The 64370-nt window shown below is 28.1% G+C and overlaps 8 protein-coding genes and 1 pseudogene across 13 annotated transcripts; 4 read left to right on the top strand and 5 right to left on the bottom strand.

The window, feature by feature from the left end:
- Positions 1 to 3991: 3991 nt before the first annotated feature.
- On the bottom strand, positions 3992 to 7539 carry LOC112690763. The gene is made up of 2 exons (XM_025564852.1): positions 5549 to 7539; positions 3992 to 5467 (listed from the first exon to the last, which is right to left on the bottom strand). Exon 2 carries the CDS (start codon positions 4824 to 4826, stop codon positions 4425 to 4427), a length of 402 nt encoding a protein of 133 aa, XP_025420637.1. The 5' UTR covers positions 4827 to 5467; positions 5549 to 7539; the 3' UTR covers positions 3992 to 4424.
- A 413-nt stretch (positions 7540 to 7952) lies between these two features.
- Positions 7953 to 12884, top strand: LOC112690737 (bromodomain-containing protein DDB_G0280777). Its single transcript, XM_025564810.1, is given in 14 exon segments — positions 7953 to 9202; positions 9287 to 9353; positions 9431 to 9566; positions 9694 to 9785; positions 9868 to 10056; positions 10485 to 10598; positions 10761 to 10866; positions 10926 to 11069; positions 11170 to 11259; positions 11261 to 11532; positions 11606 to 11821; positions 11890 to 11954; positions 12024 to 12118; positions 12634 to 12884. Coding segments are annotated over 14 exon segments (1719 nt in total). The 5' UTR covers positions 7953 to 9141; the 3' UTR covers positions 12706 to 12884.
- A 639-nt stretch (positions 12885 to 13523) lies between these two features.
- LOC112690723 lies at positions 13524 to 17449 on the top strand. Its single transcript, XM_025564793.1, has 4 exons — positions 13524 to 14323; positions 15285 to 15490; positions 16571 to 16954; positions 17410 to 17449. Exons 1-4 carry the CDS (start codon positions 14180 to 14182, stop codon positions 17447 to 17449), a joined length of 774 nt encoding a protein of 257 aa, XP_025420578.1. The 5' UTR covers positions 13524 to 14179.
- A 1231-nt stretch (positions 17450 to 18680) lies between these two features.
- Positions 18681 to 20136, bottom strand: LOC112690707 (transmembrane protein 170A). Its single transcript, XM_025564776.1, has 3 exons — positions 19947 to 20136; positions 19774 to 19879; positions 18681 to 18964 (listed from the first exon to the last, which is right to left on the bottom strand). The coding sequence occupies exons 1-3, from the start codon at positions 20032 to 20034 to the stop codon at positions 18769 to 18771; spliced, it is 390 nt and encodes a 129-aa protein (XP_025420561.1). The 5' UTR covers positions 20035 to 20136; the 3' UTR covers positions 18681 to 18768.
- Positions 20137 to 20237: 101 nt separating this feature from the next.
- Positions 20238 to 22794, top strand: LOC112690708 (craniofacial development protein 1). Its single transcript, XM_025564777.1, has 6 exons — positions 20238 to 20528; positions 20983 to 21128; positions 21188 to 21290; positions 21400 to 21559; positions 22354 to 22578; positions 22646 to 22794. Exons 1-6 carry the CDS (start codon positions 20468 to 20470, stop codon positions 22740 to 22742), a joined length of 792 nt encoding a protein of 263 aa, XP_025420562.1. The 5' UTR covers positions 20238 to 20467; the 3' UTR covers positions 22743 to 22794.
- Positions 22795 to 23212: 418 nt separating this feature from the next.
- Positions 23213 to 25333, bottom strand: LOC112690706 (gamma-tubulin complex component 4). 2 transcript variants are annotated; one of them, XM_025564775.1, is made up of 3 exons: positions 25316 to 25333; positions 24630 to 25180; positions 23213 to 24478 (listed from the first exon to the last, which is right to left on the bottom strand). In XM_025564775.1, exons 2-3 carry the CDS (start codon positions 25173 to 25175, stop codon positions 23213 to 23215), a joined length of 1812 nt encoding a protein of 603 aa, XP_025420560.1. In that variant the 5' UTR covers positions 25176 to 25180; positions 25316 to 25333. The 2 variants fall into 2 exon arrangements, with proteins under 2 accessions (XP_025420560.1, XP_025420559.1); XM_025564774.1 differs by lacking the exon at positions 25316 to 25333 and having other exon boundaries at positions 24630 to 25255.
- A 7265-nt stretch (positions 25334 to 32598) lies between these two features.
- LOC112690722 lies at positions 32599 to 33610 on the bottom strand (annotated as a pseudogene).
- Positions 33611 to 37348: 3738 nt separating this feature from the next.
- Positions 37349 to 52314, top strand: LOC112690732 (kinesin-like protein KIF2A). Of its 2 annotated transcripts, none has more exons than XM_025564806.1 (14): positions 37349 to 38142; positions 47825 to 47919; positions 48002 to 48115; positions 48238 to 48280; positions 48377 to 48791; positions 48849 to 48952; positions 49142 to 49304; positions 49376 to 49622; positions 49688 to 49830; positions 49899 to 50065; positions 50149 to 50303; positions 50392 to 50610; positions 50681 to 50855; positions 52111 to 52314. In XM_025564806.1, the coding sequence occupies exons 1-14, from the start codon at positions 38067 to 38069 to the stop codon at positions 52251 to 52253; spliced, it is 2259 nt and encodes a 752-aa protein (XP_025420591.1). In that variant the 5' UTR covers positions 37349 to 38066; the 3' UTR covers positions 52254 to 52314. The 2 variants fall into 2 exon arrangements, with proteins under 2 accessions (XP_025420591.1, XP_025420590.1); XM_025564805.1 differs by lacking the exon at positions 37349 to 38142 and adding an exon at positions 44931 to 45135.
- A 5107-nt stretch (positions 52315 to 57421) lies between these two features.
- On the bottom strand, positions 57422 to 61970 carry LOC112690757 (ATP-binding cassette sub-family G member 1-like). Of its 4 annotated transcripts, XR_003149246.1 has the most exons (14): positions 61535 to 61968; positions 61237 to 61399; positions 61059 to 61176; positions 60635 to 60824; positions 60405 to 60550; positions 60089 to 60330; positions 59932 to 60024; positions 59737 to 59849; positions 59505 to 59673; positions 58985 to 59085; positions 58763 to 58921; positions 58510 to 58695; positions 58015 to 58422; positions 57540 to 57628 (listed from the first exon to the last, which is right to left on the bottom strand). XR_003149246.1 is itself a non-coding variant. In XM_025564838.1 (13 exons), exons 2-13 carry the CDS (start codon positions 61319 to 61321, stop codon positions 57473 to 57475), a joined length of 1758 nt encoding a protein of 585 aa, XP_025420623.1. In that variant the 5' UTR covers positions 61322 to 61399; positions 61539 to 61970; the 3' UTR covers positions 57422 to 57472. The 4 variants fall into 4 exon arrangements, 3 of the variants coding, with proteins under 3 accessions (XP_025420623.1, XP_025420622.1, XP_025420624.1); XM_025564838.1 differs by lacking the exon at positions 58015 to 58422 and having other exon boundaries at positions 57422 to 57628; positions 61539 to 61970; XM_025564837.1 differs by lacking the exon at positions 58015 to 58422 and having other exon boundaries at positions 57423 to 57628; positions 61535 to 61969.
- Between the last annotated feature and the right edge of the window lie 2400 nt (positions 61971 to 64370).

The following is a 64370-nucleotide window of genomic DNA, read 5'->3' as shown; positions in this document are numbered from 1 at the left end:
GGGGGGGGGGGGGGTTATAACCCCCTAACCCCCCCTGGATACGCCACTGATCACTAATTATGACAATATTAGTAAAAAACAATATCAATCCCTTAATGCAACAGAGTGTACAATATTTTTTGTTATCCAATCTTTCGCCAACACAAACAAACTGGATGGTTCGAGAGAACGCCACGTATAATTTTCCGTGTGAAAAACATGATGTGCTCGAATCTAAGCCACAGACAGACATCGTTTGGCCTTGAGACTTATAGATAGTCATTGCAAATGCCAATTTAATTGGAAATTGAAGGCGTTTAAATTGTATTGGCACATCTATGGGTGTAATAGGGATTCACTGTAATAATATATTTTCACCTCGGAATTTGCCTTTAAAATTATGGTTTCGATAACATTTTTCATTAATTTTTTAATGACTAATCGCGTGCCGTTGCACAATCGTGGTTTGTTCAAATTACGAAGCAAAATAATCGGAGATCTAACTTTCAGTTGTAAATTATGCGGTGGCATGTCTGGTAAATCTAATGAGTTTAAAAACTGTGTTCGATAATTTACAACTTCAGTATCATCGCAAACTGTATCAATAGATTTGTATGACACCAAGTCTCCTGGTAACATATGTTGTATCTTGAGGTTCAATTCGTTGACGTCCACATTTTTTGCTGCTGAAATTGCTCTTTCTGTCAGCCACTCATGATTTGTGTATTGTCTGTATAGATTGGGAAATATCTGGTCAATGAAAGCTTCTTGCAAATCAATGATTGTGCAGAAATTGGTCAGTAATTATATGCATCCCGTTTCATCTGTAGTAATTTTTCCATCACCGATATCTAACAATTGTTTTGAGAATCTTCCGCACACAGCTTTTTTTGAGTGAATCGCAAGTATTGTAATCGTTCGCTCTCTATCTTTACATACATGTCGACCATAAATTGTTCACCAAGTTCACGAATAACGCTGTCTTGATCGCATCTAATCATCAACTGATATGCATATTAATCCTTCAAACTAACTTTTTTGTATGTTTTGGCACTTGTTGCGAAATCTTGTTTAATATTTATGCAATACCCATCATTAAATACCAAAAATAAAATTAATAGTTTTTAAATAGTTTTTAATAGTTTTTTAATAGTATCATTTAATCATTCATTTTCAATTACGCCGTTATCGACCGGATCAAAAATTATTAAATTAAACTATGATTTATTGAACAATAGCACTTTTTTAGCAATTTTTTTCGTAAAAAACCTTCTCCTGGCAGTTACGAACAATTTAAAAAAAAATTAAGCCAAATCGGTCCAGCCATTCTCAATTAGTGAAATGTTATACATTTTTTGGCTCCATTTTTTTATATATAGAGATTATAGATGCAATTCTATTTTTTATATTATAAGTTATTTTTAATCCCGTTTCTTCTAGTTCTATGTTTATAACTTATTCTTAAACACTTTGATTAACGTTGTCCTCACTACTATATACCTTATAAAAACATCCTCACACTCAACGTTATACTTGACAGGTATAACCTATTCAAGTTATTTTTTAAAAGATATATTTAAACATACATACATTGAAATGTGAAAATGCATAAAAGAATTATATTTACAATACACATATCAAACATTTAATCTATGCAAAATATATATCGATTTTTAAATAGGAGCACATGAGGCTGTGAGGGAAGTTTTTCATAATGTACAACTTATTGGATGTCGTATCCATTTAAATCAATTTTGGGAGCTTTATGTAAGTACTTTGTAAATTAATTTTCATCTATACTCAATAAAATACTTACATATAACAATTTTTACGAATAAGCGCAAATAAAAAATTCAAGACAGCATACTCGAATGACACGAGTGTATTAGGTAAACAATTAAAAATGATTTTTGGTCTACCATATCTTCCTAATCAAATAGTTTAAGATGGTTTTGTTGAGCTAGTGGTTGATTGTCCAGATCAAGATGGATTAGAATTTATAGACTTTGTACTTATTAAATAATTATATACAACCAAATTGTATGTTTCCAACTAGTTTATTATCTAATGAACCTTCAATAAATAAAAGGTAATGTACGAGTAATGTACTACATTATAAGCAAAATTTGAAAGATTTTTTTTTCACAATGACTTTAAAATAAATAAAATAATTAAACTATTATTAATTATTTAATTTGCACTAATTTTAATGTCAGAATAATAAATGGTCCAGACAGTTTTCATATCTAAATTGTATCATTTAATTATTAGTTATATTTTTATCTTTTATTATCAATATTTCTGTTTTATTTCTGTAATTGTTTAAAACAAAAGTTCAAAATAAAAATAAAAAAATAAAATCTTCTATTTCCATTAAATTTTAAGAAATATATCTTGTAATACATAGCATATAACCTATGATTCTATTTATATTATTATATCTATAACCAGGTTAGGTTAACTATCCTTGTTATATGTACGTGTATGCAATTTTGATTTATTTAGGTAAGACGAAATTATTCAGTAAATAAGTACAGCAGATTGCATGTTGCTTTTAATAGTGAATAAAAAATTTCTTATTTAGAAAATTAAAAGTAGCAAATATATACATTATTTTTTAAATATTAGTACTTATTAAAAAAATATTACCAAATTTAGTCCAGGGTTATTCGTAAATATGAACTATTTACTATTGAAGAATTAAATTTTCTATTTTCAAACTAATAAACTGACTGATATACTAGATCAAGATTTTTTTCTTTTGAAAATTGCTCACTTTTGGCATATAGTAATTATACTTATACACGTATACGTATCGGAAGTCCATTACCACTATTGTTCAGTAAATATAATGAAAAATAGATCACGTTTTTACTATTCATTTTATTCTTAGTCATTACTACGTATTTTCTTTTATTTTAGATAAAATCATCTTCTTCTGAATTTAAATTAATTTAGATTTAAATTTCTTAAAGATCACTCATTGAAAATAAATCGCATGTGTCAATCCTAATTCATATGATACAATTATTAAGTCTTTTTTTATCGCTAAGACAATTATAAATCACTCATTACGATGAAAATATAATTTTTCATTTGTTTTCTTTTTTAAAAAAATGCATTTTACATTCGATGTGAAATCATAATTATGTATGCTGTTACATTTATGTTCTAAAGTACATCTTTCAAACATGTCACGGAAAATGTATTAGATTCTACTGAATTAGTAATACATCGTGGTAAAAAATAGGATGTTACTGATTTTACAAATAAAAAAAAATCAATGATTCCACATGATAATATATATTTTTATTGGAACTTATCTGTCCAAGTGTAAATATTTAATTCATACAAAACACTAAAATCACAGGTTTATTGAGATTTACGTGGTTGTCACGCGAAAGCTATTTGGTGTAGATCATAATAATGTTTCACATTTCAGTTCTACGAATCTCTCTTGTATCTTAATATAAATCAATTCAATTAATTCTAAATAAATTATAAAATTGTTACAAATGTATATAAAATGAAACATAGTAAAAATTGACGTTCATTATACAGTAAAAATTTAATTTGTCTGCCGATGACATTTAATGTCAAATTCATTTTAAATGAATGATAAACGTTAAGGAATTAAACTAAAATTGTCATTATGTTATAAAATTCGAAATTTACATGTAAAACATCACGTTTCGGGAAAGTTCACTTATGCAATAATATCGACGGGAGTTATTTCATATACAATAGTATTTCAAACGCAATTATAACAGATTAAACAAAGTAAAATAGCAGCGTAAAAGCACGATTGATGTTTTAAATGTAATTATATCTTATTCATTGAAATCATTTGAAATCAAGAACTAATATGTGTATTTAATTATTAATTCTTTTTAACTTTTATGTCAATAACAAAGGAAATAATATACTAACAACAGATATATATATATATATATATATATATATATATATAATACATATACAAAATTATTATATCATTAATATACGAGTAGAATATTACTAGTCGTTTACATGTTTTGTATTTAATACAGACTTCGTTGATATAAAAATAGATCTTTGTCGAATTACATTTATTTAACTCCAAAATCATAGTCGATTTGGTAAATGGTTGGATATAAAAAAAAAATAATTGAATAAAAAAATATTTATATTAACCTTAAAGTGGCTCAATATAAACAGAAATATAACGCGGTATACGTAGAAGATGATTTGTACATTTGTGTGTGTGTGTGTGTGTGTGTGTACATTATACATCAACGAAGGTGGATGTGGTGCGAGATCAAAATGATAGAGATCGATGACGACAGGAGATATGCACGGGACGCCTTTGGTGGCCGGTCGAGTGTTGTTTGCGGCTGCTGCATATGTGGTCGTGCGGGCCACACCTAGGGGTAGGTTTTGGTGTGAAGGAGGAGGCGGTGGACGATTTACGTCCGCTTCGGGTAGACGGCCACCTTGGACGGGAGCCCGGACATGCCGATCACGTAGACGTACTCGGTGGGCGGTCGGAGAATGGTCTTGACCGGGTGTTGCGGTGTCGAATGCTTGGCGCCGCGCGTCTTGTGCTCGGCCGGCATATCCGCTCGGTCGATCATCGTCCACAGCATCTTCAACCACTTGCCCTGGACCGCGCGAACCTTCTCGTCCTTGGCCGACGGCGAAACGTTGCCGACGTCCTTCGGCCAACCGTCGCTTGACGACGACGACGACGAGCACGGGGAGCTGCAGTTGGAGTCGTCGTTGCAGCAGCCGTACGTGGCCGGGTCGCGGCATCCGCCGGTCGCGTACGCGTTGCTGTAGTCCGGTTGCCGGTGACTCGTGCAGGACATGTTTGGCGCGTGACCCGATCGCGTGTCGGTCGGGCGACGCGGGAAGAGATCGATTGACGATCGGCGGCGTTGTTGAAGGGCGGAGGGGAACAAAAAAAAACCCACGTCCGGAACGGATGGCGGTACCGTACGGGTCGACTGTGGGTCCGGCTGCGCTTGCGAGGACTGAACGTTTGGGGACAGTGAACACCGCCGGGCACTTATCGTCAGCGAAACGGCGTGTGACGCACGCGACGCCGGCGCTCGTCCCGGCACGAGGCTCGCCGACGCGCCCGTACCCGTAACGGCGATCGACGAACACCTGTGACACGCGGTGCGCTGCCGCCGCCTGGGAACGGCGTGCGTTGCCGATGAAATTTCATCCCACCACGTCGGTACGGGCGCGGCGAGAACGTACAATACCGCGTCCGTGTACCATACAGGCCCGGTGCGACGGTGGTTAACGGTTGGATTTCGTACCAGAATATTTCCACAACATATCGCCCCCCTTCCCCCCCCCCCCCCATCTCCGACTTACGGTAAAATTATTCGTCCGGGAACACCGAAATATTGCTCGTTCCATACAATCCGAGAACGAAGCGCGTTCGGTTTTTGGTGGGAAACTTTTACAGTACATATATAATCGATTTTCAGCGCACCGTCTGGAAATCAAAGTTTTCAGTGTTCGGACTGGATGGATGTATCAACTTAGTTTCGATTGGCTTAAAATACCGATTGCTTACCGATGAATTTTATTGGATAGTTTTACGACTTGAAAACCGAACACAACGTCAACATATACACAATGTACATATATTGCAGAGACACTAGAAACATCCCTGTTTTTCGTATTCCTTTTTCTTCATCGAACTATTTATTAAACTCACTTATTTACCGTGATGCGTCATGCACATTAAGACCCCATACTTTTAACTATCCCTAAAGTATCTCTAACCAGGTCTTCTACCTATTTTCTTATTACTTCATTTATCATTTATCTATACTATGTCTATTACTATTATTATTATTATTCTGTTGTCACTCCGTTTCTTGTCTTCGGCCTCGACCTGAACAGTTATATAATAAAATAATCTAAAATGTGTCATCGAGTAGGTACTAAAACAAAATTTGCTTAGATAATATTTGTTCCTTGAATTGTTATTATTATAAATACCATTTATTTTATCAAAAACCTTTTGGTTTTCTCTTATTGATAGATCAGAAATAAAATAATGTTTATAACATATATACTAAATACATATTCAGATGATTAAGGTACTGATAATTTTATAAGTGAATCAATGCAGTTTTAAGATTTAAAAAATCATTTCCCGACATTAAGTCTTAAAAATATCCCCAAGATTTTTGTTTTGGGAGCTCACCAATTTTTAATATTTTCCTTATATACAAGTATATCATTACCATTCATTTTCAAATAATCATTTTTTTTTTTATTATTATTACCACATAGTAATCACTAGTGTGTAGAGTACACTAGTATCCATAAATCTAAAAATGATTTTCAATTAAATATTTAATCGACGATTGCCACAAACACAAACACGTTATCATGTACTATTATATTGAACTATAAATGTGTATCTAACATATTAATCAAATTTGGAAAAAAATAATCATTCATCATGGTAATATTAATTATTAGTGACAAAACGGGAAGCTACAATATTATCTAATGTACAAAATATTTTTTTGGGAGGTTTCAGTCTCAAATCCGCCCTCTGTACGTCAATGACGTAGACAATATATTACAAATATATTTGTCAATGCCATGCACGATTTGTAGAAATGAAAGTTCATTTTCTACCTTTAAAAGTATTACAACTCACATGCGCTCGTCTTTAATCCAAGAAAGACAAGATTCATTGTCATTACTTGCAATCAACTAAGATATTACCAAACAATTCACATTTGATGATATAATTGCAAAATTTGCAAAAAAAACCTAAAAAAAATGTGTATAGTTATTTTAATTTTTTATCATCATTTACAGCAGAAGCGACGAAATTTTTGAAAAATACTAAGACATAGTACATCAAGGGACCACTCACTACCCTATTTATTCATCTTTATAGTTCAAATTCTTTATACATAACATTCTATATCCACAACCAGAATCCAATACCCAAAGATGGGCCCTCAACCTACAAAATCTAATATTATATCTGATGTATAGTGTATGCGACCATTTTACTTTACATAATGATTTAATTTTCATATTAATATTTATGTAGAAACAAAAAATTTCAAATTTTTTTAACTTGATATATTATTTTTAAATCAACTGTGAAAAGCTCAGTTATTTCAACTATCAATTAAACTAGTCAAGTTAAAAATTTTATTATAAAATAAACTACATAATTAATGCCCATCTTTGTATATAGTTGTATATAATTTAAATTTAACATATGTTTACCGATAGTACACCGCACATGCCATGGACACGATATCGAATTTTGTTTACTTCACGAAAAAATATTGATACTATAGGTATTATCATATTATACTCATATTATGTACTTAGCAATGTCTCTATATATACTCGTATCATGTCCTAATCGACACAATTTGAGATTATATGGGAAAAGAAACATGAATTCGTCTGTCAGTAGTTCTGATAGTTTCTGTTAGTAGTTTTTTTCTTTAAAAAACAATTTTATAAGTAGTAGAATCCCTTACACTAGAATAATTATTTACTTTTTAAATTTAAACATAGAAAAAGTAAAAAAATCAATATTTTTACCTACATTGATTACCCTGTAAGGAAAAATTTACTGAACTTAATAAATTGTTTACATTTTTAATCAACAACAATTTAAAAATATTTCTCAACTTTTAAACCAATATTTTAAGTATCATAGTAATGGGTAATGTATTTGATCAGTTTTTATGAGTAAATCTTTGGGGAAATCTGTTAAAAATAGTAACAAATTAATTTAATTTTCCAATGATTCTTAGACAAGTCTTAGTATAAAAATAATCGATCTAAAATTATTTTAAGAGATAGATAATAAATAAATAAAAAAATTATTGGAAATGATTAATTAAATAACCATTAATAACTACATAAATTGTTCTTAATCTTTTTGTTTTATTTATTACCTATCTCTTAAAATAATTTTAGATCGATTATTTTTATACTAAGACTTGTCTAAGATTCAATAATTATTATTCTAAGAGTATGTGAACAAAATAGCATAAACATTATTTGATATTTTCATTGTGATATGACGAATAAATAAAATTAATACTAATTAGCGTTCCATACGAATACATTATATCAATACCACACTACTACATAACAAAGCTCCTGTGTAATAATGTATTGGACCTTTATTCAAAAAAGTCCATTAAACGTTTAAACGAATCATTAAAAATGTGAAAATAATAATGTTCACCCACTCTACTTGAACCTACCCCGGTTATTATTATGTATACAAAAAATAATCTTATTTTATAATCTTGTTTTTTTCCATTCTGTATGAAACTTATACTGTAAATTATATAATATTATTTTATTCGACAGCTATTTCAGAAAATACTGCATATCGTTGCAGAGCGACCAATTAATAATTATTCAACTTTGTTTAATTGACAATTATACAAAGTTAAATATTATAATATTGTATAAATATAAGACAATATACAATCAGTTGCATGTGTCATTCTTCGTGTTCTTTGTCACAAGATAAACCCATCATTTAAAATGAATTGATCAACTATTTATAAAATATCCGTTTTCCTAAATACGTGTCCTTGTCTTTCTTCCCAGTTTTTCGTTCCGCCACATGAGTATAATAATACACCATATAGGTACTCTAGGAACTGATCGCAACCATTCTTTTTATGTCAACTCATTTCGGCACCAAAATGTCACTCATCACTGACCTATATTCTGTATAAGGTGACAACATATTTTGCTATTCGCTTGTTCGGTAACGTTAGCCAAAGTACAGACTACTACATGGTGTACTTAGTTTATAGGAAATTTGACAGTATAATACTTATATTTAATGCTAAATATTCATAAGCGTATAAATTATATTTTAATGTTCATATTATACAAATACTATAATTGTTTTGTGCAAAATATTCATAGCGAGTTTGTACAGTTTATAATGTCAACAAATGGTTACTATGACTACTTATAATATGGTCAATATGTGTAAGATTATTGACCCCATATTTTCGTGCAGTCTTAAGACGGAACAGTATCGTGTTTCTTTGTATGACTTAAGGTATCGTAGTTGTTTTCTTTTTGTAGCCAGATAAACAAATATATTTTCATGATCGAAAATATTTTTCTACCGACATTAATATGGTAGTGAAATCGGTATCATTAGTCGAACTGAAAAAACAGCAATGGGCAAAAGAAAAAGGTAAGCTATTTTTAATTAGGTTCGGTCAGTTTCATTTGTTTTCAAAAGTTAGTCTCCTTGTAACTACCGTTCTCTGCGTTTCAGAAGAACTCGTAAGACTTAATGGATACTGGAAAAATCCAAAAACACCGATTGTTTTCAACGATCAAAGGTACAACGATCAATTCCTCTGTTGATGAGTGCACATGAATCCAGTTAAATGTAAATTAAATAATTGTTCCATTTCAGGGACCATATTATTAATAAGGAAGTACAGCGTTTTAATGAAAATGATCGTTATGTCTTAAGCAAAGATATTCAATCCCAAAATAATTTAAGTTTTCCCCCGATTTCACATGAAAATCAAAAACAAAATGTACAGAACGTAAGATAGTACAATATTATTAATTTTAGTGTATAGTTATTATTTTTTTATAAATTGTTGTGTGAAACATTAACCTATATAAATATATTTTTTATATAATCTGATTAGTACTATTTTGCTTGTATAGAATATTTATATCAATAAAATGGAAAAAAATTTAAATAACAATAACCAAAACGGAGTAACGGATGAATTCAAACCGAAAAGTACTCACACTATGTAGGTTTATAAATTTCTTAGTAGAAAAAAATGATACATTCGCTATAAATTTATTAAATTATAATTTATGTGATTTGAAAAGCTTAAATCGAACGTATACAATATCAAAAGAAAACAGTGTTAGTGTACAAGGCACATTAGAAAGACAAAAATGGGATAAACAGTGTAACGCTTTAAATTCTCCAAACTTCAATTCAAATGAGAGAAAGTATTTTACAAATGAAAACAATAATGAAACACCGGCTTGGATTGAGTATTCACCAGAAAAACCGTAAGTAATGTATAAAAACTATTAAAATAGAAATGATAAATTTGAATTATTTTATTTACAATATTATAATCTATTATTTATATGAATAAATCATTAAATTACAACTTATTTCACAAATATTTCATATTGAAATTTATAAATTAAAATACTTAATTCAGTAATTAATTAATTATTAAAACCATTTAACATGTAGTTGAGTAGATACACATAAATAAATAATATTCGTTGGGGTGTATTAAATATAATTGTTTTATTAGCATCTTATGTGATGTAATTAATGAAAGGTAACATAAAAGAATATATAATTTAGTATAAAAATATGGATGGATTGATTTGGTAATATACTCGTACCTGTACGTAATATTTTGCATTATAAATATCTAAAAAACCACAAAAAATGTGTATGATAAACATTATACTTCAAATAGTTCTACTCTCAATGAAAATGGAAAAGCACAGCCTGAAGGAATTCGCAAAGTTCCGGATTTCAGAGGCAGCTCTGATACATTGTGTCCATTAGATTCGAACAATGTTAATAACAGGTAAAAATGTTTTCATTTCTCCATAAACTTTCATTATTTCAAAAATAAAAATAATTACTTAAAAATGCTGATTCCTCCTTAGACAAAATTAAAGAAATATTTATTAAATTAAATGTAACTGTGAATTGTTTACATGTACCAATGAGCTAATTTTAATCATAGGACTTACTTGTTGGGCCAAAATATTCCATTAACCACAGAAGAGTTGGCCGCTAGAGAAATAAAGAGACAAAAAGCAATAGAACTTCAAGAAGCGATTAAACAACAGGTGAACAGCCAAATTATTTATTTGATTCATCAGTTATACATCATATTACATTTTTATAGTTAAGAGAAAGACAGTTAAAAAAAAGAGAAGAAATCGAAAAGAAAAAACAGGATGATTTGGCCGAAGAACGACGAATACAGAAACAGCAAGAAATCGAAAGAAAACGATTAGAAGATGAATTTAGGCGACAGAGAGAAAAAGAAGTATAATAGTTGATTCATAGATATTAAAACAACTAAAACTAATACATAGTTAAATTCTTTTAAACATTTTATTTGTTATTCTATCATTCTGTCCTAATAGTTGTGTGACGAGCGCAAAGCCAAAGCAATGCAAGAAGTTTTGGAAAATGCTCAAAAACAAGCAAAGGAAGACAAATCAAAAAACATGCAAAAAAAAACGTCAAAATCAAGATGAAATAAAAGAAGAAATTCCAGAAAAGGTTGTTGGCAGTAACGACGAACATATAACTTGCTCAGAACTTCCTACACGAGAACAAAACGTATCGGAACTACCAGTAGAGCAACTAAAAGAAATTTCTAAATCACCGGAAGTCGACTCAATACTTCAGACTTCACTTTCTCCGACCAATCGTCAAAAATTAATAACACCTAGCAAATTTCGGAGTCAAACTACTAGTGTTGCAATACAAACGGAGTTATTAAAGTAAACTTAAAAATGAACAATACCGTTAGAAATTTAATTAAGTTTACTTTGTAATATTATTTTTATTATTTAGAAAACCAAAAACGATTGGAAATGTTTTCCAAAAATCGATAGATTTGGACAAAAGACCGAAGTGGGGAGTGAACAGACCAGAAGTCCAGTACATCAAACAAAGTGCCAAAGATCCCAATTATCAATTAAAATTGAAACAAAAATCTTCGTGGAGCAGACGTACGAATAATACCGATTCGGCAAAAAGTCAATCAGATATTATTAACGGACGAGCTGGGTAAAATACAAAAATAAAAATAAGCTATTATTAATATTTCTTAATAATTTTGTTTTGCATGTTCATAGAAACTATTCGTTACCAGATAATTATTCCAAAAAAATGTCTGCATATGGCCGACCAAATTTTGCTGGTGTGTGAACATTTAAATTTAAATTATAATTGTACATAAGTATAGAACAGCATAATTATATTGTTATAGAAATGAATATGAGCAAAGGAGTTTCAAATAAAACACCTTTGATGGATAGTATATCGGTTAGCGATGTGCTATATCAGTTATCTTCATTGCGAAAAGTAAGTAATAAACCATGTTTATAAAAACCATGTTTTCAAATAAAAATGTATTGGACTTTTATTTTTATTAACATATTAAAATTCAACTATACCACTTAATAAGATCAATAGTGTTTTGGATTTCTGTCCTATACTACCTGTATTATGAAATATTTAATTTCTAAAAAATAAACTAGAATATAAGCTCATTATATTTATGATGTCGAAAATATTAAGATCGGCCACAAAATAAATATATACCTAAGAGTAAATTTAAGGAATAAAAGTTAGAACAACTAACATTAAATTTCTGAAGGCTAGCTGAAAATCACAATTGAATATAGCCCACTTGTACTGAGGTCTCAGTACTAATTTCTGTCCAAGTACCAGTTAAATTAAGAACACGTATATTATATTATCTGCGCCAACTACCGTTATAGTATTTGAAATCAATAATTATAAAATTAAATATAAACATATATAACTAATTGGAAAACTTTTATGTTTACGAAATTTATATTTATATATGATTGCAGGTATTAGAAACCAAACGAAAACATTGGAAGAGTGTTATTGCTGACGAATCCCCGTCTTCGGATTCTTCATGATTTATTACAATAATAAATCATACAAATTATTATTTAAAGAGTCGATGACACAGTCGAAAAAATGTATTATCAATTCTTTTTCCCATTAATATTTATTAAAAGATTTTTTCAAAATATTTACAGTGAAATAATTGCTTGAAATATTAACGTAAATAAATTACTAAAAAACTAAAAAACTTACATCTATAAAAGCTCTTCTTTTTTATTATTTTAGTTTTGCTATTAATATACATATGGTGGGTAACCAATATTCTGTTAAAATTAAACATATGGAATACGTATTTAAATGTTTACGGAATCGTTATTTTCTCGAATTTTTTTTATTTATGTATATGACTACTATTTAAAATAAAAGAACCTACTGCTATTCAATCAAAAATTACAATATAATACATTAATAGATTTTTATTGAATAGGTAAAATATGAAATGTATTTCTTTAATTACACTTGGAAAACTCGCTTTTAGGTTTCTTAATTATCATATTAATACAAGCCTCTGTAGTTTTATGTTTACATTTTCAAATTACAATATATTAATATTATTAATTATACTTAATAATTAATAATCGTATATTAAAAAATAAATTATAACTGTTTAGTGGTTAATATTAAACAATTATTTGAGAACATTTAATACATAATCAATAAAAATCATAAGGCCAAAATATTTATTTTTTATTTTTAGTAAATTACATAGTTTATACATATATATAATTTATATTATATAAAGTAGATAATAATTATATTCAATGCATAAACAATGTTTATTAAACGTATATTTATATTTGATCTAATATTAAATATATTAATATCCACAGAATATATTATTTTTCTACCTTTTAAGATTAAGTTTTAAAAATAATTTTTGTTATACAATTTTATTCGAGTATTATGTAAGTTAACGTACGATATTAGTGGTATTTTTTACAGGACTCTTCGTGCAAAAAAGTTTTAAGTTTTTTGGCAACCGTTTGTGCAAACGTACCCAAAGGATTACTTACTTACTCTGTCTATATTATATTTATTGATGTTATTCCCAACTTGAAGAAATGTGTTTAAGAGTAATACTTATTCTGTTATTTTATTATACTAGGTACTCGACTATAAAATCATTAATTTAATACATTTTATTAAAAACTTTAAGGGAAACTATGTAGAATTTTCCAAGCGTATTAAAACAATTATTACTATGATTGTTTAAATTCAAAGTTGTTGTTAGGAAATATTAATTTGTTTGTACAAAATTCTGTACATTATTTAATAATAATTATAATTATATTATTCTTATAAATGTGATGTATAGTTTAGCCTGTTTTGTTACTTAATTAAAAATTACTATTCCGTATGCTGATAATGTAACAGCCTAGTAATTTAGTCATATCTTATGTTAACAGGTCTGCATAATGTGTGAACATTATTAGAGTATAAAAAAAAATATTTGGATGCATTGTTTTCACTTCACTTTAAGAAAACATGGCTTCTCAGATTGAGGAGTTTCTTGCTAAAAAGAAAGAACAGACCACATTACTAGACTTACACAACTGTACAGCCAATTCAAAAGAAGAATTAAGAAAGCTAGTCGAAAAAGTGCCTGAATTCAAGATAAAACCAGAAAAAGTATTATCTTAATAAAAATTTAATTATTAACAATAATCGTAATTTTCATATAAACAAAGTGTTAAGGATATAATATTACATCATGAATATTTCTAAAATACTCTTTTAATCTTTCGAGCATCAAATACTTTAACTAATATTTTTATTTATTATTTTTTAGAAAACAATTTTCTGAGATTTAGTGGTCTTAATTTTAAATGGTTTGAAGTAGATAAAACTTATGTAATTAATATAAAAGGTTAATAATGAAATACAAATTAATTTTATGATTTTGCCAAGGCTGGGCAAGTTAACTAATTATTTTAACTCGTTAAGTTAAGTTAATACAGAAAGATGTAAGTTAAGTTTAAAGTTAAAATTTAGTTTTCTTATTTATTTAACTCGTTAAAAGTTAAAAGTTAATTTGAAAAAAAAAGTAACTTAACTTAGTTAAAAATAAGTTAATTTTCTTTTTTTATGTACAATATATTATCATACATTTTTATCAAAGCTTAACAAATAACACAATATAATGGAAGTCTAACTATTTTCAATAAACATATGTAATTGTATTAATTACAGTAGGTACTTAGTAAGTACTAAATATAATTTTAAATATATGAAATTTATATTAGGACAAATTAATAAATTAACTCGTTAAGTTAGAAGTTGTATAGAAAAAAAAAGAAACTCGTTAAGTTGGAAGTTACTTTTGAAAATAAAAGTAACTCGTTAAATAACTTAGTTAAAAGTAACTTAACTTTTTAACTTAACTTTAACTTTTTAACTCGTTAATGCCCAGCCTTGGATTTTGCTATCTGAAGTTTATTTTTATACAAGTATTAATTTATAAAAGTATTATGTTTTACTTATTAGGATCCTTTTGTGTTAAAAAATGTATATATATTAACGTTATTGAAATATATTTATCAGCAAGCTTTAAATCAAATTTCTTAAGAACATTATTATTTTTTTTTTTCAGAAACCTGATGATATGAAAATAAAGGAAAAAAAATTCAAATTTAAACTATCAAAAAAAGAGATAAAAAAACCATTCCCGTTTGCTGAGCCAACGCCCTCAGAAATGAAAGGAGTTTCTTTAGATGAATTGTACTCAGTGAATATCCAATGGAAAATGCTTACTTCTCTTCGCCCAAAATCAAAAATCGACGAAGAATATTTTTCAAGGTAAAATACAACAAAAAAATAGAATACCTTCTTTATGCAACGAATAAGGCATTAATTTCAGAAGACTAAAAGTACAAATTAATTAAACGGTAAACTTACAGTAGAATATTATGCTAGTAGGTATATTGAAAAATCAAATAATTTTTCTAAGGAGATTAAGGTACTGAAAATACGAACTAAATAATATAAAAATATTATCTCCCTACTATAAATATACACCAAAACAAACATATGGAAATAATATAATACAAAAATATTTCCAACAGAAATACACGCTAAACCAGGGGTGGCCAACAAGTCGATCGCGACATGAGTTTCAGACGATCGTGACACCCTTTCATTTATTTTTTTTAATTTTTTCAGAAACAAATTTAAATTTTTATTTTTATTTAAATTTTTATATTTTTGTTCAACCCACGAATATTAAAATTAAATTAATAACAATTAATTAAAGCAATATATACTAATAAATAACTATGAAAAACGAAATTATACAGTGAAATCGAGTAGCTATAGTATGATATGTAGATATATGTAGGTACGTAATCTAATGGATATTCCGTATTAAATAACTGTATTTATCACGTTTATATATATTTATAAAAAATATACTAAAATACGTGTTGATTTAAAATTGTAAAATTAAAGTTATTATTACTTATTAATATTTTAAATAAAAGAAATAAAGGAAGTATAACATGCAACATAAATGTATAAAAAATAAATTTTTACTCAGTGTCAACCATTTTTTTTTTTTTGGTCGATTATGTCAACCTATAAAAATTTATGTCGATCACAATTCTTTAAAAGTTGACTACCTCTACGCTAAATCACCCTAAAATCTGAAAAAAAAAATAATAAAAATACACATATTAAAACAGAGAACAAAACATCGCAGAATGAGCTACTTATATACTTATATATATATACTTTTCAATTGCTATTTGAATCTAAAATCAGTAAGTATAGCTCTTTCGTTATACCTATAGGTACCGTATTCGGAGTGCTAAATAACAATAACACTTTTAAGTTTAATTTTGGTTCTCAGTTGTAAAGTTTAAACTAAACTGTTTTTTTTAGGCAAGTTGAATTGGGCACGGCTACTCTTAAAACGAGAAATATGGAGAAAAGAACACCGTTCGAGAGTTTTTTACGGAAGAAGAAAAATGCTTCAGGAGGAGTAGAAGCAAAATTTTTATCGTGTAAAGAGTGTGGGATTGAATTTTGCACGGGAGATAGCTGCAAAATATTTGATTACGATTCTTTTAAACGAATTGCAATCTCAACTGTTCAAACAACTAACGAACAAACGCAAGAGCAAACATCGCAAGAAAACAAATCTACGAAAAAAAAAAAGTTGAACAAAGGATCCAAAATAAAATTACGTGTTAATGACACACGTTCTACCATTATTAAAAATGTTCCAACAAAAAATGTCGAAAAAATTATAAGTGTAAAAACTAATAAAAAAAAATTCCGATTTAATAATTGATAAATCGAAGAACGATAATAAAACAATAAAAGATCCATCAAACAGAAATATTGTATTTAAAAATAGTACAGGAATAAAAACTAAAGAAAATAATATGAAAACACATGAAATGTCGAAAAAAAAATGCATAACATTTTTTACATGAAACAATAACGTTATTATTGTTTTATATATTTTAACACATCATTTCTTACCAATATATCAATTAAAATATTTGAATAAAAATTTTTATTTTTTATTTTTATTTGAAATAAATTTCATAAATACTTTTTTCTGCGAAGATGATTTTATTAAAAAATAGAAATTAAGTTATTATCAACGCATTTTGTGAATTAACTAGAACTTAATATTTTTGTAAAGTAAATAACATTAAAATAAGTTTCTTCACTCAATATTTTAGTTCTTTTATATTTGAGATATTTTTCAGCCAGTTACTTCTAAGAAGAGATCTACGTAATTATGATTAATATAATAAAACTAAACTACATAAATGATGCATCTATTTGTAAAAAACAAAATATTTTCCGAATAATCATCCATGGTTTATCAACATTTCTTAAAAGGACCAGTAATAAAAAAAAAAAAAAAATTTACAATCAAATTCACATTTCTATCATTATTAATACTTCTGTTTTAATTTAAAAATAAATGTTAACAGTCACAAAGCCTTAGCATCAACATTTTTTTTTTTAATTAAATACAATGAATGAATACATTTATATTATGTCCTGCATAGAGATCTACATATCTGCTTAGATGGAAAAGTTATTTATTCTTAGTATAAATTATATTGTACATTGTACATATTAAGTTATATTACATATGAATTAGCGTTTACATCTAATAGTTTAATTTTTATTATTAGAAGAAGAACCATTACCTCTTAGTCATCATTGACTCCCCTAAATATAAATATATGAGTTCTACAAACATAGTTTTTTTTACAAAAGTTTATGTTTTTCTCCAAAAATACCATATTATTGTTATCTTATATCACCTCGACTAGCTTTTACTCATTTTGGCACTAAATAAACTAGGCCCCCTTACTAATATTATTTTTATATGGAAATTCAAAATATACACATTATATTGTTCTTTCAAATGTGAATACTTAATATGAAATGATAAATTAAAATAATTTACAAATAATTAATATAATAAATACAAAAGTCAAAAATAAATCTAACTTAATACTATAAAAAACATATTGCATATTACGTGAATTATTATTCTCCTTTAATATTGATTATAGTTAGAATTATTAGGTATAATTAAGGAATTAAATTTATTAACATTTTCAATTATTTCAAAGAAGTATTGTCTTAGAATTGTTCAAGAATTTCATAACCCTTTATACTCTAAGACCCTAAGACACTTCCCCACTTTTTCCTATGATCATATAATAGTAACAACACTACTTAAAAAATATATTTAGATAATAAATAAATTATAATATTGAAATTGTTCATACTCATTTAAGACTAGAAGTCCAATTAGTCATTAGAACAATAGAGGCTTTGGTGACTTCAATTTAATTACTCTTTAAATTATAACTATCATCCTTAAGTATATTTTTTGAATAAATTAAAATATACAAATGGTTTTCATCTTAGTATAAAAGATAATAAAATAAAAATGTAATTTACATTTTACCTATTTAAATATTCAATTTATTCAATATTTAACAGGAATACTATATTACAATTAATATTTATTAATATATAGGTACACATAAATATACAACCATTTGTATTTACAGACTATATACAAATATGTTTAAATTATTTTATAAAGTAGCTAATATTCTTGTAAAACCAACAGCAGCTGACAGTAATGTTTGCCCAACTCCCCAAAACATTGCATATAGGGGTTGCATTTGAATACTAGATGCTCGGTAGACAAATGCTATAGTAGCACTACTCACTATACCGGAACTAAGTGGAGCAAATATTCCAACCATTAAAATGAATAGAGGAAAAAACCTATAACATAAAGAATAAAATACTCAGTTTAAACTGCATTTTAAATGATACATATTACATCTATAAAATTACGAAAATTGTATAACTTTCTAGTTATGACTATATTATTATTTTTATATAAGATAATGATTAAATTTAAAAACCAATGTTTATTATATTATTTTATGAACTTTTTTAAAGTCTGACACTTTTTTTTTTTTTGAAATAATGCAATCTGGACAGTTTATATACAATAAAAATAAGAAATTCTAACACACAAATTAACAACTTTAAAAATGTCTATTATAGATTTTTAGAAAAAAAATAAAATTTTCCATATATTTTAATCAAGAAAATCTTATAAACACATGGATCAAATTTAAATTTACCTATGTCTTCATGACTTAATAAACCATATGAAGATATTTAGATTAATACTAATAATTGGAATTTAAAGTAACTTATATCTTTCCAGTTACTGTCAATATATTATATATTTAAATTTTTTACATTCAGCATGTATAGCAATTATAACTAACGCAAAGATAATGGTTAAGACCATAAACAAATACTAGATCAGATTAATTTTATATGTTATATTATACTTCCATTAAATTTTCATCTAGCATCAATATTAAATTATACAATTACACATTAATAAATAAATATTTTAAAAACAATACTGAAAATAAGTTATGGAAATTATTGAAAAAGTTAATAATATAAATTATGTAAATAAAAAATCACGATACAATCAAATTAAGAATTAAATGTTATTAGTTAAAAAGTAATATTATTTACCACACATAAAATAAATATAGTCTTCTTACTTTCCAAAATTATGCTTATGGAGTGTAGCAAATGCAATTATTGCAGCCACAGCATGAACAACTGTAGATGAAAACAATGCCCATAAGAACGTTTGGTACCACATCTCTAGAAACATTTAAACATTTACTTAACAGTTGAATAATACACCTATTTGAAAAAAATTTTGGTATACCAAGAAATGTACTAAGAGGTCGTTGAGATGCTAAACCGATGACATTTGAAATGGGAACCAGTTCTGGATTTTTGTCGCTGAGTGTCATAATTTTTCGAGAGACGATCTTACCACACAATAATACTGAGTAACGGCAATTTTAAGTTAATTGTTCAACGAAATAGTAGATTTAAAATTTGGTCTATGTTTATCATTTCGATTATTGATAACGATGATATCAATCCCAAGCAAAACCACTAACTAATCTTGGTCTTAACATATGTTAAGAATTTTTAATATTGGCTTATCAAACCGCAAGCTAACAATGCTCTGAATACAACGCTTCAATGCTTCTTTACCTTGTTTACTTGTTTAGTTTTCGAGCCTTTTAATAATAGTTTTCTGTATTTTCAAATTCATTTTTCCGTGTTTATTATTAAAACATTGCTTTTAATCGTATTAAACTTAAAATCCATCACTAAACAGTAAACTCTATTTAAATTCTTATTATACAACAACACTTCTGAGCTTCACTATTAACAATGGACCCTGAAGATTTTTCTGACGGCAGTGATGAGAGTGATTTAGACTACATACCACCAGGTATTATTATTTCAAAATTATGGTATATCAATTATTCACCAAAATCTATTTCTTTTAAATTACCTGTTGCCCTTCATATTATAAGTAATTACACTCGAAAAATAATAAATATAAAACACGACAAAAAATATTTGTGCCGTAAACAGTGTAAACTTTATTGGTTTTTTTTTTATTATGATAATGTAATTAATGCATAAAAACAAAAAGTATCTAACCAATAAAAAGGAATCTTTTTTATTTTGACTTTGTCTCAACAAAAAAGGTATTTTATTATATTTATTTAACAGATATATATGATTTTTCTAAAAAAAATTTTATATTAATGTAAAATATTGCTTGATTGTATAAAGCTTAGTACTTCTAATAGTTTTAGTTCCAAGTTTTCAAAAATGTACTATTTTTTTTCATTTACATTATAAAATGGACTATAATTTTTATTTTTAAATTGAATTAGGTGAAGTGGAAAACTTATCAGAAATTGATTCTGATGATCCAATTGAAGAAGATAATGATGGTACAAAATCATCTGCAAACCAATCAAAAAAAACTTCTAAAAAACGTACTAAGGGAAAAAAAGCATCACGAAAGAAAATTAAAAAAATGTAAAATAATAATTAGTAAATAATTGTATGTATTAAATATTTTTTGTTAATTTTAATATAGAAATTGATGATGAAACTGTTGAAAAAAGCAAAGAAGAAGTAAATACTCTTCTCAATTCTTCTGAAGAAGATAAAAAACGTCTAGATGCTTTATGGGAAGGTAAATATTATTTTGTATAAATAATGGATTTTGAAAATCTTACAATGGCATCAAAATTATAACATGTTAGAATGTTTAGATACACTACTAATTTTTAGATCATTTAAAGAATTTCAGAGGCCAGTAGTAAAAAAATCTACATCCACTACACCAAATACCAATGAAAATAAATCTAAATTAAAAGAATCGTCAAAAACTTCTGACAAACCAGAAGCAACCAAAAAAAGAAACTTTGAAGAGTTGTTTAGCACTTCAAGCTCATCTAAAAAGTAGGTCAATAATAATATTAATTTATATTTTTCCTAATAATTATTTTAATTGTTACACAATTATATTTTGATATTTTTAATCTAGAAAAAAATGTGTACTCAAATTTTACAAAATTGTATTTATTTTTACGGTAAAAGTATAATTTCTCCCAATGTGTATTTATATTTTTAATTCAACCAAATATGAAATTGTTTAAAAAACATTATACATAAGGCCATAGATGTATTGCCTATTATTTGCCTAAACCAGTGGTACTCTAACTTTTTTGTCCGCGGAGCCTTTATGTTTTAAAAAAAAATTACGGAGCCCGAAAATCAGGAATTTATATTCAAGAAAACAATAATTATTAATATTTCATATTGAGAAAAACACACAGTTCAAAATTTCATTTTTTTTAAAATTTGGATTTTGTCATTTGCTATGAAAAATTTGATCATTTTAAGTTGTATTGACAAATTTACTTCATTTAATTTTGTGAAAATGCCAGCCAAGTTATGAAGTCATAATAACCAAATTATTTGAGAAGTCTTGGTTGTAAATAAAATTGGTTTCACTAAAACGTATAACTCGTTGGACAATTCAGGTTACCATTGTTTTTCCTCAATAAGTAAGAAATTTAATTATATTTAAATTTAGATAATTAATATATGTCCACGGAGCTCCTAGACTTCTTCTGCGGAGTCTTAGGATTCCGCGGAGCACAGTTTAAGAACTGCTGACCTAAACTATACTCAATTCTTACTTTTAAGTGTTTTGTACATTATTTGGTATTAATTATATTATTTTTGTTCAGGATAGAAAATGATAATGACTCAACAAAACCAAAGTCTCCAAAACTTGAAACCACTAATGTTCCAATTGTAAAAAAATCATCTGGTGGTTTGGCAAATGTACTTAGTCAATTAGGTAAAAAAGATAAATTGACAGTTTTAGAAAAAACCAAACAAGATTGGGATAGTTACAAAAAAAGAGAAGGAATTGCTGAAGAATTGGTCACATATAATAAAGGAAAAGATGGGTTTGTTCATAAAATAGTTATAAATATTCTCCACAGTAAAATTATTAAGAAATATTTATTGTATTAGGTACTTGGAAAAAAAAGACTTCTTAGAGAGAATTGACTTGCGGCAATTTGAATTGGAAAAAGCAATGAGAGCTGCAAATCGATTACGCAGAAATTAAATGTAACAACTATTCTTTGTATTTATGAATAAAATTTTAAATTTATATAAAATGTTGACCTAATTAGTTTTTTTTTTATATATATAACCTAAACCAAATTCACAATTGTAATAATATGTACACATAATATAGTAAAATAGGACATTTTATTAAAAATTTAATTTAATTTACATTGATATTTATAGATATAATTGAAAAATTATATACATATGTATGTTATAAAAATATTAAGATAACTTACTATAGTCATAATAGTTTTAATGTTTGTATTTCTATTATTTTTTTTTTTCAAAATGTAGTGTTTATAATCATAATAGTTCATTTATACTAGTTTAAAAAAAAATTGAATACAACAAAATCATATAAATATTTAATACTTAGTTATTTGATTCATCAAGAAATAAAAGTGATTAAATTGAATTAAGTAAAATTATAAATACATATTCTTAAAAAATATATTATAATAATTTTTATGTATCACTAGATATTGATTTTATTAACCAATTATTATAATTCAATCTCACAAGAAACTGATTTGGTTTAGGAGTCACTTGAATTTCTTGAATTGTATTTAACAATTTATTTAATTTATTTGGTTTTTTAGTAAACAATAAATGTAACTCGTCATAACACTGTTTATATTGTGGATTTAAAACTGCTGTAATATCAGTCATATACCTACAATAGTTTTCACACATATCCAAAATTATATTAAAAGCCATGTACACCTCATCCAGAAACATAAATGAATCCCTCATAATATTTGTTTGAAAAATGTCATGTATGTGTTTGATGGTTTGGAAATCATTAGCATATGATAATTTTTCCAAGAGCAAAAAGTATTCATCTTCTATAACATCTGTTTGAAGATAACTATATAAAGTGTCTATTAAGAATATTAATTTAGTTTTTAGCTGATCAATATGACCATTTTGACAGTAAGATGATTTCTTTTCAATGAATATTTCATGTAAATTTGTTTGCACTCTTTTAATTCGTGATAAAAAAGAGAACAATTTTGAATAATTAATTTGAACTGAGTTGGTGAATATGAACTGTAATGGCCATTTAGTTTCCATGATAAGCTTAACATTTGTCCAAGTTGTTTCATCAGCATTTGTACTAATCAATGAACTGAATTCAAATTTTTTACGTACAGATTTATGTAATTTGACATCTTGAGCTGTATTGGTAAATGCTACTTTAATAATTCGTAAACTAAGTTCAGTTTTTTGAGATAAACTGCTTATTTTGTTCAAGAAATGCTTATAAAACTCTCCATTTCCCAGCAAGTAAAAATCTCTAATTAATTTCATATGGTCTACAAAGCTGTCTTCATTAAAAGACGCCTTTAACATATATTCATCAACTACATTATAAAATTTATCAATCACTTCGACAAATTCATTTTTAGTAAATAATGGAACACTTCCTAAATTAAGTAAATCAGAAAACAACTGATCTTTTTTTTGCCCATATATTTCTGTGGATATATCTCTGAAGTTTATCAGTAACGATTGGTTGTGTGACTGTTGTAAACTTTTAATTACATCACCAATTCTTGTTATTTTGCTTGCGGTTGAAAGAGGAACAAATGATGGTATTAAACTGGGTTGTAAAGAAAAATGTTTAAATTCTTGGGTATTCTTAGAAAATTTTGGTTCAATAAATAATTCTTGGTATGGGTCGAAAATCACTCCACGTGCAAAAAATGTGTTCAATTGTGATATCAATACCTGTAACAGTTTAAATGTCATTAAAAATCAAATGTATGATTAAATTAACAAAATTTCACTATTAATTAATTGTATACAGTTAAAATAAATAAAACTAAGATTTTTTAAATATATTAATATGTTAATCTGAAAATAGTTTATTAACTTTTACCTGCAAACATTGTTTGAATATAAATGATAACTGAACTTTGTCATCTATAAACTTCATTGTAACTACTTCATATAAGAGATTTAATATTTGTCCTCCATACAACCGAGAAAATTCAATCTGTTCTAAAATGTCATTAATTGCAACAATTAATGGCTTATACCGCTCTACTTTCCTCAATATTTCAGCCAATAAACATTTGTTTCCTTTATTATTTGACAATTCTTTTTCTATATCATTTACACATTTGCGATACGGTTGCAATGCAAGGTACATACCATCAACAAAAGCTTCAAAGTAAATACCTCGTTTGTTATCATCTGGTTTTTTATAGATACCTTCTAATCGTTTGTGAGACATAATAATGATGTTTAGTTTCTGATACTCTTCAGCTAAGTTCAAAAAACATTTTAACAGCTGCCGATCTTCAATGCTCAAAATAAAGTATTCATCGTCAGTAAAATTAGTATCATTGTCAACAATACATTGTAATACTTCTGACTTATGACCAAGTAGAGTGAATAAAATATCGGGAATTAAACATTCCATTGTATCTATGATAAAAAAATTAATTGTACAGACTTTTTAAACACAAATGAAAAAAAAAATAATAATGTTAACAAGAATTAAGTAACTGTAATTAAATAAATGTAAACATTTTTTAATACAAGACTTATAAGTATAAATACCATCGTATCAAAAAATGTATAATATATTGTTGTATTAATAATTATTAATAATTATGATACTAGATCTCGTATTCATGTTTATTAGATTTAAATTTTAAATAATACTGACCAATAATTTTATTAATTTTTATTTTATCATTTATTCTTATCGGAAAAACGATAATTATGCATGATAACGATATCAGTTAAAAGTCGCAGTCTCTTAAATTTATTTAAATATTTTTTATTGCTTAATTTTAATGGGATCCTCACACTGCAAGCAATATGAATCAACTTGAAAGGGTCCAACGAAAGTTTTTGAGTTTTGCAGCATATCTATTAAATATTGAACATAGACCTCATGATTATGATGCAGTAATACATAGGTTAGGTTTACAATTTTTGGCCAGTAGACGTATCACCATTAACAAGGTCTTCCCAGTCAACCTCATCAATGGGTCGATCACATAGATAATAGAAAACTATTATTTAATACTATTATTTTAGTCTCCTATAATCTATGGTCGATCGACTGTCCTGAACTTCTATCCAAAGTCAACTTTAAAATTCCCTGTGTCCAGGTTCGTTCTTCCTATCCTTTCAGTATTCCACTATGTACTACAAATTATTCCTGTAACAAACCACTAAATAGGATAATGCGTATTGCCAATGAGGATCCGTCTTTTAGTTTTTAGGTCAAGTTTGACATTTTTCTCTGTCTATTTGCTTTTTTATTTTAATTTTTATGTCTACTACACTATTATATTATGTTAAATTTATATTCTGTACTTTGGGCTGCAACCCGTATTAAGATAAAATAAATAAATAAAAATTTTCATCTGAATACTTAACATTAATTACCTTCAGCCGGGATACATTCAACATTTACTAATAAGATTTTTTTTTTTTTTATTGTCTTTAAAGTTAGATCATAGATTTTACTTGTGCAGTAAATTTCTAATGGGGTAAACTCGTAGTATTCAAGTAATTTGTTTTTGAAACAACGATGTAGTTACAAATTTCTACTTGATATGGTTAAGAGTTTCATAATACTAATAATACTAATAATTTTTTTAAAAAAACCCGAAACAAATACCATATTATTTTATCTACATACATAGGGATTTTTAGGAATAAACGCATTGCTTCTTTGTACATAATAACTTTAAAAATGTTACGAATACGAATACAAATAAATAAATTCGTAAGATAATATTTGTTTCGTTATTATTTATCGTGGTTTCGCATGAAAATTATAATTTTTTTTACGTGAATACGATATTTTCCAATTGTCGGCGACTGTATAAAATCCATAAACGCGCGTCTATCCAGCTTCAAGTCCGAGCAAAAACTATGCGACCCCATGCGTAATAATTCGTACCGCGTTAATACACAATACGACGCGTTTGATCTGCTGAAAAGTGTGCTTTCTTCTTGGGAGAAGATGAATAACGTTCTCCTAATTAATATTATCGCTTTTCACTATCGGTCACGGTGTAAACACAATTTCTATCTAATTTTGTAATTTTCTTTTATGTATTTAATTTATCAAATTTTACACCAGTTTCCAATTAAACAAAATGCACATACAATGAGTTATAACTATAAATGTATACAGAAACAATTGGTAATGATTAACTATGAACAACCATAAATATGAACAGCATAAAATACATTATGGAAAAAAGCAAACAAAAGACCAAAGTATTAGGGTTAAACCATTAAGATACAATTTTATTAGCAATACGATTGGTACATTTTACGGAGTGGATTAATCGAAATGGATGTTCATATTATGATATTTATTTTCACCTAGCAAAATATGACAAATGAACAAACTCTAACAATCACATAACACCACCGGCGACGCATGGGCGTATTTTAAGAGGGGAGGGGGATATTGGCCCCCCCTGAATCCGTATTAAGGAATTTATTTTATGTGAGACACACATTTCAAATTTTTTCAATGTAGATCATTTTACAACAAAATCAAACTACGCATGGAAGTGAATACTGAATTGGGCTTTTTGTCTTGTCCGTACTTAGTGAAAAATCAAATAATATACAAGCGCAACTTTCAAAACACAGACAGGTGTTAAAAAAGAACTGCACAAAATCGATTCTAAGTGCAACTGGTATTAAATAAAAAAAAAAAAACTCATAAATATTAAGGATTCATCTGATTTAAATATTACCAAAAATGTTACTTGTAAATTTTGAGCCTAAATTAAAGAAAAAATTGAGACCTACCCCCCTAGAAGTAAGTCTAAATACGCTCCTGCGACGACGATGGTTTTCAATTTTCAAAAAAAGTCGAAAAATCGCCGTTTGCAGTGTAACCATCAAACGAATATATTCGCGTTATTAGCCGCGTGAGTGCATGAAACAAGGTGTGCTGCTCGTTACATCTGGATGGGGCGAATGTTATCGGGATGTCTGGAATAGGCGGCGCTCTACCATTTGTCCATCTTAGGTCCAAGTCGCCACAGCTAATGCGAACAAAACAATAACTAATATGACATAATAATCATTAACTTTTTTTATTTTTTTTTTTTATTAAAATAGAAAAAATGTACAATCTATATAACATAATACAATAAGTAATTTGGATGACATTTTTACCAGGCTGGACGGCTTGAGGTAGTGGCGTAGCCAAGGAGGGGGGGGGGGGGGGGCTAAGGGGGCTATAGCCTCCCCATGAGCCGTGTTTATATGTATAATGTATCTTGAATATTTAATAGAATCAATGCTCGTTTTAATCAAAGGCATATTGATGTTATACCACTTGAAGGACTTATTCCGGCCAATTTAAATATGTATGACAATAAAAATATTATAAAAGCTGCTAAAATATCTCCAAGATCTCTATGATGATACTTCATCTATAATCAGAGCTGACCTGTTCATATGGAGGCAACAATGGAGTCAAAATACTATTCCAAAACCGAATTCTGCTCTTGATTCACTCTCTCATCGCACCAATCTTCGACCTAACATAAAAATACTTTTACAATTATTCGCCACGTTACCAGTTACCTCTTTCACTCCGGAAAGAACGTTTTCAGCACTTAATCGCTTAAAAAATTTTTTAAGAAGCACCATGTTGGAAAACAGACTGAATGGGTTAGCTATGGCTAATATAAATAAAAAAGAGCAATTCGATGAAAGTGAAATAATAACTGAATTTGCCAGAAATTCGCCTAAGAGAATGCAGCTGTCAGAGTGGAGCAAGTGACTGAACACTGAAACCAAAATTATTATTATTATTATAAATTATATATTAATAAATATTTTGAAAACTATACTAAAATGCTTGAATTACGTTTAGAAACTTGATGGTAGATGGTGGGGGGGGGGGGTTAAGGCTGAATTCTCATATCCTCTCTTACCTTACTTATCCAAAAAAAGTGGTTAGCCCCCCCCCATTTAAAAATCCTGGCTACGCCACTGGCTTGAGAGAAGGGAGATTCCATTGACACTACTTCCAAAATAATCATTAACTTACAACAATTTTTAAGATTTTAAACGAAGCCGTACTTGAGTTGCCAAAGACAGAAAAACAGAGCTCATCTAGCGTGAAATGCAATTTTTATAGTAGATATTCTTATTTCTTAGTTAATTTTTTCAAAATTTTAAATTAATATCTAATATATAGAAAAATTAAAGGAGGAATATCATTCCATGTTACTATGTAATTTTCAAGAACATTTACATTTTTTATGCATGGAATTCAGCATCTCTTTTCTCTTCCAATTCATGTAATAGAAGGAAGTAAACTAATGTATTATTCGTATTGTGGATAATAGTTATGGTTTTTATTTTTTCATACTCGTATTCAGTCGCAATGTTATTAACTTTATATATGCCTGATGATGAATTTTTAATTCGAAACTGGTCGTACTTTATAAATATAATAATACTCCAGGCGAAGTTTATTTATTTGTTTACATACCTATACATATAGAAACATTTTATAATATTTAAAATTATTATCAAGTCAAGAATTAAGATAAAGATCGTATCTAGAAATTTTTTTTGGGAAGAGTCCAAAACATGTGTATTGTAATTTTATTAAATTTTAATTTTAACTTTTGATATTTGGTTAAAAATAAGACAGATAAAGATTTACTCTTCATCCATTAAAATTAATATCATTTTCATATGATATGATATAAAATTAAAAGCAGTCAATGTTTAATTGGAGCTTCAGTAATTTTTGACTGAAAATATTTCTGTTGGTAATAAAAATAAATAATTATTTTGCATATTCGTAAAATATTGAAGAAATTTTTGGGGTGGTCCAGATATTCTGGACCCTTCCCAGATACGGCCTTGATTAAGATAATTAATGTTAGAATAAGAATATTAAATTAAGAAAACCAAAAAGTTATCGAGACACAAAACTTTATTGATGTCAATACACGAACACGGACACGGACACAAACACGGCATCGTCGTCGTCGACATACTACTCGTAGGTATTGACTAGCGTCTGCCGGAACCCTGTCCCGACTGACGTCAGTCAGTGCAGCCATTCTTTAATAATTATGAAAATAAAGCTAACAACTCGACCCTTCCTGACATCAGGTTCGTCCTCGGACCTGACCAGGTGTTACTGCCGTTACATAATCCTTTAAACATAAAATAGCATAAATAACATAATATTTTTTTTTAATATATACACAAAAAGAAAGTTCCCCAGAGTCAGCTACAATTGATAGTCCTTGAGGTATCCTGGTGTCTTTGGAATCCGCTTTGGTGGGATTTTCTTATCCTCAACCGGATGTTTTGCAGCCGACAACTGTTTTGTTTCCTCACTGAAATAATCCTCGTCCTCCTCACCACTGAGTTGATCTTCATCATCGTTTCGGAATATCTTCCAAGATTTAAATTGGAAAATGTGAGAAGTGGTAGAGTAAACTTGACGATCGTCAGCAGTCAGTTCGGCCATTCTATAAGTGTCTGATGGCAATACTTCTATCACTTGTAGCGGACGCTCCCGATATTTGGATTGCAGTTTTGTTGACTGGTCGACGCTAGGTTGACGTAGCATTACGACAACTTCCCCAACATACTTTACCCCAGTATAGTGTCTTTGGTCATATGCCTCCTTCATATATTGCTGTTGGGCAACAACCGTTTCCCGTACCATCTGCTGTTGTCTGTCAGGGTTAACCCAATTATTTTTGGTGAGGCTATACTTCAGTAGTTCACCACCATGGTAACGTGGCTGGTAGCCATGTAGGGCTTCAAAAGTTGTTTTAGATGTCGTCTTGTTTACTGCAGTGTTCAATAGACGTTCTATTTCATTGACTTTAGCATCCCAATGCCGCTGGTCTGGAGTAGACATACTCAGTAGAGGCAGGATTGTTCTGTTCACGCGTTCCACCTGCCCGTTGGCTTGTGGATGGCGTAAAGAATTCAACGTGTGTCTGATCCTTCTATTACTGCAGAAATCAGCAAAAGCCTTAGAGATGAAGCACGTACCACGATCGCTGATCCAACGATCTGGTATCCCTCGCTCGTCACAAAATTTGATCAGTATACGTATTACCGATGCAGCGTCTGTCGACCGACATGCATGACCAACATCCATGGGTACAAATGTACGTATTTTGTAAGGTTATCGGTTGCCACCAGCAAATACTTGTTTTTGGTCGGACTAGTCTCAAAAGGTCCCAGATAGTCAATATGTACTATCTGAAATGGTCGTTTTTCAGACTGTATAGGGTGCAAGAGACCAGGTTTTTTCCCTACTGGTCGCTTGTGTATAAGGCAGTCGAGGCACATTTGAATATGTTGACTCACATATCGCTTCATTCTGGCAAACCAGTAGTCCATCATTATTTTAGACACAGTCCTATCCACAGAGAAATGTTCTCCGTAGTCATGGGCCGTTATTACTACACCCTTGCGCATAGATTTCGGGATCGTCAACATTTCAGTATAGTAGGCCACCGTACATTTCATAATTTTCCAACTGCTTGGATTCTTGTTTGTTCCATACCTCACTGATGCTTAACAAACTGACAATGTTTTTCGTAGTTACATCAGACTGTTGCGTAAATCTTACTCGGTCTGTGGTGGACATAGCCATAAATACATCCAGTCGTTTGGATAGTTCAGTGTCCACCGATAGCTCAGAGTCCTTGACATCAACAGAAACCCTACTAAGCGTATCAACGTGAGCCATACGAGTCCCTGGTCGGTATATTATATCGAGATTGTATTCTTGGAACACTTCAAACCACCGCGCGATTTGTGGTTTAGTAGTTTTATTTTGTACGGTTTTTTTGATTTAGCTATATGCAGAACTGCAAAATGTCTACATAGATTTGACATTCAAAAATATACGCTTCAGCCATAGAAATATTAAATATAATATAATACATATACCTAATATGTCTATGGTTTCAACCAGATATGTTTCAAGGGGTTCAGTTGGTTTCACTAGAGCATTTACCAACATCATAACCACTTAGAAGACATTGAAAAACATCAGCTCCATTTTTATTCCAATATGTAAAACCATATTCAATATAATTATTATTACATTTTAATATTTTGCCTTTTTGGGTGGTGGTGCTTTAATATTTTTGATTGTATTCAAATTTTTTTTACATAAGTTAATGTACTTAGTTGTTTGAAAAATGTTGTCAAGTATGCAGTAGCACCGAAACAATTTTTGAACCTTGGGGGTTAAGTACAGTTACAAATACAGAGGAAGTTAAAGATATATTATAACAACTGTGTCCGATAACATCGGTTGTTGGTAACCAACTGATTCTTGAAATAAATTAGATTACAAATCTATTATAAAGTCGTGATAATTGATTTCCAGTTTTGAAAGCTATTCTATTTTGGGTGTTGCGGTTAAATATTAAATCGTTTCCATTTTCGAAATAAGAGGTAATTGTTTCCATGTTATCTTATTCTTATATACATACTGTTCGAATTAATATTGTTTAGTTGTAATTTTTGTTTTTTTTTTTTTTTTTTTGTTAGATAAAAAACTTAGTTATTTTATATTTTGTTATTTATACATTTTCAAAACAATTAATAATAAACAAGCATTACCAAAAATATACAAAATGTCAAAAATATAAAACAGCTCACCTTATTAAATAATTAAAAATATAAAATCTTAATTGACAAACATTAATAAAATCAAAAGTAACTTTATATAAATATTGCATTAATAAATAAATAATAAATAATGTAAACACAACACAATACTGACTTGAGCCTTATATATAAGTGTTTGTTTTATATTATATTTTATAAATTGTTATTTGAATAAGTACTCATAATCTTTTTGGAATAAAAACATTTGATAAAACAATAAATGGTATCCTGGATTTGTTTGGTGATTGCCTAACTCTATCAATTGACCTCAGGTCGCTCGCCAACGGATAAGTTACACCATCCCCCCAAACTTGTATCTACAGGAAAAGGCCACAAAATAACTTCTTTTCCAAACACTTCCCGTATGTTTCTACAGCATCCTAAGTTAAATTCATTTTTATCACAACCTTCTAAAAACTTCGGAGGACGGAAAGACTCTAGTGTAGTGCGGTTTTTTGAAACCAGATAGATGTGATATGCAAATAGTGAAAATAAACTGATTGAAAACATTGAAGCAATAAAGAACAAAAATATTATGTGAATTTTTTCTGATCCTCCTGAAATTCGCACATCTGAAGTAACATCCCAGAATTTAATAACATATTCCGCTGTGGTAGCTACCACGTAAATACACATCAGGAGACCGTAAGCCAAAAACAATATAAAGAACTTATAGTTTGAATATGATACACAATTGTTGACCCAAAGACAATGATGGTCCATTTTTAACACACATTTACGACATACACTGCAATGGTGTGATCTATCTGGTTTCACTACTCTACATTTATCACAGTACCGAATATCATCAGCGTTTGTAAAAGTCATGACCGGCAAATTTTCCGAAAAGTCACGCAAAACTGCATTCTGCCTGTTCAAATCAATAGGTATTCTGTTGAACTCTTCAAACACTTCTTCTGGTAGCCTGAATTTTGGTGGCACACCTCCAGGTTCTGTGAAAATCGTTTTGAAGTAGGACCATAGGAAGAACACCAGGATGATGTGGTACACGGTTAAGTACAACGCTTTGACTTCCATTGACGCGATGTCACCCAAGGCGCTGATGCACAGATGGTAGACGTACGCGTAATACGACCACGCGAGGATGCATAGGATGAATATCACCGTAATGCTCTTGACAATTTTTACGCAGAATGCACAGCAGAACCGTTTCGAGTCTGAAGCGTCCATTGCCGCAGGTCGGATCCTCGGACTCGTTCGCGGTGTTGGCGACGACGACAACGACCGTTCAAGGTGTCAACAGCATCCCCAGCACCGCGGTGGTCGTCCGGAGTGCGATAGGAACGTGCAGGAAAATGTGAAACACAAAACAATCGGTTGACAAACGAGCGCGTGCTGCAAGGGTACGTTACCGGGCTACGAGTACTCCATGAAACGACGACCAACAGTTTAGTAAACCATGCGTTACGTAACCCCACATCAACGGGACTCGGCAAGTTGGTAGTTGCTGTTACTGTTGTTGCATAGCAGAATGATCGCAGTGTACCCTGAAGAACGCTCTCACACCTTGACATAAAATATTAAATACTACATACAAAATACATACAAGTTATTTCTAAATAAAACTATTAGTTTACTTTATGTATATGTTAATACTTATAAACAGACAGTTTATTAAATATATTTGAGTTTTGTTTCTATATCAACATAAAAATTAATGTATAAGATGGCCTATGTATTTTAGTCACAGGAGCGTAAATTCTAGGAAAATGTTCGTGGGTAGTGGCGTATTTTAAATTTTTTTCCGGTGAGGGGTCCAATGATTCTAACAAAATATAGTTAGGTACTGATATAGAGATAATAGTAATAATAATATATAGTATTAAGTATAATAGTTTTCAATAGATTATAAGAATTAAAAATAGTTGTTTTATTATAATTTATAATTTTAAAGTACAAAATCCTAGCATCGTTTTTTTTTTTTTACAAAGTTCTTCTAAAATGTCTTTTGGTAAGAGAGAATCTTTTCTATAAACAGACATCATAACCAATCTATGAAGACTATTCTAGGAAAAATAAATTGAAAATTGTTTTCTGGTTTCGGAAAAAGAAGTTTAGTTTTAACTCAGCGGGTTTTTGAGCGTTCGACCACAAAATATATGAAACAATATGAAGAATGTATGTTTCATATATTCTGTGATTCGACTGTGTCCATTAGCTAATTTTAAACTATATTTCATATAAACTTTTTGTTCACAGAAAAAACCATGTCCGCACGTGCCCACATAAATCGGGGTCTGCAAATATGAAAGAATTTTTAGTTTTTCCTGGAGATATTCTGGGGGGGGGGCAGTACCACTGGACGATTCAGTAAATACGCCTCTGTCCATGGGAGCCATGCCCTCACGGAATTTTTCTCTTGGGGGCAGTTGCTTCCATAGCCCCTATTGTTCCAGCGCCCATGCAAGTATGTTTACTCACAAGTAGGGAACGGAGTTCATTGTATTGTATTTTATTACAATGAACTCCGTTAGTTCAATGTAATAAAAAAAAAACAATATTTTTTAGCAATAATTTTGCTTTCTATGACAACAGCTTAGATTTAAAGAAGGTATTCAGTGCATAAAGGCATCGGTTAGCAGCGCCTAATCTGATAATGATCTCTCAATGCATGTTGTTTTGGTTATTTAGGGTGGACCGTAAGTACTTGAACTCTTGTACTTGTTCAAAGGTGTTATTTTCCAAGTGGAGGTTATTATGGTCACCCACTCCTCGTTTTACTATCATGTATTTAGTTTTTCCACTGTTGATTGTTAGTCCAATATCTTTTCCTATCTTTGTCAGTTCTTCAACACTACTCTGAATACCTTCTCGCGAATTCCCAATAACCACTATGTCATTTGCATAAGACATTTCTTTCGTAAAGGTTTAATGTCTCATTTCTCGGTAGTTTTCTTATTACACTCTCCAGTGCCATATTGAAAATCACTGGTGACATTGCATCCCCTTGTTTCAACCCACAGTTTATTATAAGTTAAGATGATAGTTCGTTGTTTACCTTGATTCGGCTGTTGGTGTTCGTGTTACATAGTTTTATCATGTTGATTAATTAAGTTGATAAACCAAAGTCTTTAAGAGTTTTATATTCTGGAACTAAGCACTGAGCAACAACATATTGCTAAAGGTTTGCAAATAAAAAATTCCAACGGTTTGGTCGAAGAATGCTCTTGTATTGATAAAAGACCGTTCCAAAACAACTGATGTGATAAGGTCGTAATTCATATTTGCTAAATCAGAAGGAGTGAATTCAATGTCCAGAGATCCTTGTTGATTAATTCCTATTAAAATATCTCTGATGATCATTCTAAAAATAAGTAGGTACATAAATGTCATTTAGATAATATACAATATTTGGATGTCTTCAAAAATAAATGTTAGACAAAACTTATAATATTTATCGTCATCAAAAATCAATAAAAAAAATCAAAAATTATATAAAATATAACTATAATATAACACAAAATCTGTACTTTTTTACCAAGTATGTAAAAATATGTAAAATAAATTTAAGTTTAAATTTAAATTATTTAAATTATTAATTATTATTTATATAATTTATTTAATTTCAATTTCAATTTTTTTAATTCAATTCAATTAGAATGATCTAAATTGTACACATTTTTTATCAGATTTAAAATATCTCATTCTAATAAAAATATGTATTTACAATAAAATCCGTTCCCTACTCATAATAAATGATTAAAAGTATCTTGTAACATGAATTTACACTGCAAATTGCAATGTATGCGAAAGAAATAACCGTGTAAAAAATTCAACGTGCACTGATACCATGACGACATTGCTGGTTGTTTTTTCGGTTTCGATTATAACCGATGTAATATCCATTTGGTTGCACAATGCATATATTATTTTATGTAGTCAGTACTCGAATTAGGAAATTAAGCCTCCTTATCTGCAGAGCCATATTGGTTTATAGTATAGATACGAAATTGTACATTAGACCTCAATTATATAGGCCTTTTCAACATATTAAAAATGTTTAAAATTAAGGTATTTTAAAATAAAATGCATGGCAGGCTTATTTTAGCTAGTCTGACACTGCAGTAACCATCATCTTATCTGAATTTATCTGTACTTGAAACATTTTTACTTCCAAGGGAGTTTTTATTGAAATCAAACTTTTTCAAATGTTTTTCAAACATTAATATCTAAGAAGTGATTACACGTATTTATAGTTGAGGCCAGTGGCGTGTACAAGGGGGGGGGGGTGGAGCTCAGATAGCCAACCTCTAGGTCTTTTTCTAAATGTTATAAAATAATGTTCTTAGTGTGAAGGCGTTTAAAACTTAAAAAAAATGATCCCCCCCTCCCATACAAATGTTATGTATTCGTCACTGGTTGAGTCTGTATAACATTATGTATCACAGAATTGATTAAATTTTAAGTTTTTGGTTCCCGTTTTATTTAATCAATGATCATAGCTTGTAGCATAGATTTTATAATATGTTTATATATATTATATATAATATAATATTATATTATAAAACTAATGTTTTCGAGCACTACATTGGTGAATTATAAAATCAACATTATTAGAAAACGGTTAAACACGCAAATCATGAAACATGACCTCATGGATAGTTAGGAGAAAGACGAAAATTGTCGAGAATGAATCACCATCATGTGCGGCGACATGCCCATAGACAAATGAAAACCGTGCGAATCGCACACTCCTAATAGCAACAGTAACACGCGTTGGCCGGTGGGGGCGCAGCGATTGGCATCACTGACGACGACGGCCATCCGTCGGGCCGACCTTGCGTCGTGGACGGGTCGTTTTGAATTTCATTTCAACGGACGTGTGTGCCGCGTGCCTGCGTGTGCGTGCGCGTGTGATCGTTATTTCTCCCCTACCACCACCGACCAACCGTCACGCAGTGCGGTAAAGAACGGGGAGAGCGAAATACGAATGGTATTGGAAAAAAAAAAAACCGTTCAAAAACCAATCGTCGTCCGGTGGAAACGCACCGCCGAACAAGACGCGAATAGTGATATTAACAGTTAATATATATCATAGAGTAACTGCTGATGTTGCCGCTGCGGGGACGTTTCAGGCATGGTGATTAAAAAATCGGGTTGTCAAAAAATGTCTGTCGGAAACCGAGATTCGCGTTTCATTTGAAAACAATTGAGAGACCACTCGAATTGTATAGTTTTCCTTTCGTTTTTCGCGCGACGGCGGCGTGACGTCGCAGACGAGTATAGATCATATACGCAACGTGGTGCGGATTCGTTGTCGCCTTTGTTGTCGTCATCGGTAGTCGCCTACTACTCTGGTTTGATGCCGCCGCCGCTGCTGGTTATCACTCGTACTCGTCGCAGTTTGGCGTAACGGTTTTGTGTTCGCACACACGGGCCGCGCCGCCGCCGTCACCGCCGTAGCACACTCAACAGTGCACACATCGCATCTACGTATGTCCATTTTTTTCAATATCACCTCGCTAACGGTTTTTTTCGTGCACCCGGTTTCTCGTCACCGTGTTATCCGTTGTTTCATCGGTCGTTGCACACCATATCACACGCAAGTGTCATATTCGTTACTCCGTGGACGGTCGTTGTCATCCGTTTCGGTGTCGAGAATCAAACTTTTTCGTCGACTCCCAACATGCAAGTGGAAGACACATTGTTCGAGGGCGTCAACTTGAAACTGGCCATGGACATCAATATCAAACGTACCGATGGTGAGACAGCGGCATACCTATTATAATATATAATTAATCTATATTATTGTTTCGCGACAATATGCCCGATGTATGTCTCCAGGACCCCCCCTACATGCACCCTGTAGTGACAGTTATCGGACTCTAACGCATTTGAGTTATTTTCTAATGTCTAGACTCTGTTTGGCTGTGACTTCTGTTTATTGATTTTGTCCTTAATTTTTATCTTTTGATTGAGACGACATTGTATTAGCTGTAAAATACTGTAAGGTAACAATGAATAATTCTATATCATATTATGCAGAATTGTCACAATTGAATTGATATATCATATAGAACATTGGATCATGCTGAGGCATACTTATACCTGTATTGCTACTTGGATAATTGATTTCTTAAATTGGGGTTTTTTGTTACATTATAATGTTTTGTATAGAGATCGGCTTAAAATGTATTTAAAGTTTGTTTATTGAGTTACTGACAAGGACAATTTATCTATACTTATAATTTCCATGATCTATTATATCGGATAAGCCTTAGGCTTTTCAAACATTTATTTACAGTTGAGAATTAATAATATATTGTTATATGTTATTTATGTCTTATTGATTTTAGCTATTCAGTTTGATATTATCAATCATTTAAATTTTGTTTTGAATTTTTGTAGCTGTGAATTCATAATGAATTATTTTGTTTATCATTAACCAATATTTATTATTTATAGTCTATTCAAATTTTTAAACCTTGAAATTTATTAAATTTATTTTTTTTTGGATGTTCTGGTCAAAATATTGGTGTTTTAATAATATCAATGTGTTTTTGTTCACCTTTATAAATATCAAAGATATTAAGTTGTTGAACGTTTTTTTATAAGTAATATTTTCATAAAATGTATGATTACTATATTTTGCTATGGTTTTGGGTCTTTGTAAATTTATTTGTTACAATGTAGACTTGATACTCAAAATTATTTAAATGATACATAAAATTGAATGTAATGCATTATACATTCATTAGTTGACATTTTGTGACTTTAAATACTTAGAATGTATATTACTTTCGAGTTTATTCTGTATGATACAAAGGCATTTTGCATTGGCTAAATGCCAATGTTAAATGTTTGGTAAAATACTAATACCTTTTCGATACTAGTAAATATATCACAATAGGTGTATTATAAGATAAGTTCTAAACATACCTATTAAATAACTACCTATACAGTTATTGGTTCCATGAAAATTTCTAACAATAAGCTTTTAAAAAACTGCTGTTTTGAATTTATTAAATATAAGCTCGTCTTCATTCTTTATGATGATTTATTTCACATAAACTTTACTGTTATTGAATAACGCAAGTCTGGTTTGAGTTTTTGGTTTACTGTAAAAGAAAAATAACATACCTGCTTAAACTAGGTAACCTAAGTAAACCTGTGGAATTAAAACAATTAGCTATATTTGTACATAACTGCTATGACATTTTTAAACCTTGATGTAGTGTTTAATATTTATGTGATATAACTATTATTTAAAAAATTCTATATACCATTATAATTTATTTGAGTGAGTATCATAAATGATCTCGTAAATTATGATATGCTGAGTAGTATTCTAATACAATTTGTAAATGTAAAGATATTTACTTATATAATGTTCACTTGATCATTTTCATTAAATAAATTATTATTATTAATTTATTAATGCCAATATTAAGTAACCACTTAATTTATTTTATTATCATTCTTAACTACATGTTTTATTATATCTTAATTTAATTTAGTAAAATAAAAGAAGTATCGATAAAGATTTGTCTTGGATATAAGTATAATAGTTAATTATGATGTAACTTTCAAGGCAACTTAATTTTGCTCTTTAAAATAGATATAAAATAACTAACTAAACTAAAAACTCTATCAAATAGAACACACATATTTTAGAAATTAAAATTGTATTATTCTTCATCATAAACAAAATTAAATAACTAAAAATTGGTTTTACTCAAGTTAATTATTGATACTACAGTGGAATATTTTTATCGTAATAATATAGCTCATAACTGCTTACATTAGATTACAATCATGTTTTGTGACATGTCTTGTCTACCCACCCTACATTGTTTATTAGTTTTACTCTTATAGTATTAAATAGATTCTGTTCTTAATTTTGATTGTAAAAATAAATATTTTTTAAATCATGTATACCTATTTGGTATTATTTATTATTGTTTATAATTAAAAACCTGCATATTAATTGTTTTATGTTTAATTTATTGTTGAAATGTTTTAAAATTAATTTGGAATATAGTTGATTTGTTAAAATAAAACTTACCAGCTATCATATTTTAATGTACAAGTTGAACATTCTTTGAATTAATGAATTAGTAACACAAATTGGAAGATCTCATTTTTAGACTTAAAAAATAAACTCAATTATTTTTGATTGATTCTATTATTTTGTTTTATTTATTTTTAATATACATAATTAAAAAAATCTAGTAAGTCATGTATGTAATAGAGTTCAGAAATAAGATCTATAATGTTCTTAATGATTTGAGAAATAACTATAAACTTTTTGTGCTTATTAATTTGAAAAATCAAATATCTAATTTAAATGATCTAAAAAATTATATATCAAAATTATTTTTAATTTCTTTAGTCCCATGAAATTGAAACTGATGCTGAAAAGCATACTGATAGTATTAAAATTAAAAATTGTTTTACTACTCATAATTTAATTTTTCAACTAATGCATTTAATTCAATCAATAATGAATTAAAATATTTTGATTTAAATTAGAACATAAAATATAATGATAATATCTTTATTAATACATTTTTAATTTTTTTAACAGATGAGAAATTTAACATTCATTTAATATTTTACTAAAAATAATTATGATAAGTATATACTTCTTCATTTTAAAGCAATTTTAATGCGAAATAATTTCATTTGTTATTTTGTTATCAAAAATAGTCTATATATATAATATGGTGATTTAAAATTGAATAAATACGTCCATACATATTATATTCAAATTACCCACTTTAAAATATGTATCCAATTGTACAATACTAGTTTACATAGTTAATAGGTCCTATATGGATCTCTGAATAATGTATTACCTAATAGTTTACAATTACATTAATATTGTAATTATTTATTGTGTTAAATTAGGCCTAATAGAAAAATGAATAATTTATTAAACTTGCAATCAAACAAGTGTTTTTTATTATTCTTTAAAAGTTTATAAGTAGCATTTTTAAAATATGTGATCAAACACTATTTGATATTATTGTATAATAAAATAATTTTAGAACTTGTTAGATCTTATAGTATTTACCTGGTTTGAATTGGCTGTTCGTTATGTAAGTTATGTTTTCGGGGAAAATAAAGTTGTTTACTACCCTTTTATGTTTTTACAAAAAGTATGATTTGTGCTGAAATAATATGCTAACGTATTTTATTTGGGTGGGTGACAAGACAACAGTTGTTTGACCTTCAGTATTATCTTCTGTAGGCGGCCTGGCAGTCACAAGACCATATAAGGACGTCCAGAAAATGCAGACTCAAATACGTGTATGTAAGGGCCATTATAGTACTACTACAGTATGTCCGACTTTTTTAGTTTCATTAAAACTAAAGTTGATCAACAACAATATATAGATACAAACATAAATATTTATTATTTTTAAAATCTTCAATCATATTTTATTTTTTATTTGCAATATTTTATGATTAAAAACCATATGCCCAAAATCACATTTTTTTCGCAAATATTTTCTTTCGTTAAATATATTAAATTATCTTCATAATGGTTTGTTATTATAGGGTATTCGCTATATGCTGTGTTTCATTATTATTTAATATCTGTAGGGAGAAACATACTTACTCCAATCGTTTTGTAATTATTATTTTCGTCTTTTCCTTCTATTATTTACTGATATTGATTTTGATTAATTTAATAGAGAAAAATATTGGGATTATCTATTTAGATAACTGATCATCACTATTCTTAAATAAAATTAAGTTATTTTTAAATTCGGAGTACTTACCTATATATGAAAACTAAACACACCTACCTTCTCTTACAACTAAAATCTACCCACACGAATCATTGTGAAAAATAAATATTTTTTTCTGTTATCTTATTGAGTACCTATGATAATTAATTTTAGGTTCTTAATAATGATGACATTTAAATATCAAAATAATAAAAAAAAATCATTAAATACCATTTATTTGCTTTATTTAAACAATTACTTCAATGTTGTTTAATGTTTTATCCCATATTTTTCATTTTTTTTTCAATACTACAACTTACAGTTGAAATTCTAAATACAGAGATAACTTTGTTCCATTTTTTGACCACATATATTATACTATCTTGTATACTCAATCTCGCTACCACTGTAAAATAAAATTGCATTTTTATCATTTTTTTCATGTTCAAATTATGTGACTTATAAGTTGTGCATATATTACTTGTTTTACATTTTTTTGTGACATTTAAAGTCATAATCAATTTTATTTTATTTTTATTTTTTTGTTATTTGTCTACATACAGGTTTAAAATCTTGATAAATAAATATCTTGTATCGATATAACGTCAAAGTAAACTGTCTTTAATTTATCACTATATGTAGAAATGTAGACTTGTTATTCAAATAAGAATTACTTTTATGTTGGGACCGTGAACTGATAGCGAATTGAATATCCGGAGTATAAAAATGTATTTAAATTTAATTATTATTTTAATTACGTGATATAATCGTATGTTATTTCAAGTTTTAAATATTAATTATTTTTCTCTTGAGTTTTCTCAGTATTATTTTTCGTTTTCTGTTAATAGTTTCTGTAAAAAAAAAAAAAAAAATTATTTTCTTAGAAATCCATTTTACTTATTCTGATGATATTTCGTAAATTATACTCGATTTGACCACTGATTTATTATAAATAATCGAAGAAAAATAATTTTAATAAATATATAAAACTTTAACGTCTATTTATAATATTTTTTTTATTTATTTTTTTTTTTTTTTGGGGGGGGGGGGGTATTGGACTTTTGGGACCATCCCGTCTAACAACCAAGCTTCCATCCTTCTCTATTCAGTGCTAGATTTCTCCAGTTGGAACCAGCTTGTTCCATCTGTTCAACATTCTTTTTTATAGCATCTTCCCAGCGTATTCTTGGTCTTCCCTTAGGCCTTTACATGCAGGAGTTCAATCATTGCATGTAATAGTGTATTTATAATATTATATTTTTTAATATTACTTTATACAAATAATATAAAAATGAAACTGATGAAGTTTTTGTCCATTAAACTTAAGTTCAATGGAAGTTAATGGTGTTGTGATAAGTTCAAGGACATTCGGGTTCAAATATATAATTGTAGCTTTGCACTTTTTTAAATATGTTAGAACGAATTTAATACGTTTTTCTTTTTTATTAAAGAGGTGTTAACATTAAATTATAATATCTCAAAAATGAATAAGAACATGAAAGTGGTAATAAAAAAAAAAAATTACAATTAATTACAATTATTAAGATAAAAAAAAAAAATAGAAGAGATACAAAACATTTCTAAAAAATATGGATAACTCTAAAACTCATACTAATTAAATGAGTTTTAAAATTAAAATAATGATATTCGATTATCAATTTACTATTGTCTATCGGACTGTATTATTTTATTGTGTAATTTTATTAAAATTATTCTTTATCAAAATATATTAAGTATGGTTTATATATATACACATTATATTTGATACCTATGTAATATGCATAGTAGATATTACATTATAATTTTTTTTTATACAATAGATCTATTTTATTAATGTATTTGATTTCTTAATTATTACACCTACCTATATATAATGTTAAGTTGATCAATATAAATATTTATTTGTAAAATATGAGTAAATGGTATTGTTATCAATATGTAGGTACATATAATTTATTATGTGATTTGTTATGATTTTAATTCATATATATTTCCAAGATGTTTAGACTTGCGTTACACGCAAAAGTTATGTGGGGTATACAATTATAAAATACCTTTCGGCCAACATTGAACAAATCAAGAAATCCTTGAATGATTCTGAAATTTTTCCTAATAAGGTTATAGGTCATGATATCATTTACATTTCAGTATGATTTTAGTTACATCTGATTTCTAGAAAATAAATATTAAAAAAAAAAAAAAAAACAACAAATTATTAATCGATAGTAGCACCCTCCTAAAGCACTCAATTATTTTCTGTTGTAGTGTTTTATCACCCTGCTGAAATCGTAATTTTATACTAATATCTAATAAGCAATAATAATTCCCTATTATATTGATACATTGTTAAATTGCTAAATTTTAATTTAACTTATTATATGTAAAAAAAATGCATTGACATATGCAACTTATTAATTTATTACGTCTAACGCCAATTTGGATAAATTGTGTCAATACTGATCGATTTGGATTATTATTATTTTTAACAAGTTAGCATGGCCTCCAGACGTTTGTACTATTCATCCTATTACTGTACACGTAGGGTAGAAAGGGGTGGGTAACCAGTGCCTGGTACGATTGGCAAATGTACTTTACGGATACACCACCAGTATTGTACCCAATGAATCATTGCTGAAGCAATTGAAAGTTTCGCACGTTAATTTAAATACATTCAACGTGTACATATGATTAAAATAAAACGCCGGCCGTTGTCATCTAAATAAATCAATTGCTTGTTCACTAGTTCGGTGCATGAGCGTTCGCGGAAACTGTTAATCGCGAGTCTTGTTGTTCTTCATGAAAAGGTTTCGTAGCTAAGATAAAACATTATGTCATGGATTAAGAAGAGTTTATCGTGTTTTAAAATTAACAAAAATAGTAGTAGTAGTGAATGTAACAAAAAAAATGATTCGAAATCGTGTTATAACAGTAATGTGGATGCTAAATTGGAAGTATCGGACAAAAATATTCAATGTAATTTTGACGAAGAGCATGTTGGAAATCTAGTATGTGATAATGGTCAGTAACTTATTTTGCATATTATTTTTTTAGAGGTATTTCGTATTTTTTGTTCTATTTTTAAATGCAAGTACATTTATGTTTCAGAAAATAATTTTATCCATCTCTATTATTATTTTGAAATTTTAATACTTATTATTGTATTTTTGTTTACGATCTTTATGTTGAAACATATGTATGACTGATATAATTCCTCAATTATTTTATATCTATGAGTGTTTTAAACAATGATACATTTTTCCATTAGAAAATAAAATAAAATTTTAACATGCTTAAATATTTTTTGGGATTAATAAAGAATTCTAAATCTTGTAATTTTCCGAGAAAACTAATTCTGTATCCCATTAAATTATCATTGATTATAAATAGGTAATTGCCTCTGATTATTCGTCCATCATCTTCTATAGCTTGTTTGAGTGAAATAAATTGAATTTATTATTGGTATATTAATAAAAATCCCATTGTATATTTGTATATTGTGCAGTCCACAATGTAACAAGTATTTTTTTCATAAATGTTTATTTTCGATATACCTATAGTTTTTAGTTGATAAATTCGTTTCACACTTTATGTTAGAAATAAAATGTCAGTGCCAATAATTTATTTATGCGTGTTTCAAATGATTGTAAAATGTTATTAACACTGCTCTTGAATACTATAACTTTTTTTGTGATCATTAATCATTTCATTCATTACAGTATACTGTATATGTTTGTAACGTTGATTTAGAAAATATTTTACTATTCAAAAAGGCGTATAATAATAATATGTAGAACTGTAGGAGTACTTTTGATGTTGATTTGTGTTGATCGAGTTTTAGTTCGTGATTCTGATGTAATAAAAGAAAACATTTAAGTAATTGTAATTCAACTAAAAATTCAATTATATATATTTTTTATTAAGTAATACTATTTACAATAATGTATATTACGAGGTATATTATTTTGTCATGCACATCTCTTAATTATTATAGTTGACGTTACAAAAGCAAACTGTAGTTTAAGGATAAAGGTGTGTTATAGCAATCTTACCTCTCGAAGTGTCATGAAAGGTCATTGCACGGAGATAGCTCATTAATTGTATTAATATAAGTCGATTTTAATATTTATACTTAGAAAATGAGTTTCTTTTACTTGTTGCTATGTTACACAAAAATGAATGGAAATGGTCTAACGATTTTCAGCCTAGTTACTGAGGCAACAAAATATAACCATTATTAGTTCTTACCAATTTTAATTATTAATTATATAAAAAGTTTTAATTTAAATTGGAATCTGCGTAGTATCATAATTATATGTTTAACATTTTATTATTCCATGTTACATAAGTATTAGTTTTATTTGTATTTATAGTTTCTACTCATAAAACAATAAAATGTAGATTTTATAACAGTATCTATATGTGTTTAATATTTATATATACATGCAAAATATCTTTATGTAACAACAATTTCCAATTAAAAAAAGAGATCTGCTCCAAACATTGCGCAGGGTATCAGCAATCATTTCGCTTCACTCATCTCATTGAAATACGATGTTTTATCATTTTCTTGTATTGAAAGTTTTTGAAAATCCTAGTATTCAAAGAACAATTTCAGCAAACATAAGTTATATTATATCTAACTACTTTTAAAATTATTGTTTCATTTCAATTTAAAAAATATATAAATAAATTTCATATTATTTTTTTAGAGTTTCGACATAGTTATGCCATATTATTATAAATTTGATGTTTTAGTAGATTATGTTATATTTTTATGATATGTACATAATATAACCAAATTGAGATGTAGGTAGATGCGATAAGTACATTTTTAAAGACTATTATCAACACATTTTTAAGTATCTAATTTAATTTTTGTGTTAATGCGTTAATGCTTAGAACAGCATTCTAAGCAGAAATGCCGTGTTTTTAATTTTCTTGGGAAATTCCGAAAATAGTTTACAAACTGCTACAAACTTGTTGCTGTATTATATTTCTTATCGATAGATTCAAGTATAATTATATCATCTTTTCGCAATACCACTTAACCATTAATAGTTTCCTTCTTTCGGGATATGTATGGACTGATATTTAAATTTTAAATTTGTGGTAATGATTATAATACATTCTGGATTTAGAGGATAAATGCTTTTAAGGAAATCAGATATTTTCTTTTTGTTCATTCGTCTTAATTTTTTTTCTAATCACCTATTTATGTGGTGCTAATTATTTAGTTGAGTATCTCTTTTAAAAAAAAATGTCGATTATATTTATAAGTATACTTTTCTGTTATGTAACCAGGTCATGTGTTGTGGTCATTCTATCATGTTTACTCAGATCTAATAAATGTTACCATAGTTTCCGTTTATTGTAAGTTTTGAAGTGTTATGTTGACCCTTCCCATATGTACTATTTTTATACGAAAGAGCATTTAGGGTTATTCTATGTTTCTTGTTTATAAATATGTTCCTATGGGTAACCTTGTACAATATTAAATACATTAAAACAATATGAAAAGGTCAAGTTCATTTCCATTATAGTTTTTGTTTACAAATTTACTTTCTTTGATTATATACAAATTTAATTTCCTCGGAGAAATAAAAGAAATAATTTCTATATATTTTTTTATATAAAATAATATTTGCGGTAATAAAATCTATTTTAAGTTTTAATTTTTATTAATATGAATTAAAAATTTATATTTTAGGTCGCATTCACAAAGCTGTTGTGTCTAGAATGAATCCAGATACAAGAAGCATTTCAGTAGAATGGTTAGAAAAAGGCGAAACAAAAGGAAAAGAGGTAAGATTGATAACTGTTTCAAACACAAATTCAAATAAGTATAGTTATAAAAATAATAATACATTTTTTATACTTTATACAGATTGATTTAGATGGAATTTTAGAACTGAATCCTCAACTACGTTCAAATATTCCAAGTATTAATATGGTTGCTCAAAACGGTACCAATATACCAACTACTAGCAAATTAGCAAGGGTAAATTTAACATTTCGGATTGATAATTGTTTAAAAAACAATAATTAAATTTAAAATATATATATATAGATAAATTTATTCGTTTATTGTGTTCATACAAATACTTGTATTTATTTTTCTAGTATTCCACAAAAGCCTCAATACAAGCTTTTACAAATAACAAAGGCAAGTATTTATTACATTCATTGGAATTAAACATTTTAATTAGCCATGTGTAGTCCTGAAATGTACATTTCAAGTATAATTTGTAATTTTAATTAGGTTTGTATAAAGGAACAAAACCTGTTACTAGACAAACCAATCATTACTCTCCAGCTGTAAATGGTTCTAGTGAAGTTTTATCAACAACAGTTCCCTGTACGCCATTAAATCCTCCAACTCAATACCAACAAATACCTGTGTTAAAACCAGCTGATCCGCCACCACCACAACAACCATTAACTAATTTATACAGCAATAATATAGCAGCAACAAACCGTGGGGCAAATACAATAGCAGCAGCAGCAGCTGCTGCTGCAGCAAAAGATAGGCGAAGTAATGTTGTCAAAGAAGTAGCAAAATTAAAAAAAAATCGAGAAGAAAGAAGACAGCGACAGGCTGAACTTAAAGAAGAAAAAGAAGCTTTAATGAATATGGATCCAGGAAATCCAAATTGGGAGTTTCTTGCTATGATTAGGTAAGATAATTATAATTTATAATGCATATAACTTTATTAATTACTGTTTTATTTTAGAGACTACCAAGTTAACTTAGATTTCAAGCCCTTAAGAGATTCTGAAGTAGTTGAAGATCATCAAATCACTGTCTGCGTTAGAAAAAGACCTCTCAATAAAAAAGGTATTGACATTTAAATTTATATTAGTGGATTCAATTTTTATATAAGTAATATTCAATGATATTTGTAGAAATATGGTGTTATGTAATAGATAAAATAAAGTATTTTAATATACAATAATACTATTGAATATTAAAACTGTCCAACTCTTAAATAACTGCTATATTATGAAAAAAATATTTTTGTTTCAGAACTCAATCGAAAAGAAGTAGATGTTATTGCTATCCCATCCAAAAATCAAGTTATTGTACATGAACCTAAAAACAAAGTAGATTTAACAAAATATTTAGAAAACCAGCATTTCAGATTTGATTATGCTTTTGATGAGACTTGCAACAATGAAACAGTTTACAAGTAAGTGAACAAACTTTTTGATTTTTTAAAAAAAGATTTGAAAAATTAAATAACAATGAAATTTTTGTTAGATATTCTGCAAGACCTCTTGTAAAAACTATATTTGATGGTGGAATGGCTACCTGTTTTGCTTATGGACAAACTGGTAGTGGTAAAACGCATACCATGGGTGGAGATTTTCATGGAAAAACGCAAGACTGTAAAAAGGGCATCTATGCAATGGCTGCTAAAGATGTTTTCCGATTTTTAAATTCATCTAGTTACTCCCCATTAAATCTGGTTGTCACAGCTAGTTTCTTTGAAATATATAGTGGAAAGGTACTGTTTATTAATCAACTTGTTTAATTATGTATAGTTAAATGTTTATGATCAATGTCTTTTAGGTATTTGACTTACTTGGTGATAAAGCCAAGTTAAGAGTTCTTGAAGATGGTATGCAAAAAGTACAAGTAGTTGGGCTTACTGAAAAAGTGGTTACTACTGTGGACGAAGTATTGAAAATAATTAACGATGGCAACAGTGCAAGGTAAAAATTGGTTTTAATTTTTTCTGTTAAATATTTTACTATATTATAAAATATTAAAAAAATTTTAGAACTTCTGGTCAGACATCTGCCAACAGTAATTCTTCAAGGTCACATGCAGTTTTCCAAATTGTATTACGTATACCTGGTCTAAATCAAATACATGGAAAATTTTCATTAATAGATTTGGCTGGAAATGAAAGAGGTGCTGATACATCTTCTGCAAATCGTCAAACACGTAATATTCTTTTGATCTAACATTGTTCGTAATGACTTTCATTACATTATTAACTTGTTTATTACTTTTTATATTTATTCTAGGAATGGAAGGTGCAGAAATAAATAAATCTCTTCTTGCATTAAAAGAATGCATTCGTGCTTTGGGAAAAAAAGGTTCTCATTTACCTTTTAGAGCTAGTAAGTTAACACAAGTACTTCGAGACTCTTTTGTTGGTGAAAATAGTAAAACATGTATGGTGAGTAATTCATTAAAAAATGTTATTTTTGCCAATAATTTAATGTTTTATTAATTAAGTTCATAATTATAATAATTATACATTTTAGATTGCAATGATTAGTCCAGGACTAAGTTCATGTGAACATTCTCTAAACACCCTCCGTTATGCTGACCGTGTTAAAGAATTGGACGCATCAGATCCTGCAGCTGGTGAGAATCATGCTCCTATGTATTCTCCACAGCCAAGCCATTCTCCAAACATGTCTCGTAATTTACAAGACGTTAGTATGGTTGATGACGATTTGGCTGCACTTAGGTCACTTAATGTAAGTAGTTCATGCTTTTCAATTGGTAATTTTTTAAAGTATATGTATAAGATGTTAGTTGTCCTAATAGGAAGGTGAATTGTCTGCTGACTTATACAATTTCCACGAGGCAGTATCTCAACTACAAGAACAAGAAGATGAAATGCTTGATAAACATAAATCATTATTAGAAGCTGGGCAAAAGTGGTTACAAAAAGACAAACAATTGTTGGCAATGACTAAAAATGTTGACTACGATCAAGATGGTAACAGAGATCAAAAAACCAGTTTATTTGTTGCTCTCCAACTTTCTGCTTTGCCTATTGCTTATGCTTTATTTTTTATTTTTATACTCCCAATGTTAGGAAAATCTTAACAATTAGTACAGTACATTTTAAAGAAAAAAAATAGGAATTTAATATTTTTAAATTTATTGATTAGAATTTTATTATTCTTTCTCATACTTGATCAGTATTATTTGTTTCTTGTTAGTTATTTAGCATGATTTTACATTGCATTTATTTTAATATTGTTGATCATCGTTTAGTTATTTACTCAAATATTTATTATGAAAGTGTCTCATAGTTATAATTTTACTTCCTTTTTCATAAAATCTTATAAATAAAATGTATTAATTCATTTTAACTTAAGAAACAGATATTTTTTTCAACTCTTCATTTAAATATTTAAATTCTAAGGATAATATTTATTTTGATTATTATGATTTTATGAATTTTTCCAATTTACATGTGTTAATTAATTTAGAAGAACTATTCAGATTTTTTTTTTTTTTTAAAAAAGATATCTCTTTCATATAACAAAATAATAATTCATATCAAAAATTAAACTTAGTTTTACCATTTAATATACATAATAATTGTGTTATGTTACCTGTGTCCAGAAGGAAAATAATTATTTATAACTAATAGAGAGTTAAGTTTGTTTGAAATAAATTTTTGGGTTTCTGCTGTAATATTTTTTGTTTAACTGATAGCTATAGTAAGGAGTGCAGTTTTTATTATGATTATTAACAATAAAGTATTAAATATTTTAAAATTTATCCATCTAATTTTTTACCAAAACTTATTGCTCAGTAACTATATTATACTTATTTATATCATTAATATATATATATTAAGGTAAAGCAATTATAGAAATAATACTAAATATGAATTTATATAATTATAAATAAAAAAAAATTATATATCAATGGGATTTTAGTCTTGTTTTTTTAATGTTTGTAATTTTTACTTTTTTCTTTTACTGTTATGTTTCGCAAAACAAAAATTTTTGTTGAACCCAGTATTATTTTGTTTATTTATATAATGTACAATAAGTAGTAATAGTAATTATTTTTTAAAAAAAACTCCTTTGTTACAGTTTAACTAAACCATAAGTTTGCTTTTGAATAGATGATTCTCTTGATATTGTGTTATTTTTTGTGTTTACAACTATCATTATGAAATGTCATAACTATCATAGTAAATATTTGTTGTATTCTAAATTGTATTATTTTTCTAGCATACTCGTTGCAGTTGCTTAATTTGCTTCAAGACAAATTAGCATCCACTCAAGATTTGGTTGAAACCGTACTTGCATTCAGAAAGCAGTTGACAACTGAGGAACAATTCAGTCAGAATATAAATAGAGGCGGCCATCGTTAAAGAAAACATTTTATTTGTTTATATTTCAATGTAAGATTTAGTTCTTTTTTAAGTCTATATTTTGTAATATAAATGTGATGAAATGGAAAAAAGAGGAAAAAAAATTGCGTTTCTATCATATTTATATTAATGATATTAAATGTGATTTTTTTCTGGTGATGCAACTATTAACGGCCTATTACAAACATTATTTTTAACAATGTTTATCAATTTATACCTACTTAATAATTTACTTCATTGCTTTAAGTTTTAACCTCATAAACTAAAATCTTTTTATTGTTTTAAGCATCTTAAAATTATTTTTCTAACTTAAAAAATCTTTAGTTTTTTTTTTTTTTTAACAAGCATTTATTGATGTTTTTTTCTTTATTATAAATTCATATATTAATCTAATGTTTATTATAGTCAGTTGATTTTTTTTCCATTATTTTTATTTAAACATAAAATTTGTAGGAAATATTAAATAGTAAAAAAAAAAGATCACAAAACACTATATTTCAAATGTGTTTTTGTTAAACAATAATTACATATAATAAGAAATTATTACTACTTTTTCTATTGTTTTATTTGCTTAGTTGTTCAGGCTTAAATGTTGAAATGTAACTATTTTTTTAACATTAATTTTTATTTAAATCCTATGTTACATTTATTAATATGATTAAGAGTATAATTTTTTTAAAATAAAACTTTCTTGAGTTTTCATTTTACTAATTTTCCTGTTTTTGCATTGTACTATCCTATCTCTATATGGTAGTCAAGTAATTAAATATTACTCACAGCCTATGCAATATGTGCCTTTTACTGTTTTTTTATATATATTTTTTTTATATATATATTTATGTAAATTAAAATAATTCGTTAATATTGTGATATATTATGTCTATTTTTTATTATTTTTTTATTGGTGATTATCAATACATTTTGTTATAGTTGTAAAATGTAGTGAAAGAAATTACATTTAGTTTTGGTATTCTGTCAGATTGGTGAGCCTAAAATTAAATCTGTAAAAATACTAACATTAAAAATTTAATATACCTCTTGTACTGATTTTGCTTTAAAATGGCAAAAATGTTTTTTTTTTTTTTAATACACTTCTATAGTAATCAAAAATATGAATGTTATATTTGTTTTTGTAATATACATTCTTTTGATTAATTGTAATGTTTTCAATCAAATACTTACATATTTATAATGAACACAAAAATTACTAAGAAATTAAAACTTTTTGAAAACTTGTTTAATCAATATAATTCACTAGACTATAAAATCTGCATCATCATGTTATAGATTTAATTTTTCAAGTATGTACTTCCAAAAAATATTTATGAAGATTGACAACTATGTCAATATTGTAGTGAATATTTGAAATAATTTAGGTAGATACATAAAAGAAATGAGGACCCGAGATTAAAAAAGTTTTAACACAGTTAAAAAATTCAAATTATATCATTGCCTGTTCTACAATATTTACAATATATCTTCTGACAAAGCAAAAGACAAACAATATAATTGTTATTTAAAATATGATATTCTTTATTTAATTTACATATATTAAGCCAAGAATTGTAATATTTCACTAATATTAATTAATTAATACTCTTACTCCTTGTGGGTTATTGAAAGAATAGAAATTTCCCCAACGTTTGTTAATTGATATTTATTTAAAGTGTAATAACAATGTTAAATAAAATAATTGCGTATACTTACACTCAAATGTGTTGGACCGGTGGTTTTTAAGCTGTGCGTTACGGCTTCAGGGTTATCGTTGGTTATTATCAAAGAAGCCATGTTCGTAGTAAAAACTAAAAATAAAATTGTAATATAATGGTAAATATAGTTTTTGTTATCTTTTTTTTTTTTTTTGAGACTGTTTAGTCTGCGCACCAATACAAGTGGTGTGTGAGACATCTACCGGCGATAACCATGAATTAGGTTACCCAATTTCGGTATATCTATGTGTGCGATATTGAATAATGGCATGCTTCAATTAATATTTACATGATTTGCCGCTAATCTATCAGTTGCATAATGTACACCGTGGCGTATTTTACTTAATTGTATGTCGGGGGGGGAGTGGTACTAAATTTACGAGCATTATACACTAGTTAAGTACAATATTTTTTTCATATATGCTTATGTTCTTAAATACATACCTATTGGTGCATTTTATACTTGCATCTTTTATACATTTTGCATATCTTGAGAAAGGTAAATAATATACAATAAAGCTAAAATTTAAATATCATATTTCTTAACATAAATTTATAATATATACAAATAACTGGAACAATCGCCACCCCCCCTCTTCAAATACGTCACTGAACGCACATCGCTTTGTATTCAGTGAGTTAAATACGCTATTGAACAGTATTTTTCTGTGTTTTTTATACTTGCTAAAATAAAGTGTTAAAAAAGGAAAAAAACCTACTTTCTGCCAGGGGCCTGCTATTGTTTGATATCCGTTGTGGGCCATGGCCCTCTCTGCCTCCCCTTAATCCGAGCTAGGTTATAACTATGGATAAGTTTTTGAATTCTAATAGAAAACGTGGTTGTTCAGAAGTATCAAATATTGAAAAGAAAAAACAGATATTCAAAAAATATAACGATAGTTATTTGAATTTCAGATTTGCTAGCACTGTTGTTGAAAACGTAGAACATCCTCAGTGTGTTATTTGTTAGAAGGTAATGGCTTTAGAAAGTATGCTTGTAAATAAAATGAAACGCCATTTGGATACAAATCATTAAAATTTGGTGAACAAACCACGTGATTATTTCGCATCAAAGTTAAAAGCAATGGCTCAACAAAAACAAGCTACAATTCCTTCTAAAGCATTAATTTCTTGCAATAAAGTAGCTTGGTGAATAGCAAAGAGTACAAATTCTCATACTATCGCAGAAAATGTAATTTTACCAGCTGCTATGGATATGGTGTCCATTATGATTGGGAATGCTGCTGCCAAACAACTAAAAAATATACCATTATCGGATAGATAACACTATTAGTCGTAGAATACAAGATATGGCTGAAGATATTAATGACCAATTAATTGAAAAAATTGAAGGAAATGACTTCGCCATTCAACTGGATGAAACAACTGACAGTTATAATGATGCCCATCTTATTTGTTATGTGAGGTTCGTAGTAAGTGACGTGCTTCATGAAGATTTACTTTTTTGTATAACTATTGTCGGTAAAAAAAAAAAGTAGCAGATTTATTTAATATATTAGATTTTTACATAATTGAAATTAACATTGTCTGGGATAGATTTTTTGGTGTGTTGCACCGATGAATCTTATCAGGTTGTTATAATAGTTTACAGGCACTCGTTAAAAATAAAGCCCCTTATGCTTTATGGACGCATTGTATTATTCACAGAGAAGCTCTCGCTTCCAAAATTATTAGTCCAAGTCTTAATTAAATCTTGCTATCTGTTATTGAAATATTTAATTTCATTAAAATTCTACCTATTAAGTCTCGGTGTTTTGGTAAAATATGTAAAGACATAGGAACTGAGCATACCTCTCTTTTGTACTATTGCAACTCCAGTTGATTTTCACGAGGAAATGTGTCGAGAAGAGTATTTGAACTTCGAAAAGAAATTAATTTTCTTGAAAAAAAAACATTTTGAAAAATTTAAAAATGAAATATTTTTAATAAAACTATCGTACTTAAGTGATATTTTTGAAAAACTCAATGTAATAAATGTATCTGTACAAGGTAATGAGACCTACTGTTGACTGAAAAAATGATTTCTTTTAAAAAGAAATTAGTTTTGTAGAAGAATAAATTGGACGAAGATGCTTTAAATGACTGTTTAACCATATGTATATATGTTCCTTAATGAAAATAATTTAAACTTGATAGAATCTGTCAAATTATTATTCATGGAACACTTATCTCAACTTATTGTTCATTTCTAAAATTATTTTCTCGAGAATGATTAACAACAAAATTGGATTAAAGATCCTTTTATTACTGATCTACCACCAGAAAATTTCTGGACAAGATCAAATGATAGACTCATCCCTAGATACAGTGACAAAATCCAAATTTGCATCATCTTTATCAGAATTTTGGATAGCTATGAAGAAGCAGTGTCCAATCGTAGCCAATAAAGCTATCAGGACTTTGATTCCAATAGCTTCTTCATACTTATGTGAAACGGGTTTTTCGGCCTTAGCAGTTATTAAAACTAAATATAGAGCAAGACTGAATACCGAAAAGGTAATGAGAATCACGCCTTCAATTATTTACGCCACTATTTTATAATATTATCCAATAAAAACAAGCACAACCATCCCATTAAATATTAAAATTATTATTGTATTCATTTTTTAACTGTAAAAAAAATTAATCTTAAAACAAATGTTTCCTATTATTAATAATTACATCTTTATCGTTAAATAAAGTTACATTAAAATGATTAAATAATGTAAATTTGTTTATATTAAATGAATGGGAGCTGTATATTTTATTTCAAAATCAAAAGAGCCATGGAACCAAAAAGGTTGACAACCACCGTGTTAAACTATTATTTAAGAAATTCTGAACCTTACATTTAAATGAAAAATTACACAAACCTAGAAAATGAAAAATAATTTCAATTTATATTAGTAATTATTTTATTTAATAAAACACATGTTTTATGCTTACAAAGTAGTATTATAACAACAGCTAATCTAAGAGGACGGAATCAATTTTAACAAACCATATTTCAAGTACAAATATTAAATTAAAGTAAGTAAATAATAAATAATAATACAATTAACTATATCTACAGTAGCATAATACTTAAGAGATTACAGCCAATTTCTAGACATGAATTTCATTTAGACTTAAAATTATTAGTTTTAATGTACATCATAAAAATTAAAAATAATACTTTTGAAAAGTCATATTAAATTTATATTCATTAAGTAAAAATTATAATAAATTAAACAACAATAAATACTGTACAATAAATAAAACCTTAAACCACATATTTTTGGATCTATACAGCTTGTAAATGTATTTTTATCTATAAAAGTATTTTCCTTTTTATTCTTTTTGATTTCAACTTATTTTATACTCCAAGCTCAATAAGATAAAATAATTAGATAAAATATTGAAAAAATGTTTAATGCAATAATTATAATAGACAGAATTCTACTAAATGAATTTCTATTATTTTGTAATCTATTGAAAATAAATTGTGATATCATTATTTTTTTGATAAATTTAAACTACGGATAACTTATACTTTAAAGCGATAAAAGCACATATTTTTAATACAATATATACTATAGTGATAAAGCTGACATTTATCCAATACAAATTTTCGTACATATCAATAGTTTTAAGCATTACTTTCGGTGAACCATACTGACAAAACATCTATAAGTAAATAAATAAAAAAAAATATTAATACATTCAGTAAAAAATAAGTTCTTCATATTATTAATCTTAATATTCAAAATGGTTTATGGTTTAATTTCTAAATAAATGTACACATAATAATAAATATAAAATATAATGTAATTTAGAAGAAACATATGAAATACAAATTAAAGCAATGAAAGTGAAAGTTTCATATTCCAATATTTTTATATTATTATACCGATATACAGAATACAAGAAATATACATAGAAAGTGCTGGGACTTAAAAGCTAACTGAGCTATTCAATTTTTTAATACCAATAGTTTTGATTTTGTCTACATTTTTTTTTTAATCTACAGATTGGTTTACAACTTCAATTCTCCATTCTGATCAACTGCTTACCTTTTCTTTAAGCTCCTTAAAGGTCATCACATTTAATTTGTCCTACATAAGAGTTCCAAGTTCATCCAGCTGTTTTTTTATCTTCTATCATATCCTCTAATACTATATTAAATAGTTCTTTTGAGTATATTAGGGCAATGATTAACTAATTTCCAATGTTTTACTCTAATTGTATCTATGAATGTATGTGGAAGAAAATTCCACAATCTAAGTATTTAATTTATTTTCCATTCTATCCAGTTTAGCCTTTCCATATATTTCCAGCATCACAGCTCAAAAACTTCTAGATTTTTTTCAGTATCATTTATTACCCATGTCTCACATCATCATATGATGTGATGTCTAATATGAAATTAAAATCAATACTTATGCGTTTAAGTTCTTACTTCTTTCCCCCAAACTTCTAACCTATATTTATATTTTTTATTAAACATATACTTCAAATGAATTTTTATCAGGCAACTAATTGTAATAAAAATATAATACACTACTTACAACCGGACAAGGCAACACAGTGCGATCAAAACCATATATTGAATGTAGTACACCTTGCACAGAATGTTTCATAAATGAAATATCATATAACCACCGATATATTTTAGGCGTATCTGATATTCTTATCATACCACCAGCATAAGTAGTCCAAAACATTAATATCAAAGCAACTATAACTGTGTTGATCTAGATCAAAATATGTATTTTAAATATTTATTACAATTTATCAAGTGAGGATTTTCTTAAAACTTACAACAAAACTCTTACACAAAGTACTGACTAACATTCCAATTGCTTGTGACATAAGTCCAGTCACAATGAATATCAATAGAAACATTGAGATTCTAAAGAGTTCAAAAGGCTGGCCAGATAACAAGTATATCAGTGAACAAAATAGGAACGTACAGAATATCTGTAATAAATGTTAAGTTATTAATAAGAATAAAATTATTGTTTAATACTATTTTTTATTTACTTGAACTGGTAGATCTACAAGTGTCACAGATATGTAGTATAAACTTAATGAATACCATCGGTTGAAATACTCTTTTCGCATTACCGATAATTCCAATGGAACTAAAGAATTTATATTATAAAATTAATAAGTCATATAGATAAACTAATAAAATAAATGAACTATCAAAACTTGTTTAAAAATCCCTAAAAAACTGGTTAAATGGTAAATAATAGAAATATTTAAAATAAGTAAGATTACCTATTTTGAATTTTAGTATTCAAAACTTTAAAAAAAATTCAAAGTTAATACAATTTATTTTAATAAATGTAAGTATATTTTATTGCATGGATCAAATGTAAAAACTAATAGTTTGCCCAAGAAGATTTACATTTGTGTATAGTAATGAGAATAAATATTTAGCAAGAAATATATAACATCTAAAAATGATTGTTATCAAATTCCAATTATAAATACTAACTATACTTCACTAAATTGTTTCAAACATATAATTTTTAATATTTTTTGTATTTATACAAACATTTTATAGACATGGTAAATGCAGCAACATATGTCATAAACATCACACAGAAAAATAGTAACACTGCATTATCTCGAACATGCATAGCGCTTTTCCCAAGTCCAATGTAAACAATTCCAAACATGCTACCCAGCAAGAAATGAACAAAAAGTCTTACCTTGACTAGAAACTTAAAAAACAAATCATTGAAAAAATAAACTCATTTTGAAGATATTAGATATAATTTACTTACATGATCCCTAAAAGTAGTGAGCAAAGTTCTATGCATAAGTATCCAAAGTTCAGAAAAATATTTTGATGAATATTCTCGACTATATATTATAGGTACATTGTTAATACTCTTATCTAAAAAAAATGCAATATAATTATTGCTTTTGATATGCAACAATATAATTAAAGTGAATTAAATTAATCATGAAGTTATTACCAGTTATGTCTTTACTAATCAGGTTTTGATCAATAACAAGCTTAATCAGAGTATCTATAGAATTTCCATATTCACCCAAACTTAATTCAATCACTGGATACACCAAACCAATAAATTTAATTATTTTCGTATTTCATTTAAGCACAGCTTTACAAACCAAAATCAGCAGGATTGTGATAAATTGGACATTGAAATCCAAGATGTGAAAAATAGTCAACTATTTGCGATGATTCTCCATTGTACATACATTGACCAGAAGGAGTAAGAACATAAACAGTGTCAAAAGTAGTCAAGTGATAAGCTGAAGCTTGATGAATAGTGCATATTATGGTTTTTCCAGAGTCTGCCAATTTTCGCATAATTTTAACAACATTGTTTGCAGACACAATATCTAGACCTCTGCTCAAATAAAAATAAATATTAAATCAATTAATACAACTATAGATTTAATTTGAAGTAGATAAGTATATTACGTGGTAGGTTCATCAAAAAACATAACTTTTGGGCTGCGAACTAATTCTAAAGCCATGGTCAATCGTCGACATTCACCACCAGATAAATTATAAACTAAAGTATCTCGTTTTTCATGTAAAAGTAAATTATGTAATAAATTGTTAATCTGAAAAAAATGCAAACTTTATATTTTCAGTATAAACAACTATGAATTAAATTGATTATGTGTTAGTAATTATTGTTAGCTCACAGAGATTTTATTTTGAATATCTAACTTAATGGTTGAATGTTTAAGTTTCATAGCTATTTCCATGGATTCTTGAACAGTCAAATACAATTGTAAATGATCTTCTTGCATGATATAGCTAGAAATATTCCTAAATGATAGCAAATCTCGCTGTGCTCCATTTAAAGTTACAGTTCCCTGGTAACCACTTGACCTAGATAGTTGAAAATATCATAAACTAAAATATGGTACTATTTCATATATCTAAAAATGAATACTCAGAACATAACAATAACTATAAATTCCAAAAGCAATTAAAGGATGAGTAATCATCATTTACATAAACATCAATACATAAATTTCAACTTTTAATGCATTTGAAGTAACAATGAAAATATAAGTATTCTGTTTAAAAATAATTTCTAAAAAATATAATTAAATCACTCACATATAACCCGATAAAATGTTCATAAGGGTTGATTTTCCAGAACCTGAACATCCTACTATGGCCCCCACTTGGTTTCTGCGGAACAAACCACTGACATTGTTTAAAATGGTTTTTTTCTCTGAAACCAATATAAATTTTTACACCAAATTAGCCAGGCTAGGCATAGATAGGTACTCACCAGGCCTAAAGGTCTTCATCGCCCTAGAATCCCAAATATTCACGTTTGAAGATATGTTTGTAAACTCCACATTGATACCTTCCATCTCTACGGATTTATAAAGATTTTACGGGTCTTAGTACAGACTGTTTGCATGAGGACTGAGTGCTAGACCTCAATTATGCTTCAGGCAGATGTGAACAACAAATAAATAACATCATTAAAATACAATAATGTAAGGCTTTCAAATGCTTGGTATTTTAATAGTGTTTGAACAACTGCAAGAACCGCAAGACATTTATTATGAGCATGAACTTACCTACCCCACCATAATGGTCATAACACGGGATGCCCTTGAAAACGTGCACATTCGAAAAGACCAATCAATGTAATTATTAAATATCAAAACGATTTTCGTCTGCGCATAATAACGCAACGCTTCGGAGACCCAATCAAAACCACACACGCCAAAGTCAGTCAACGTAAGCTAATTGATCGAAGCCACCGCTATGCTGTCGATCCGTCAGCAAAACAATTAAGTTAATTACAGCATAAATAAACACGATTATTCAACAGGTAGGACTTGCATTTGAATTGTGTACGTAAATATGTAATGCACAGAGTCTTTAATGTAATGGTGGAAGAAGCATTATGTAACGCACAGTTTACAGTATACACTGACCGATGGTCAGATACCGTAAAATTTGGATAATGTTATCCGCGTTTCTGTGTAAGATTATCACAACAACAACCGCAGCTGATTCGTGTGTATCACGATTCGAGAATCAAGATAACAATGAAATGAGTGAGCATACTGTCCCAGATTACAAGAAACAATCAGTGGTCACTGCCCCAATTAAACTACCTACTCTATGCCTGCATGTAAATAAAAATCTTTTTTGCCCCATTCATAATACGAGTATATTTTTGTGCATTTGACCTTTTAGGCCTCAATAATATAGTATGTGACCCCGGGGCCTGTTTGCAATGCATACTCTGCACACTCGGTGTTTACGGCACTGCACTGTGGTACTGTCATGAAATATTATTAGACTCTCAATCGTGGGTTGATGGCCAGGTCCAGGAGCGGATTGGCAATTATTTTCGGCCCAGGAAATATGAAACAAACCGGCCCATGAACCGCAAATTAAACTATTTTACCCCTCTCCCACCTAAAAAAAATGCTTTATTTTACATCAATTTCAAAATTTGTTTAGTTTCATCCCTAAATTAGTAAAATCTACAATAACTTTAATATAATTATAGCTATAATAGTTTTGGGTAAGTTACATGATTAATCAGTTCTAACTTGAACTTGAAGTTTGATCTTAACGCATCTTTAAATATATATTTATTTTTTTAATGATTTTTATTTATTTTACAAAGTAAAACTTTTTTTTGGGAATTATATAATAATATAGAGTGGCCCAAATAAGGACCGACCCATCGGGAAGATTCCCGATTTCCCGATAGGCCAATTGGCCCCTAGTCAGGTGTCATCTGGTTTTATCAGTACATGCATTACCTGAATATTTTGGTTTTGGTACCACCATAGAGTATTACTCTATGGGTACCACCATTGATTATAGAATAGAATAAAATCTATTCTATAATCAATGGTACCACTAACCTAGACCAAAATTAAACTTTCGAGATGGAACCGCATGGACTTAACCGAAGGCTTGAGCATTTCGAGATACCGATGGATAATAAGAACAAAAATTATTCAATATCGTTAGTCCATTTCGATTAAATGATTTTCATAGATATTTTTCCAATTTGTCTAGTTTAAAGTCTATGTTTTCGTATGGACATTTGAAACCGGAAAAATCAAATGTCTGTACACCTGCTGGTTATACGGTTACCTGTCTTGGACACGTTTAAATTTAGTTTATTTTATGAATAGACGACATAACGAATTGAAAACTATGTATTCTTGAACTCAAGGCCGAAGTGGAGGCAAAAGATACTTACGCCCCGAGCGCAAAGTGAACAATTTGCACTTTATGATAAAAATTGCAACGCTCAATGTTGCAACTGTCTAATAAAGAGTCATACGTTTATTCTGGATGTCACATATTTAAGTATTTAATATGAGTTATCCTTTTCTTCTGATAAAACTTAAAAAAAAATAAGTCTTCCTACATATACTATTACATAGGTCATGTATATAGATGAACATTATAAAATAATTAGAATTTAACGTAATAATCACAAAGTTTTTAAAAACCTTTATTTTACAACTAACAATACATAAAGTTATTTTCAATTTACAATATAAATACATTTATTAAATTAATTATACAAATGGATAAATATAACTAACTAAAAAGCGAAATGTTATGACCCGGATTCGCAAGTTCATGCCCTAAAAAATACTAAATATGCATTTATGTATATTTTATTTTTGTACACAAAATATTCATTTGCACGAAATTTTATAAAATTATAAATATATAAAAAGCAAAGTAATAAAAATAAATCTGGTTTTTAAATTTTAATTATAATTTAAAAATAATAATAATAAAATATCATTAAAAATTTTTCTTGAATAAAAAAAATGCACTTGTAGAATGTTCAATAATCATTGAGTTATTTTCCTATAAAAATATTTATCATTGTATTTTGATAGAAGCTGCTCCTATTTGATATTTGTATAATATTTTATTTTAGATGAAGTTAGCTGTAGTTATAATTTATAAATATATATATAATATGATAACAACAGGTACTTTTTTGTATTTCCTTCAGTTTTTTAATTTATTAACTCGAAAAATAAATAGAAATTTAAAAATTTAAACATGGGCCCTAAAAGCCAATGCATTCTGTCCCAGTCAAGATAGCTATATTCATTGACGTGGTTATAAGATTGTGCACGGAGAGAGCTGAGTGTGTCCTCCACACGTTCCCAAAATGTTGTACATGGGACTCTACAATTTAAGTTTAAGTATAAAACGTCCGTATTTCAATTGATGATACTCAAATTAAAAGTAATTTATTTAAAAATATTTAATAAAAAATAAATGATCTTTCGTAATAGAAAAAATAAAACTATTTATCATTTTCTAAATTTTCGTGCAAAAACTTATGATAGGTAATATAACAGCTACAATTGGCTACAAAAGTGCAATTAATAAATAATTTAAGCTATCTGA

This window comes from Sipha flava, unplaced genomic scaffold, assembly GCF_003268045.1.
Source record: "Sipha flava isolate LNK unplaced genomic scaffold, YSA_version1 51_pilon_pilon, whole genome shotgun sequence".
Taxonomy (NCBI): Eukaryota; Metazoa; Arthropoda; class Insecta; order Hemiptera; family Aphididae; genus Sipha; species Sipha flava.
This window is presented reverse-complemented; position numbering and strand designations above follow the sequence as displayed.

What these genes read in the sequence shown, in the direction of transcription:
- LOC112690763 (XM_025564852.1), bottom strand. Translation starts at nt 4,826, where the DNA reads ATGTCCTGCACGAGTCACCGGCAACCGGACTACAGCAACGCGTACGCG.
- LOC112690723 (XM_025564793.1), top strand. Translation starts at nt 14,180, where the DNA reads ATGGCTTCTCAGATTGAGGAGTTTCTTGCTAAAAAGAAAGAACAGACC. An exon ending in GACGAAGAATATTTTTCAAG is followed by an intron (nt 15,491 to 16,570) that starts GTAAAATACAAC and finishes TGTTTTTTTTAG; the next exon opens with GCAAGTTGAATTGGGCACGG. An exon ending in ATTATAAGTGTAAAAACTAA is followed by an intron (nt 16,955 to 17,409) that starts TAAAAAAAAATT and finishes GATATTTTTCAG; the next exon opens with CCAGTTACTTCTAAGAAGAG.
- LOC112690707 (XM_025564776.1), bottom strand. Translation starts at nt 20,034, where the DNA reads ATGACACTCAGCGACAAAAATCCAGAACTGGTTCCCATTTCAAATGTC. An exon ending in ACCTCTTAGTACATTTCTTG is followed by an intron (nt 19,880 to 19,946) that starts GTATACCAAAAT and finishes AAATGTTTCTAG; the next exon opens with AGATGTGGTACCAAACGTTC. An exon ending in CATAAGCATAATTTTGGAAA is followed by an intron (nt 18,965 to 19,773) that starts GTAAGAAGACTA and finishes TTTATGTTATAG; the next exon opens with GTTTTTTCCTCTATTCATTT.
- LOC112690708 (XM_025564777.1), top strand. Translation starts at nt 20,468, where the DNA reads ATGGACCCTGAAGATTTTTCTGACGGCAGTGATGAGAGTGATTTAGAC. An exon ending in CACGAAAGAAAATTAAAAAA is followed by an intron (nt 21,129 to 21,187) that starts ATGTAAAATAAT and finishes GTTAATTTTAAT; the next exon opens with ATAGAAATTGATGATGAAAC. An exon ending in TCTAGATGCTTTATGGGAAG is followed by an intron (nt 21,291 to 21,399) that starts GTAAATATTATT and finishes GATCATTTAAAG; the next exon opens with AATTTCAGAGGCCAGTAGTA.
- LOC112690706 (XM_025564775.1), bottom strand. Translation starts at nt 25,175, where the DNA reads ATGGAATGTTTAATTCCCGATATTTTATTCACTCTACTTGGTCATAAG. An exon ending in TATTCAAACAATGTTTGCAG is followed by an intron (nt 24,479 to 24,629) that starts GTAAAAGTTAAT and finishes AAACTGTTACAG; the next exon opens with GTATTGATATCACAATTGAA.
- LOC112690732 (XM_025564805.1), top strand. Translation starts at nt 44,946, where the DNA reads ATGTCATGGATTAAGAAGAGTTTATCGTGTTTTAAAATTAACAAAAAT. An exon ending in GCGAAACAAAAGGAAAAGAG is followed by an intron (nt 47,920 to 48,001) that starts GTAAGATTGATA and finishes TACTTTATACAG; the next exon opens with ATTGATTTAGATGGAATTTT. An exon ending in AGCTTTTACAAATAACAAAG is followed by an intron (nt 48,281 to 48,376) that starts GCAAGTATTTAT and finishes AATTTTAATTAG; the next exon opens with GTTTGTATAAAGGAACAAAA.
- LOC112690757 (XM_025564838.1), bottom strand. Translation starts at nt 61,321, where the DNA reads ATGGAAGGTATCAATGTGGAGTTTACAAACATATCTTCAAACGTGAAT. An exon ending in GATGAAGACCTTTAGGCCTG is followed by an intron (nt 61,177 to 61,236) that starts GTGAGTACCTAT and finishes TATTGGTTTCAG; the next exon opens with AGAAAAAAACCATTTTAAAC. An exon ending in TTGTAGATCTACCAGTTCAA is followed by an intron (nt 58,922 to 58,984) that starts GTAAATAAAAAA and finishes CATTTATTACAG; the next exon opens with ATATTCTGTACGTTCCTATT.